Below are 70553 nucleotides of genomic sequence, written 5' to 3' on the forward strand. Positions count from 1 at the left end.
GTGTCTTTTTGTGGCACAGCAATGGAACAGAGTCATTTTACTGAGGACAATTTTCAAAACACGAATCCTACTGGCAATTGCCATTTTTAAAGGGAAAATAAGTAAGGTTTTCACTGTCCCAAAGCTCAAAATGACCATAATATATCTGCAGGGATTTGATAGGGTTGTTAACCAATGATTACTCAATGATTACTTTGCCAGGTGCTGAGATTTATGGGTTTGGTGGTGGATGGGTGGATACATTTACCTTCAACTTCAACAAGCCGGCTTCAATTTCCAACACATGCCAAGAAGTTTTCTCATATGAGTGACCTTTTTAATTTTTAGCAACGTTTTTTTTTTATTTATTTAACCATAACCAAAATCTAACCCTAACCTTAAAGCTGGAATCTGGGACTTTTTTCCAGTAATAAATAGTTATTTTATCCATCTGGACCGTGGAGTCAGATTACACAATACCAATTGGTAGTATTACCATGATTGGAGACGCTCTACATAGACCGCTATTGACATTTTTGACTGGGTAGTTCAAACATTTACTGTGCTGGGCTGGGCAGCCGAGTACCGCTAGTTAGCTAGTTAGCTAGTTAGCATACTAGCTTACCCAAAGAGCTTACATTGAAAATAATTTTATGGCCAACCTGACTGATAAGCTAGCGGCACACACTGCAGGCTGCTGTTGTCAAGTCGCAATATTTACACCATCATAAGTGATTTTATTGTGTAATTTTATTACAAAAGTTACAATCATTGAAAGCCAAATTACCTGGTCCGGGGAAGCCATTTTTGCTAGGAACTGTTTACTGGTGAGCTGACAGCACACGAACGACACTGGCTGCTGCACATGCTTTGATAATTGATAATGTAATACTTCTGTGGTTGTTTTGTTGTAGTCCGAACAAAATTTCAAATAGTTTTCACCGCCAGAGGAGGAGTCAAAGCAGGGAAATTGTGGAAATCCCAGATTTCAGCTTTACTGTTTTAGTTGCCTAACCTTAACCCAACTTTTAGTTGCCTAAACCTAACTGTAACCTTAACCAAAGTTGTTTTACTTGCTTAAACCTAAGCCTTAGCTAATCTTTTCATGTGACGAACAGGAACGTAATGTTCACTTAATTTGTGTTCACAACATGTAATCTACATTTCAGAGTTCATGCTCATTTTTACAAAACTTTATGACGCATTGTTGATTTCCAACTGCTAATGGAGGATGGTGCTACGAGTGAGCGACCAGCATTTTAACCCATTTCAGCTACAAAGGCTAAAAATCCTTGTTCCCAAGCAAACAACAAATGACAAAGCTGTATTATTATTACAGTATTTTGCATTGTGATATGTTACCTCTTTACTAGATGTTTCTGTTGGATCTCTGCTGTAATTAGCTAGCTTACTTGTCTCCATTGTTAACATTGGGGATGAGAGGGGCAGTGTGGTGGGGTTTGGGGGCCAACCCAGAGACTTGTGTAAGAGGTCATTGTCCCATAGAGGTCATAGATTACTTAAAGAGCCCACATTTTAAAAAACAGTTTTTTCCTTGCCCTTCCATATGTAAACATTTCAGTTTCCATATTTAAAAATCATGTGATTCTACAAGCCATTTTGATTTGGAGCCCTTAGAGACATCAGTCAGGGCTGACAATCTGCCTTTGACCGCCTCAAGGTGAATAGCCACTCCCGCTCACTGAGTCCCATTTTCTATCTTTTCTCATCAGAGCCAAAAGCCCAACCCCCGGACGAGGCGGCCAATCAGAGCAGTGGTTCATTAGCATAAAACCAACGCCCACAATGGAGACACTGAGAGGCTAGAACACACACTACAAAAGCTGGATTTAGGTGGGTTTGTTTGCTATACATTTCACAAACGTTTTTTAAAGACTACAGGGAATTGTTAAATTGCTAAATAAAAAACAAAAAAAGAGTAAAATATTGGACCTTTAATACTCCTGTAACTGAGAAACAATTTATGAAAAATCATGTTGTGAAGCTGTTTTTCAGACATTTTATGCTGCTTTGTATATGCACCACCCATATGCACCCTTTGTATTAGCCATGTGCTTTTCATCCTCTCCTCTGGACTTCAGTTTTGCAACCAATAAACTGCTGCTTGCTAGCTATCCCAGCCCATTGGTTCGTTAGCTCTTTATTCTTACAATGAGTACCAGTGGTGTTTCAGCTTTACTTGTGCTTGGTAAAGCAAAAGATGTCATAGTGATTCGGCCAGACAGAGAGCATGGAAGCCGTGTCAGCAGTTGATGGTAAAAGTGCAGGGACTTTTGGGCTGACTGCAAACTACTGCATGGCTCAGTATGTGAAGGCAGTGGGTCAGTAGAGGAAGCCGGGGAGAGAAGTTGAAGAGGAAGGGTCTCTGGAGATCACTGTGGACTCAGAGTAATAACAGGGTTGCACTCAGTAGAGATGGCAGTGGTGGAGATATGTGCGTGCTCTGGGAATGACGATGACGATGATGATGATGATGATGACGATCAGGCCTAGAACTAGTCAAGCAGAGTGTCTTAGTGCCATAGGGTTGGACAGTGAGAGGGCAGGCCTCACAGTGTGTGCTACAAGAAAGATGCCCAGACCGCAGTAGGGATGATTTTAGAAGTTTCATGGATGATGTTGTCATTTGCTCTTCTGAGGTTGGACAACTCCTTTGTCATGTTTTTCTTGACCACTACTGTAGAAGCCCCACCCAGAGCCCCTTTAACTTGAGACAGCTCCACTGTTGGATCCTCCTTCTCTTCATGGGATTGTCTCAAATCTGCCCAGATCAGTTCCTGAACAGAGACTCCATTTACACCTGGTATTAAAATGTAATCTGTATCTGGATATGTTCTGTGGATAAGGAAAACTGCATGTAAGGGGTCAGCGGGGTGAAAAACGCAATCCGTACAGTATGTTCGCTTTAGTGTGGAAGTTTCCGCCCACAGGGTAGAAAAGTCATCACCACGGGTTGAAATGTCGTCACCGCTGATAGAAACGTCATCACTGCATGAGGAAACGTCATCACCTCGGGTAGAAACTTCATCACCGCAGGTAGAAACTTCATCACCGCAGGTAGAAACGTCATCGCTGCAGGTAGAAACGTTTTCGCTGTGGGTCAAAATGTCATCTTCGCGGATCGAAACGTCATCAATGTTTGCTCTCTGCCGGCCTACCAGGATAGTGTACCAAAAATGATTAATTCTTGACGTTTCCGTTTCCGTTTCCTCCTTCTAGAGAGTCGTAGAAAACGACCCCATCCACAGCAAAGTTGGAAAAAGTAAATACAGACAGTAACATTACCTCTGGTGACCCAACAGTTGCCATGTTTGTTTTTGTTGGCAATAGACAGACTCGCCACCTCCCTGCCTACCAACCTCGTCTCCTTTGCATAGTACGAGCAAGAAATGAGATACGAAAACAATGCAGATAGAATATAGAAAATGAAAACGCATATAAATACCAGGTGTAAATGTAAGGATGTGATCGCATTGTTCATTATCAGTATAGCATATCCAGATGCAAATCACATTCCTCGTGACCTTCATGTGTATTGTAAACTATGGTGACACCTGGCATTTCAATGCAATTATTGAGACATGAGATCAGATTATTGTGCATCCACACTCAACCTGAAAATGGCTTTTTTGCTCCTCCTGTGGCTTCTTAAAATCTGCATTACTTGTTCCTGCTCTCCCTTTACATTGATATAGTACAATGTGAAAGACTTGAATTATAAATCATAGGTGCGGGTTTTACAGAATATAGAAAATACAGAAATGAAGCTGATTAATGATTATCTATGAAAGTGTGATAGAAACGTAATAACAAAACCACAACCAGCTTGAACAAGAAAACTTCGATTGACATTGTTGTAGTTGGGTGGTTTGGGGTAGTGCTCCACTTCAGCCTCTGCTCATGAAATTTTAATTACCTCCCGGTGGTATGATGATACAATGTGATCAAAAAATGAGTATTAGTTTTATATACAAATAAAAAAAAAACGCTCTTGTTGCTGCAGCGCAAATGCAGACTGCAAATTGGAATTGTACTCGAACCAAATTTTCCGATCACGTAAAATTGATGTGTAATTCAGGTATGAGGAAATGGTTTCAGCTACGTGGTAAAATGCGTCTACCCCTCTGTAACCGAATTACATATTTGCAGCAGTAAAAATTGCATGCCAGTCCCCTTAAAAAGGGAGAGTGAACAGTGATCCAAATCAGTCAGCTGCACTGTGGGCCATGTGTGCTTGCGTCCTCCTCCTCTCTCATTCAGCTGTTTTAAAACGACACCCCCCCCCTCCTTCCCTCCCTCCTAAATCCTGCTCCCGCTCCGAGTGCAGTCATTTCTAGTGCAGAGAAATGTCCCTGGTGACACTGAAGGATGACGCAGGCTCTCTCTTCCTTTCTCTGTTTCACTACCCCCCCACCAACACCACCTTTTCCCTCTTTTGACTTGCTCTCCCCTTCTCTTGCTCTGGCGCTCCCCCCTTTCTCCATTTCCTCTCCCTCTCCCTCTCTCTCTCTCTCCTCTTGCTGTCTCCCCCCTCCTCTTTCCCCTCCTTCTCGCTCTCTCACTCTCTCTCTCTCTCTCTGCTCCGGCACTGCAGTGCTGATTGTGATTGCACACACACACACACACACACACACACTCGCGCTCACACACACACACACACACACACACACACGCGCACACACACAGGAGTGTAGCTGAGAGGCAAGGACTGCAGCAGCATGCACCAACCGCGGCTGAGCTGTTCGGGGACATGAGGAAGGGGAACTGGGGAGAGAAGAGAGTGTAGTATCTCACACCAGCCTGCGTGTGCATCTCTGCAGCGGTGGGAACGATGCATTTCAAGAGCGGATAGCTTATGTTCTCCGGCCTCCTCTGCACTGCCTCTGCATCCCATTCACCCTGCTCCTCCCACTCCAACTCTTCCTCCTCCTCCTGTCTACGGCATCATTAGGCAGGACTACAGATTGACCGGGACTGCCGAGCGCTGGATGGTCAGGTTTGCCCCGGCTGAAAGAGTCTGCCGTGGCTATATGCTACATCTACACCTTCGTTGACGGCTGGATTGTAATCGAGCTTCGGAGGGGGGGAAAGATACCCCAGAACCCCGCAAGGAATCTTGGATGTGTGTGTCATTCTTTACCAGTGTTGTCATTGGCGCATTTCCTCTATTTCGTTGCTTGTTTTTGCCTTCTCTGAGACTGGCTAGCAGGCACTGCAGCATCAGGACCGCAAGACCCGTGAAGAGGTAGGGCATGAGGACCCAGGGGCGACCCAGTGGAAGGGCTTGAGTGCTTCCATTGCTACCACTGCTGCTGAGGTGCTTATCTTGATTTTTTTTTTTTTTTCCTCCAGAAAAGGGTGTCTGGTGGGGGTTGGGGGTGGGTGGTGACAGCACAGGTACCCAGGCCCCTGCAGAGCCAGAGCGGGTGGCTCTCGCATAGAGGAGGCAGGCAGGACGTCCTGTGGGAGAGGGGGGAAGAGGGGCTGGCTCAGGCTTTGGGCTCCTGATGGTGGCTATTTTTGTCTCCCCTAGCTGAGTGATTGGGGACAGCGGGTGGAAGAGAAGATGCTTATGGCCCGAGACACGGCGCGGGATGAGGCTCAAAAGCTACACAGGAAGTGGCTGAAGCACCAGGCCTTTATGGCAGAGCTGGCCCGCAATAAAGAATGGCTGGCCAAGATAGAGCAGGTGAGTGGAGGTGACCAGGGCATGAGGGATGGCAGGGAGGGGAGGGGAGGGCTGGATGGGGAGGTCAGATAGGCAGAGCAGGTTAGTCGGGGGTGGGGGGTGGGGTGGGGGGGGGGGTGGGGTGGGGTGGGGGGTCATATGCCAACGAGAGCACATGACTGGGGAAGCGTGGGTGCGGTGGCAGTAAAACGGAATAGGTGATCGTGGGATAGGTGTCATCGCTCAGCTTTCATTCCATCGCTTGGCTTGGGGACATCCTGGGTTGTATTCTCAAGGTTATGATTGTTAAAGTGGCCGTGTTGTTTTCAGGATGGCAGGTGATGCGATCTCTGTGGTTCTCCAGGCTGGATGGACCATTGGAATTTCATTGCTCAGTTACGTGGGTTACAGAGAATTAAGTAGAGGGCAAGAAAAGCTTTGCAGCATTGAACAGGCCAAACATACAGAGCTTACACACTCCAGTAATAATCGTGTAATTATAAATGGCATCTGCTTTTGTTAGGAACATAAAACTGATGTAAGGTGAATCCACTTCATGCAAATATCCTCAGATCCATTTCATCCCTGCGTTCCCATGATGCTTTGCAAACCTGACAAGGCAACAACCCATCCATAGAGAATGTTCTCCATGCCCTCTGCCTCGCTGAAGCTCAGGTGGGCTCTTCAGATGTAAATTAGTTAACGAGGCTCCATTTCAGTCAATGGCACATTGCGTGTATCTGTTACAGTCCAAAACATTTTGCTGCTCCGGTCCAGAAAAATGAGATGCTCAGCTCAGTCACAGTTCAAGCTTCAGATAAGGAGACGATAGAATACAGTATGTATGAGTGCTGCTTGCAAACAGGGTTCAGAAGAGGAGCAAAGATAGAGAAGACACTGATTATGACTAAACAATAATTATTGCTCAAACATAATGTAGAAATATCAATTTTACATATCAGTTGTGTTCAGTACGATTTAATGTATCTTGATAGGGGATCATATTACTGTAGCACTTTAACTGAATTTTAATTCCTAAGTACTAAGTTTAAGTATTATAGTAGAGGTATCGTATATAATTATATAGTATTATATTATAGTATAATAACAGATGTTATTCAGCTGGGTGCCATCGTGAAATTAAAAAAAAAGTGTTCTTGCTGAACCAGGAAGTGCTCATTTGACTTAAGGCCCTATGTACCAATTTAAATATGAACATTACCAAAATGTAAAGCAGAAAGCATTTTTGTAGGTACAATCTTAGAATTTATTTCATTATAATGATTAATAGTTTTAATCGTTATTTTCTCATAGTACAAGTCAATGAGCAGATTGCTCATTTCCTTCCATGTATTGTAATGGCCAAAAGCTACACTAAGGCAAAATGTGTCAATGCATTATGATTTTTTATTTGATTATTTGATACTTGAATTGTCACTATGTATGTATGACAAACTTATACTATATTAATAAACCATAGTATGGAATGAGTGGCTCCTATCAATCCACTGCATCAGCCAATATAGCAAAGGATGTAACTAAAGCATATTTCAAGTAAAGTTTTAAAGCTTTTAGACTCACATTTTATGAGGCTTTACCTGAATAATTTAGCTGTAGTCTTGGTGAACTTGTTTTTTATTACATGACTTCACTAAGGCGACATATTTATCAGACCTTATCCTTGACCTTGCTGAAATGTCTTTAAAATCTCAATAATAATCTCCTGAGATTTTATTGACATTTTCTTGTGTATTCAATTATTAATCATTTTTGTAGAATACATAAAGAAATTAATTAGACTGTATCGATCTTTATGCATTATTTTTGTAGGATATATTATTAAAAATTAATTAGACCTTTTACCAATATAACTAATTATAACCGTGGACCTTGAAGACAAGTCCTACTACTGTACATTACCTAATGAGGAAATCCTCATTAGCCATCTTGGTTGTCCATGTGTGAAATGTGTTTTCGAGGTTCATCATGCAAGTCTAGACCTTAGTGAGCCAGCAGCCACCTGGATTTAGTTCAGTGACCACGCAAAAGAGCTGAAGTGTGGCTGCAGGTAGGGCTGATGGCAGACCAACCAAGGGGTGCAGATAGGTTTGTGCTTTTTTTATTATTACAAATACTGAATTGTTGCAGCCATATTCATCCGTGTTCTCCACAGTATCACAACCTATGGCTAATTAGTGTACAATATTATGTTTGAATGTTCAAATGTTGCCAGCTGAATGTACAGTAAACTCTAGCAGAGGCTCATTTTCTTCTTCATGGTAGGAAGCACCTTGAGATATGTTATTTTGCTTGGGAGCCACCAAACATTTTGTACAGGGACAAAAGTCATTTGTACAAGGGAAAGTCAATAATCAAATACAGCTGCAAATTGCAATTCAAGGGGGGGGGGGGGGGGGGCACAAGTGGAAATGTGAAAGATTTAATGCTGTCAAGGGTCAAAGGCTATATGGAAATGCTAAAAATACAGATTTGGTGTCCATAGTGAGTTCATTATGGCAGTTTAGAGATTGCATCCATGCATAGCTGTGATCAGTTAGACACTCCAAGTGGCACTATTTGGCTTCCCTAGCTTGATGGATTTGCTAGCTGGATTTGCTTCCATAGGACTTCTATTTTGATCATTGTGTATGATCAAAATAGAAGTCCTGACATGAACACTTAGTTTCTAAGTGATTGTACAAATTCCCTTTGAGTTACAGGCAATTGGGTGACAGGTATCAACCAAAACTCATGTATTATCTAATACTTGGCTCATAAATTGTACTGAATTTGATGAAATTTTGTCTTTTATGAAATTTGGTAGAATTTCATGAAATTTGGTCTGCTAGATTTAGATTGACATTTGTGGTTCTCCCTTTTGGTTGATTTAAAAATGTCTTTGTATACATGGTTATTCCCTTTCATCTCAAATACCAAGTTTGTGGTTGAACAAGTTGTGGCAGTTTAATCAACTTGTCTGGTTTGTTTGTATCTCAGGTTATGAATGTTATGTGCCTTGTTTGATGTTAATAGATCAAACATTGACAAAAAATCAACTCTACTATTCAATGAATTATAATTGGCAGAATATTGATGATGGTAGGAAAATTTGTAGATATTGCTGGACAGCTGGTAGCTGTCAAGTAGGATGATGACAATCTTTATGTGTTAAAATAAAACCATCCCAGGAAGGCCTATTGTCAATAATCAATCATATTCATGTCATTCAACTAGTGAGAAGCAAGATGTCTTACTTGAGGATGCTTGGTGTGCAGGAGAGTGAGTCTACTCGCCCCACATGATATTATAATGGCTGTCCTCAGTTTACTGCTATTCTAATATATATTCATGACTGGGGGCAGGGCTTCAGGTTGATCAATTCAATTCAATTCAGTTCAACTTTATTGTCCCCAAGGGGAAGTCCTCCTTGCAGCCAGATACATAAAAACATATAAACATAAATACATAAAAACACATAAGACATAGACCTGTGCTGTGCTTGGTTTTACTGTCAAGTCAGTCATCACCCAAAGCATGATGATAGTAAATATGCATCAGTGGGATGAAGGTAATCAAACAAAAAAAACCACAAGGACTTGGAGTCACCAGTCATGCACTTCCAAACTAAACCTGTTCCTAATCTTAATGGCAGTAAAGTCTTGGGTTTGACAGCCTGCTAAAACTAGTTGTAGGCTTATGAACAAAAGCAATTATACTTAAAAATCTTTCACTATCCAACATTTATCGATGAAATATAATTAAATTATTTCTTAGTTTTACATCAGATTTGGCAGCTAGATGCAAAATGGAGGCTTGAATCTTTCTGAGACAAATAATGTGTCATTACCTGTCTAGTTTGTTCACAAATCATTGGATAAGGAAGTAACCTCGCTCTTGCAATTGTCTTTTTCTTCATCTGTGACCTACCCGACTCTCCTGGGACCCACCAGTAGGGTGTGACCCACAGTTTTAAACCAGCGGCCTATTAGAAATGAGCACAGTCAATTCCTCACATTTTCACATTCCCAGAATTATAGAAATGCAGCCATGTTCTGCTTATCATGTACATCTACTGTGCCGCTAAGGCTGACATGGAGAGGCCCTCCACCCAGAATGACATCTCAGCTCGAAATGAACACGGACTGAAACAGGATACCGTGTTGCTTCTGAATCATCAGCGTATTTGTATAACCTTTCATGCCAAATACCAGATACATAAACAGAAAGGATTGACACTGAGTGCAGAAGATGGCTGCTACATCGAGCTTCGTCTCTCCGGTGCTGACCGCCGTGGTTTCGTAAAAGTTCTCTGCACCAGAGACCCTCGCGTCTCCGTCGCCCCGCTCACATCGCTCCGTCTGCCCCCGCCGCTCTCTCTCTCTCTCTGCTGTTACCTGAGAGACGGCCGGGGGAGAGAAAAGATGACGCTGCGTCCTGCCGCGATCGGAGAACTCGGCGTCCTTTTTGGAAGGGTTCCCGCCTCGGCCCCTCGCCTCCGCCTCTGCCCTCAGTACTTACTCAGCACATGAGGCTCCCAGGCCGGCGTGTGTCTGTGGAGGATCTGTGGGTGCTTCTCTGTTACAGTAAGAGGACTCACCGCTGACCTTGTGCCAAGCACCACCAATGGCTCAGGGGTCAAATGCCTTGTAAACACACAAACAAACCGTGGGCCCGTCTCGCTGGAGCACATAGATCAGCGACGGGCTAATGGACCCACGCCCCTTATGTAGGCTAAATACAGCACCCATAGCAATCGGTCACCTCTGTCCTACTAGGTGCTAGTGCCCAATTCGACTTAAACAGTGGTTTGGGATCACCATGTATGTATAGTATTCAGTATTGTGTGATAAGAAAGATGAGTTATTTTTCATTGAGCTTTTCTGCATACAGTGAATGTACAACATATTAGTTACATCTTCCTGATATTGAGTTTCAGCCCCTTTTGCACAATCCACATCTCAGTTGTCTCGAAGCTTAAAAATCCTTCTCTAACTCGCTTCTATTTGTCTACATCTCCTCCTTTGTGATTGGTATAGATTTAATAAGGGAAATCAATAAGGGATAATGGATTCAACCAGGATTCACCTCATCATTGTGATTCATGACAAGATAACCGTCCCTAACATTTTTTTTTACATTCATTGTACTTGTCAGATTAACACAGAGGTTGCTGAAGCTTGGTTTTAGTTGCTATAGCTTCAAATCAATAGTGCTACAGCTTCCTGGTTTCACCTATTCTTACAAGGACCCAGTGTTTTTCTCTGGAATTAGTGTGACATTTTGTAATGTCACACAGAAATTTGAACTGTGGGCTACTTCTAGGATCATAAGGCTTCAGAGCAGGTGCAGTATGAGAAGAACATTTACTGTAACCACATGCCAGGATGGAGTTTTGGGGACTTAAAGGCTACAAAAAAAATTTTCTGCCATTTTCATTTTTCACTGTCTTTAAGATACGCCAAGGTCTTTTGAAGGTCTTAAGAATTTAAATATGAATTTTGGGCGTTTTGGCTGTTTTAACTTGTTACATTCTATCAATCCAAAATGTAGTTGCTACTCATACATCAAAGTGCTGATACATACTTCTTAAAGGCTCATGCTAGTATTCTGAACATTTCATTTCTCCAAACATGATCCAACTATAGGAATGCTACACTATATACCCAATCTTCTCAATCAGAGTAGGTATGATGTGAGACTCCCAGATGTTGTTGATCTATTGTTATCAAAAATGCATGTTGTCCCAATGTGAGATAGCGAATATCCTGTTAATAAGAGGCGTGTTACATCATGTATGAGTAGCCTTGTGGGTGAGTAGTACATGTTCATACTCGTGCATTTACCAGCCCTTTGTAGCTCTTTGTAGTGTTTGATGGCCCAGATTGCCATTAAAATAGCCAAATCCTTAATTAGATCACATCTAATTGAGTTTTCTAATCTGTGCATTAAGTTGTTTTGTGTCCATGTGACTGTCATTTGTGTGATTTTATTGTCCTGGGTGGCCTAAATAATGTCCCAGTTGACCAGTTTCCCAAATTGTTGTGCATCAGTTATTGCAATTACTTAGAAATATAGAGTCCCAAACCTGGTGAATGAAGTGAAATAGTGGACAGGAAAAACTGCATCTGAATTTATATTGTTTGATTTCGCTATACATTTTTTGCACATCACACAATGCATTTTCATGCATTCGGTTTAGCTTTGTTCTAGTGACTCGCTCCACCAATGGAGGACAAGATTAATTGTTGTGATGGTATAAAAGTTTAAAAGTATGAAATGGACAGCAGTGATTTTTAAGTACTCAGTAGTTGACAGTTGATTGTTTATGCATGTACAGGATATGATCAAAATACAGGTAACACCAATTTATGGTCCTGCAACAATACAAAAAAAGGTTTTAGCTCTGTAGTGGTGAGAGGTGTTGGATACATTTTAACTATTAATTAAACTATTAATATAGTGACATCCTGGTGATTCTATCATGGAGAAACATGCAAATAGCTCAGCAAATCCATTCTCACCAGACGACCATCTGTAGTTGCAAATGGACACTGGATAGGGCAACGATAACCTGCAGGCCTCCACTGCTGTTCCTGGTCTACATCAGTGACCAAGCTGCTGCATTGTCATCAATGCTTTCTGTTGTTTTTGCTGACGATACCAACTTGAGCTTATCACATCACAAAAATCTCTTCACTTATAGCTGAGGCAAATGCTGGTTTAGAAAAAAAATGTCCAAATGGTTCCAACTAAGGAAACTGTCCCTAAATGTAAAAATCTCACTTTATAATTTTCACAGCACAAACACACTGCATTGTAGTATAATGTTCCTCACATACTGTAACATTGCTTGGCCCGCAACATTTACTACCATTCTCCACTTTCAGATGCTGGACGGAACATTCAGTACCACTCCTTTGTCCACTAAATATTCTGTCTTTATCATAAACATACAGTATATTAAACATGTATTTTTGCTATCAACCAGAATCCCCTCTGTTTCCCTGCAAAATATACTTTCAGCTTAATTCACACCAGACTCTCCAACTACCTGCACCTCCCCACATTTTGCACCACTTGCTGTCAGTTCTTCTATTAGATGTAGAAGATCCTGATTGAGAAATAGTTGCATCTACACTGACAATTAATTGACATCTGTCAACAGTTTCAAATGTAGACTTACGATCTGTCTGATGAATCAAACTGCTGTTAGTTTTCCCTCAGTATAATGACACACAGATTGCCTCTATTTCTCTCTTTGAAAACACACACACACACACACACACACACACCCTCCGACTTACTACCATACTCTCACTTTCCCATAGATTTCACTATCCACATTAGGTCTACTTCAGTCTACATGTACCGTATTTACTATTTTCCTTACTTGTCTTATTGTTTTTGTTGTACCATTTTTGCAGTCATTTCCATTCGGTTGCATTTTGCTTGTCACCTTGATCTTTTTTTATAGATGTTTATCTCACCTGTACATCTGCTGCTGCTGTAGTTGTTTTGGTTTGTTTTTGCTTTATTCTTCTATTCTTTTATTTGCTGTATGTCCAGATGAATAAATTGTCTTAATCTAAATTGTGCTGCTGTTTGGTGCATTTGCTGAGAGGAAATAAATCATTCCTAAGACAAATTCCCAACATTACGATAATGCGTTTTGTTAAAAATTCAGTTGAGATCCAAAATTAGTTTCCACAAAGATTAAGCTGCGTCCCCAAATAGTGGGTTCATCAACTGTTGTCCACTAGTACTGAAAGCCACTAGGTGTATGTCTTTCTGCTAGTTTTTCCATTATTTTGATTATTTACCATGTACTATGTACCAAGTGCATTACATCCATTTGTAAATGACCTTATTTAGCCTATACATTTTGGAAATAGAGTGGAACCTCATTCAAAAGACAATGATATTATGAAAGTACACTTAAATACTAGACCAATGCTTATGCAAAAGTGCATACTCATGTTTCCTGAAACATTTTGTCTAGTCTATTTCACAGTTGCTAGTTAATTGTTTGAATCGAGGGAAAATTCAAAAATTGCAAATCATGGCACAAGTGTTCAAAGTTGATGGCTTCCCAGTTTAACTATATTAGATGTTCGCTAGTGTTGCATTGTGGGATGGGCCGAAGGGACAAAATGGCATCAAGCTAGGAAGCTGTCATCTTGGTCCAGTGATAGTATATTTGCAGCATTATGCCTGTTTGGTTAGCTAGTGCATTTGGATGTCTGAAGTGCAGATAATGTATGTTTTACTGCATGTGAGCCTCTTCAAGGATGCTAAAAGATATTTTGTGGATTCACCATTAGCATAAGCGTTATGTAGAATAGATGATGGCACAAGTTGCATGCTGTTACTTTTATGCATGGCTGAGAATGCATTCGTGTTTGTGCCAACAGTATAAAACAAGCCGTTTAATGCCACCCACCATTTCACTATGCTGTATCAGCAAAACGGGCGAGCCTGCAGAATTTGACGACACGATACTACTATAATAGCGTGTTTCTTCTGTGGTAGCCATTGAAATATCGCACTATGTCAGCCATGGCTACCTGGAATATTCCCTTCACTGATGCCCTTTGGATCCAACTGCGCCCATGCTCTAGCACAGCCCATGCACACCCGCAGCCTGATTTCTCTTCCATAAACCTTTGATTCTTTTTCCTTTTCCTACCCTTATTTCTTTACTCTGCCGTTCTCCTTTCCTCTCTCCACCCCCTCTCTGATTTCCTTTCCCTCTCCCTCTCCCTGTGTGTCAGTAAAGCCAAGAGAGAGGAGAGAGAGAGAGAGACCTGCTTTCTGCTGGCTCTGCATTATGAGCGGGAGAGAGAGGCTGAAGGAAGATAGGAGTGAGAGAGGGATGTGAGAGAGTGAGCGCTAGCAGCAGTTAAGCAGAGAGCCTGTGCCAAGAGGAGGAATGCAGCACTGCATTATGAAAGCCACAGGATAGGTCCAGCTCTCTGTGAAAGATAAAGCAGAGAGGCAGGATTTGGAAGATAAAATCTGTCATATATGCAAGGTTACTGCTCCAATGCAAGCTCTAGTAAATGAAAACACCATTCATTATCATATGCAGTGCAAGAATGTGATGCCTGTTTCTTAAAATTTGACGAAATCAGTGACATTATCAGAGACTGTTACACATACGTCCTGAAGGTCTGCGCTATTGCTAACATTAAATGGGCCTCCGTGAGCCAGATGAGGAAATGTCGAAAACGAAAGCTCGTCATACTAGGAAAACACCTCCGACTCCCCTAAGTCTAAGTATGGGAGGAGACTGGGAAGATTCTATTTCAGGGAATTGGAAAGGAGCCACAGAGAGCTTCATCGACACAAAGGAAAATGCCACAAGCTTTGATCTCTCCGCATCTCCTCATCCAGCTCACGTCATGAACAAAGCCCAAGATTTAGAGGGGGGAAGAAGAGCACAGGCGATGGACAGAACAGGGGTTTATTAGACTTTCCATGCATGATTTTTAGGTCAGCCCGAGGCCAAGCTTTGCTCCATACACCTGCCTCTTTGCAAGCAGGGGGCTCCAGCCTTGGCATGGAGCTGCGTCGTCCCTCCCTACTAGCTAACTGTTATTCTGAGGACAAAACCGTGAATTCGTCCACTCAGTTTCTAGCACTCTGTCACGTTATCGTCACAGTCCTGTTCCGAAATGTTGGCATGCATACACTGAGAAAAGATCCAGGTGAAAAAGGGGGTGCTTGACATTTCTTCTCTATTTTGTCTTTGGTGAGGTTCATGGTCTAGGATAAAGTGATGTGTTTAGGGATGCGTCTAGTGACTTCAAAGGGCTGCATTTGGGGGCACTAGCACCTATAGCTTTTTCTTTAAAGACCAAAGCTTTGTTTGATAAAGGAGTGTGATAAAAGCCAAACTATTTAAAAAATCATTATGATAGACATCAAAGTCCATATGCTTGAAATCTAAAATGGTGGACAGCTCTGTAGAACGAACTAACCCGCACAATTCACAGATTTGTGGTATTAATATTACCAAATGAGGCAACAATCATCTCAGCCCATAAGAAACATCCCTTGAAGGAAAAGCTGACATTAAAGGAGTGTACGTGTAGGAAGCATAAAGTCACTCAGCCAAGAAATATGATTGTCCAAGACTTAATGTAATTTTTGAATAGGGTAAGTTTGTTAACACAAGTGAACATACAGTGATAAAGACTTACATTGATAGATCGCACCTGAACGCTCCCTTATGCAGTGTTTTGACACTGACATTGAAATGCATCTTGAATTATCCCCAAATGGGAAACCGGACGACTCGCTCGTTCATTTTCCTCATCCCAACTCTGTTTCTCCAGGAGGGTCAGGAGCTGATCCAGGAGAAGCCGGAGTTGCGCTCAGTTGTGCAGCAGAAACTAGAGGAGATCAGGGAGTGCTGGTCCGACCTGGAGAGCACGACCAAGGCCAAGGCCCGCCAGCTCTTCGAAAACAACAAGCCTGAGCCGGCCATGAAGAGCTACTCGGACCTGGACAACCAGCTCTCCCACCTGGAGCAGCAGCCCCCCCAGCTGGAACAGGCGCACCATCTGCCCACCTTCAATGAGCAGCTCCAGAAATTCCAGGTAAATCTCAAGGCTCTCGAGAGTCTCCTGTAGAGACTTGGAGCTATCTTTGGCAGATGTCTCTCAGGAAGTTGTTTGCAGTACTGTATATTGCATTAAGTCAGTGTTACTAAAGCCCAAATGATTCCTTCATATGTGAATTTTTCCTTTTTTCTTAGCAGATTGGAGTTTTAGTTATACAGATATTTCTCGGGGACAGAGCTGCTCTGAAGGCAGAAATAATCGTATTATAGGCTGGTATGGCTTGTTTGAACTTGGATGGCCAGCTAGGCTAACGAGTTAGTATGGCTAGACGGCTAGTATGACTTTTTCAGCTACTGTCAAGAGCACTAGGTTTTATAATATACAAGCTTCCTCCTCTCTTACCCCTTGCCTTTTTCACATGGCTTCAGTCTAATGTTACGTAGCTTGAAAAACTGTGCTTCTTTGGCTCCGCCCACTGACTCAGCCAATGAGATCATTTCTGCCTCCAGAGCAGCTCTGCCTCAGAGAAATGTTTGTGTAACTAAAACTCCAGTCTGCCTTGGTAGAGGCCATGTGTTTGACATATACTTCAAGTCATTGTAGTTTATGTAATCTTCCTCAGCCCTAAAGTGTGTCCACAGAACCCATTGTTTTGGCATGTTTTTACACACGAGGTTCATTGGCATTAAAGAATGCACCATATGCTTTGTTCTTAAAGCGAGGCAACCCATTACGTAACATTGAAATGCTCAGATAAGAAAATAGCTGATGTGTTTGGCCATCTCTCATCTGGCTCTAACGTGACCTTCCCCTTCCCTCCGGCACAGACCATGGAGTCTCAGATAGGGGACTTTTATAAGGATGTTGGAGAGCTGGGAAGCTTGCAGGGGGTCTGCCTACCCCAGCGAGGGCTGATGGCAGGCGACAGGGAAGGCGGCGAGCAGTCAGGCGTGGTAGAGACCCGCATCGTCCGCCTCATTGAGCCCCTGAAGGAGAGGCGCCGCATCCTGCTGGCTTCCAAAGAGATGCACCAAGTCGCCCAAGACCTGGAGGATGAGATAGTGAGTGACTCTCCTTTCTCTGAGCTTCCCATCCTTTCCCTCACCCTTTCTCTATCTCATTCATCAGTGTACCTCCTTTTTAATTCCTTTCCAATCTCTTGCATAGCTGTGGATTCAGGAGCGGCTTCCCCTGGCCTCCTCTAAGGAATATGGCAATAACCTCCAGAGTGTACAGCAGCATGTGAAAAAGAACCAAGTGAGTGTCTGAGATTACGTGTTGTTGGTACCCTCCTACCACCACAATTATCAATATCAAGTATTTATTTGTGGTCAGCTGAAATGTGACCTCGGCCCACTCAACCCTAAACCCTGCCTCTGATTGGTCCTGCAGACACTCCAGAGGGAGCTGACGGGGCGGCGGGCGCGAGTGGAGGAGGTCCTGGACCGGGCGGGGATCATCGCTTCGCTGCGGACTCCTGAGGTGGACTTTGTGCGTGAAGGGGCGGGGCACGTGCGTCAGCTGTGGGAGGTGTTGCGGTTGGAGGTGGAGAGGAGGTCGGTGATGCTGGACGCCGTGCTGCAGGCGCAGCAGTACTACAGCGAGGCGGCTAAGGTGGAGTCTTGGCTGTCTGGTCAGAAGCTGCATCTTGTCAATGAGGAGAAAGGCACGGTACGGACAGCCTTGGCATTCATACAGACATTTGTTGGCATATATGCACCATGTGGACACATGAGGCTAATATCCTAATATAATGCCGATGTTTTACAGGATGAGGCGAGCACCCTGCAGCTGCTGAAGAGCCACCTGGCCCTGGAGCAAACAGTGGAGACATATGCAGAGACAGTAGGCATGCTATCCCAGCAATGCCAGCGTCTACTGGAACTGGGACACCCAGAAAGGTGTGGCCTGACCCACCCTCACACATGCACCCACAAAGCAGCAAATCCTGTCCTTTAATATACACATTGTAGACCAAGGAAGGAAGGAAGGCAGTAATATATAGAAAAACATATAAAGCCTGTGGTTTGGCAGTCAGCTGGAAGGCCCACAATGACACAGTTGAGGGGGGCAATGCAGAAATGTGACTGTCCTTGGGCCATGTCTCTACAGTACATTCGGTGGCCCTATTGCATCTCTTGTGCACAAATGCAACAGACTCACAAAACACAGCCTCTGGCACAGATATACAGTTTGTGACCTTAGATAGAAGAGTATCGTAGAAGAGTCCTCGAAAGTTCTCGATAGCTAAAAGACGTTCACGTTACGTTTTGTTTTCACTGTGTTTCTCTCTATTTGAAACAGTGAGCAGATCACCAAGCAACAGTCCCACATAGACCGGCTGTATGTGTCTCTGAAGGACATGGTGGAGCACAGGAAGACCAAGCTGGAGCAGCAGTACTGGCTCTATCAGCTCAACAAGGAGGTGGAAGAGTTAGAGAAGTGGATCACTGAGCGCGAGGCGGTGGCCAGCTCCACTGACCTCGGCCATGACCTGGAGGATGTCACGGTCAGTCCTTGGAGGAACACAGTTGTAGCTGCTTACACTAATTGCAGGGGATCTTAAACTTCTTTGGTCTGCTCTGTTTGGTGTCCACTTTGGGTCATATTTAGTCTTGCTCAGAGACCCAGAATACTAAGAATACTAGTACTCTTATCACGTTGGGACATGCTGTTCTTATTATTATCTAGCTATTACCAAGACCAGAATGGAAAAAATCTTGATTGAGTCATTCTCATGCTAGAATAGGCAAGACCCCCCGAATACCCCCCTAAAAACACCAATAGGTCAATTTTACTTATAACGTTTAATTGCATTGCTTTTACACAAAATTTTGAATAATCATAAAAATAATTTATGATTCAGCAGGACATGTCTAAAAGAATCAATGTATGTCATATATAACAAAACTGTCAACTTAAGAAATCATTGTCTGCACAGCAATTTTAGCTATAAGCCAAGCAACTTTTGGTTTCTGATTAGAGTTTTGCTACATGAAGATAAGTTGAAGCATACATATGCACATACTGTGCCAAATATGATATATGAGTTAGGTATAAATGCTTATAATGTTTGGTCTCAAAAATAGAATACTCTTTTAATAAAAGTCATTGAAGTAAACATTTGAAAAAACAAAAATTGTAAAAATGATCTGTTGGTGGTTTATAAGCCAAAAATTGAAATATGTCTTATTGTCATTCTTCCTGTCTATAGATGGCCTATAGTCTTGGGTGGTTTCTGTGTGTTCCAGGTGCTTCAGGAGAAGTTCACCAAGTTTTCCTCAGAAACCAACAACATCGGCCAGCAGCGGATGGAGCAGGTGAATAAAATGGTGAACGAGATGATCGACTGCGGCCACACAGACGCAGCCACCATCGCTGAGTGGAAGGACGGACTGAACGAGTCCTGGGCCGACCTCCTGGAGCTGATGGAGACCCGCAGGCAGATGCTGGCCGCGTCGCACCAGCTGCACAAGTTCTTCACTGACTGCAAAGAGGTACAGTCACAAATAATATCAGTCTCTAATTCGATTGCACTATGTTCTTCGCTGCTGTTTCAGAGGTAGACAGTCTAGCCATTACATGCGGCTGCTATTTTTAAAGTCCTCGTGATGATGATGACGCTGTCCTGTGTTGTAGGTCTTGGCTCAGATCGCAGGGAAGATGAGGCAGCTGCCAGAGGTGAGGGCGTGCCAAGCCAGCATCGCCAATCCAGCCACCCTGCAGAGACTCATGCACTCCTTTGAGCATGCCCTTCAACTGCTAGTCGCACAGGTGAGCACTACCCATCAGTCACACAGTGTACTCGCTATTGAGGGACACGAGCATGAGTGGATATGTCTGTTATCATACTAATTTCCGATCACGAAATGTGTCATCAGCTACGTTTACATGCACGGAGTAACCATTGCTATGCCATTGGCCATATTCTGGGTAAGGTCTATTTATTCAGTTTCCATGAATAAACCGGTTAACAGAATCCTCCGGTCCACCTGAGGTGCCCCCCCCCCCATGGCATGTAACCCAATATCGGAGTAAGCCAGGCATATTAACAGGGTTTCTCATAATCGTGTTACTTGAGTAATCAGGTTAAAGACTGAATGTGCATGTAAGACTGCTGGGAGTGCATGTAAACGTAGCCACTGTACTGCTTCTAGAAGTCTGCACCAGAGAAAACTTCACCAAACTGGATATGTTGTGGTCAGATCCTCATTCCAGCCCCTTCGCAATTAATTTGCTAATGGCTGGAAAGAGAACCTGAAAAGAAGATATCCAGAGTCTGGTGGTGTTTTTGAGGCCACAGGCCTCTAGAGGTCACTGCAAAAGAAGAATTTGTTAAGACATATAAAAATGATTGCTTTATGAATATAATCTTCCATACAAACAGTCTGCCACACTGACTATACCGACACTGATTAAAGTGTGATGAAGCCACTAACATCATCCTGGCTCGGTGCAGGTGAGGCAGCTGCAGGAGAACGCTGCCCAGCTGAGGACCATCTACGCTGGGGAGAAGGCCGAGGCCATCATGATCAAGGAGCAGGAAGTGATGGAGGCATGGAAGGAGCTGCTGAGCTCCTGTGAGGCCAGTCGCGTCCAGGTCACCTCAGTGACCGACAAGGTGCAGTTTTTCTCAGTGGTGCGTGAAAACCTGATGTGGATGGAAGGCATCATGGGCCAGATAGGATGGGATGAACCAAGGTAAGACTCCAAAAGCATTGCCATCTCCTTTGTTAGTTGAGTTATTCGTTGTGTTTTGTCGTCTGTGTTGAGTTGTACAGGAAACCTACTGTATATGTGATCTAGTTTAGGAAATCGCCTTTTGTGGTTCAATGTTCACTTGACCTAAAAATCCCTGTGGTCTTGTATATTGTACAATCCCTGTAGACAGAAGTTCATTACTGCGTAGTTTCGAAATAGGCTGCTATGCCACCTTGACCTAATTTCACATGACATCTGTTATTCAATTTTTCATATGATGTAATTGCAGGCTATATATTTTACACTGTAATCACTGACATTTTTTTTTGTCATTTTTCCAAACCAATCCCACCATGCACCTAGCACTTCCACACTTGCCTTAAAATCTTTGAGCAGCTCTTGATATATGGACACATATATGGACATACAGTCACTGTAGGACTGGTAAAAATGTCAAATCAGGAGGCCGTCATCTTTAATTATAGGGTCCACTGATATCATTTTACTCAGAATATAATCTAATCTGTAATCAATACAGTATATACATGTATGCATACATATATACTTGTACGTACTTGTGAAGTGTACAGGTAAGATTTTAAAACTCTGTAGGTATAAGCATTCCCTTGTGGTCTTTGTTGGTTATTCTCTGTTTCCTGGCTGACCTATCCTGCCTCAGGGATGTGGTGGCTCTGGAGGTGATGTTGAAACAACACCAGGAGTTGAAAGCCAAGATGGACGGCCGCAGCAAGACCATACAGCAGTGTGCAGATCTAGGCAAGATCCTGCTGGCTGCAGGCAATCCTGCAGCCGAGGAGGTCAGGCTAACAAACAGTACAGCACATCATAATTGCAATCACAGTTGCCTCAAAAGAATTTATAAAACCCACACAATTACCATGTCAGGATGGCAATATTATTGTGATCATGAATGCAATCTATCTGTCACCACAGATAAAAGAGAAGTTGGACAGCCTTCTAGCTAAGCAGAAGGATCTTGCTGAAAAATGGGACAAACACCAGGAAAGGTTACAGCGCAGTGAGTAACTTACTAGACAGCTACATGGGAGCAGAAGCAACTCTTAACACAACAAAATGTTAAATGTCAAATGGGTTCAAAATCAAAATGGTTATATGAAGTTAATGTATCATGCATGAATCATGTATGAATCTAATAGCTCTTCTTGTTTGAGCGAGAGAACACTACACACTCACTGTGAACATGACTTAAACTATTGCGCATCCAAGCTATTATCTTGTGCATAAAACAACACAATAATGTACACAAAAGCATTTTAACAACAGATTTCTACTCGTCTGTGCATTAAAATGTGCTGTGATGGTGATTGGGCCGTGTGTCTGCTGTCCCTCCAGAGCAGGAAATGTTCCAGTTCGCCCAAGAGACGGTGAAGGCGGAGGCCTGGCTGAAGGCCAAGGAGCCACTGATCACCTCCAGGGAGCCAGAGGGAGGACAGGCCCAGGCCCAGACAGACGAGGTCGAGCAGCTCATCCTCCGCCATGAGGCCTTCCGCAAGGCTGCTGTAACCTGGAAAGAACGCTTCAGCTCCCTGCGCCAGCTTTCCGCTGTAAGCCTGCCTGTAGATAAATGTTTCATCAATACAGTAGAGTCACAATTTAGTGCTGCTGCAGGAAAAAAATGTGACCTTGGGGTGTCCTGTTGGCTTAGCAGGCAGGGGCGCATGCCGTGTGCTTGCAGCATTGTGGGCTCAAATCCGGCTCATGACCTTTACTGCATGTCGTGCACCCTTGCTCACTGTATCCCATTTGCCTCGTCATGCTCCATTGTACACCAGCTAATAAAGCGGACGTAAAACTATTTTGAAAGGAGCAAAACATTCCTGAAAATGTGTTTTATTTCTGCTGTCATGGATCTGTCATACATTTCTATTCAGCTTATTATTGGTTTTATGCTACGCTATCATTTATTTAAACTCTACCTTTTAGGCTGAGAAGAAGAAAGAGGAGGAGAAAAAGACAACCCCGCTCTCCAGCCGAAGGATGTTCCCATTGTCTTGTCTGACTCCCAGTGTTCCCTCAGCTAGTGCTACCTCATCTTTCTTGAGGCAGACGGTACAGGCGCATATTGAACACAAGCCCACACAGACCAGTCTGGAGCTGGGTGCCACCCCTGCAGCCCAGAGATTGTCCTCTACCCTAGCCAGCTACGCTCCAGTTATAAACGGATCAGGCTACCATGGACTGGATCAGCACTGCAGTGGGAAGTTGGAGAGTTCCACCTACCTTGGGATGAACCACCAAGCGGCTGGAGGTGGAGATGGCTGCGGCTACCCGGCGCTGAACCCCCAGAGCGGTGGAGGAGACACTTCTAGTTACCTTGGGATGAACCATCAAACTGGTGGGGGTGCAGAGAGCTCTGGTTACCTTGGACTGAGTCCTGGGTGTGTGGGCGGTTCTGGCCACTATACGCAAAACCATCAAGGCGGGTTAGGAAGTTCAGGTAACTTAGCTCAACAGCAAAGCAGTGGGGGTATGGGAAGCCCAAGCTATCTGCCACAACAGCAGAATATGGGCAGTTCTGGATATTTGGCACAACCGCAAAATATTGGGAGTTCTGGATACTTGACACAGCAGCCTAATTTAGGGAGTTCAGGATATTTGGCACAACAGCCTAATATGGGGAGTTCTGGGTATTTGGCACAACAGCCTAATATGGGGAGTTCTGGGTATTTGGCACAACAGCCTAATATGGGGAGTTCTGGATATTTGGCACAACAGCCTAATATGGGGAGTTCTGGATATTTGGCACAGCAGCCTAATATGGGGAGTTCTGGGTATTTGGCACAACAGCCTAACATGGGAAGTTCCGGATACCTAGCGCAAAATTATCCGAGCAGTGGGGGATTGGGTAGTTCAGGCTTTCTGGCACAAAATCATTACGGCAGTGGGAGTCTGGGTAGCTCTGGTTTCCTGGCTCAGAGTGGTGGAATCATGGACCCTAAAATGGCGTACGCATGGCAGCACCTGAAAGCCGACTTCATGCAGCCCAGGATCAACCACATCCACAAGGCCGTAAACCCCCTCCTGGAAGCCAGCAGAGCGCAAAGGGAACAGTACGGGGACATCCCGATGGCGGACATGGTGGGGCCAGAGTCGGGGCTGGAGCTCCTCCATGGCCGGCTCCAGAGGGACCCCCGCGGCAGTCGCTCTGACCCTCAGATGGACCACCTGAGGCGAGAGAGGGAGTACAAGTTGGGCAGACAGACCTCCAGCGAACAGGAGATCCAGGCCCGGCTGAACGAGCTGCCGTTGATTGTCCGTCAGGAGCGCTACCGGAGGCGCCTGGAGAGGCAGTCGTCCAGCGAGCAGGAGGGCAGCGGCAAGCCGAGGCTGCAGAGGCAAGACTCGAGCGACCTGGAGGGCTCCATCAAGGAGGGCTCCGACAAGCGCTCGGGGTAAGTGAATGAGTCATGTTTGTGACAGCGAAATTCAAATGTTCATTACGAAATTGGTCTGTACAGTTTGCCTAGTCAGCACTGTCCAAAGCGATCCTAATGCATTGATTTTTAAGGTCACATATTGATTGTGTTAGCTGTTTGGGTGACTCATGTCTGTTGCCACTGCAGGGAGAAGAGATCTACCATGGCAGAGATTGTAGAGCAGGTCCAGGAGAGAGAGGCAGCACAAGTGAGTTAGCTCACTTAGCGTACATCGTGTTGTCTAAACTCACCTTTCACTGTGTCTCTGAGTGACATTCTCTTCTGTATCTGCCTTCTCAGGCACGAGGAGAGCCCTATCGGCCTCCCAGCAGTCTCTCAGCACCGGTGACTCGCTTTGACGGACGCCCTCGCGCGCGAGACCGCCCCAAACCGAGGAGGAGGCCCCGTCCGAAAGAGCCCGAAGAGACACGGCGCTCTCGCTCGGCCCCAGCAACCGGTGCCCCAACGACACCCCAGCCGCCTTCACACACTGCCCATAATGAAGGCTTCCTCTACCGCAAAAAGGCAACCACCTCTGACCTTGAAGCCCAGCAGAGGAGCCCCAATAGGTACGACCACCACTGACAAATCACACAACAGACATAGTTGTATAGTAATATGGACATAGGGGCCATATTATGGAATACAGTTGGAACTGTCTATCCTGTCTTATCTCAGAAAGGAAAGGAAAGAAAGGAAAAATCCTATTTTGCCATTACAAAATCAAATCCTAAATCCTTGGTTTCCTATTTTATCTTTATAACTCTGCCCTCTTATTTTTGTTTTAAGATATCCTAACTGTGGTGATCCAAACTCTGTGCTCTACTTATGTCTGTATTCAGAATTTACCAAAAATGGTACTTGTTTCAGACCATAGACTGACACGCCAAGTCCCTGCGGTAAGCTTGATATGATGGGACTTCAGACATGCTGTTTCTATTAGACCAATACCCTTTCATTAAGCAACAGCTGTTGCCCATGAAACTATCTTGAAAAAATGCTACAAAGTTCTATTCATCCATGATTTTGACTGTAGTTCTCTCACCTTGTTGAATCAACTCAACATTCAGGCAAATCCAACTTGTGATACAGACAGATGTCACTATTTTTATGAAGAGCCCCATTTACCACAAGCCAGGATGTCTAAGTGACATCCAAATGGATTTTCAGTACATTTTCAGATATGCAGGAATATGGCAATAATGAATTAGCCTAAACGGTTACAGAATATCTCAATAATGGAAAAAGGCGCTCACCAAGATATAAATCCCATTGAATTCACATATCAGTAACAGTGATTTTATCCTTTAACAAATATATAATAGAACATATAGTTTATTTTATCTGGCTGAGGATATGTGTTTTGCTCAACCCTCCCAAGCCATCTGCAAAAATATAATGTCACCACCACCAATTCTAACATTAATTCCCACTTCTTTTATCGTTTTTGTTTTCCAGCAAGTCCTGGGTGAACGTATACTGCGTGTTGACAGAGGGAAAGCTGACCTTCTACAAGGATGCTAGGAACCACACCGCAACTTACAATGAAGAGACTCCCCTCGACCTAGGTGTCTGCTCCTTTGATGCTTCTATGGGATACAAGAAGAAGAAGAATGTCTTTGTTCTCAAGTAAGAATAATGTTTTTTTCTGGCTGAGTCATAACATAATATAAATAGCAACACAGAAAATCAAAATACAAGTGCAGAATTAGATCATTCATTGGTAATGGGACATTAGGGCAGAAGGAACTGACAATGTCTCACTCTTTTTCTCTGCAACAGTATAAACGATGGAAATAACTTTGTATTCCATGCAAAAGACGAGGTAAGAAGACCTGTACTTAAATAATGCTTGAGTGTGTTGTTTTTCCATTCTCACATTAGAGCACACAATAGTGGAGCTCTGCTTATGTAATGGCAGACATTGGGAGATAAACCATGTTTCTTACTTTATAGTTTGACTACTATGTGCCACATAGGAGTTCTATGAGAGACCAGAACTCTTAGATCAAGTGAGAAATGTCTGTGCTTTAAGGAAAAGTCCTACCTTACCTGTTTTTCTTTACGGATGGTATTTAAATCCAGCTCTTTAGGATTCAAATAGAAAAATCATCACTCGTCTGATACTTTATATGAAAACACGGGGATGCCCTTTTTAGTGGGCTTTTCCTTCTGTATTTTTCTATTGGTTTACATAGTAAAATTAGACGACAGGAAATGCTGTGAAAATGCACTGTCTGTATTTTCACGCATCATGACAGCTGGGAGGGGGATGATTTATTTTTTCTTTGAAACCTCAGGGACTTAACTCAATGCAAACCATAAGTGGGGCATATATTCCTTACTGTGCTTGCATATTAAAATGGAGAGGCTACCCTACACCCTGAAATAGCATTAAGATCTACTGAAGGGACCTGGTTCCAGCTTTGTTAGCAGGAAAGACATTTTCAAGCTGCACTAGGCAACTTTGCACTTTGGCGGCCCCAAGTGGCAGCAGGAGGTAACTTTGACTTTTTTTTAATTTGAAGGACTTCATTACCCAGAAATGTCAAGTGATATCAGTAAACTGCGCACTCCTCTGACTTAAATTTCTTCTTGGCGTGGCTGGTGAAAAAAAGTCCAGTTTTCTCTGGACGGAGCGCTCACTCACTGATGTTTAGTAGGCAGTTTTGTATTTTGCTCTTAAGTTTTGATTTGTCACTTTATCTGCACTGGGAACAGAGTGTCTATACCCGACACTTGAAATTAATTTGGGCAAATACAATAAAGCTACAGTGTCTCAACTAGGGGGGAGTGGACGCTCTCCTCTGTTGCAGCCCCAAATTGTGATTTAGACTCATAATGCCTAGTGCAGCTTTAAAGTCAATTTTAAATGTTGCACAAACCCCAAATAGCAACATGAAGAAGTCTGAGGAAGGTATTACATGAAAGGTGACCCCTGTCTCTTCATGGTCTCTGTAGGAGGACCTGAAGGCTTGGACCTCTAACATCACCACCTGTATATCTGAGCATGAGGAGATGGCCAAGTGGGACAAGCCGGGCACCTCGTCCACGGACCCCGACCGCTCGGAGAGGAAGGAGAAGTCGGAGGGGGACGCAGATGCCAGGTCAGAGAGATCCGAGCTTGCCGAGGGGGAGGAGAGGTCTGAGAAGGAGAGATCAGAGAAGGGGGACGGCTCGGAGAAGTTAGACACGTCGGAGATTGCCGACAAGGTGGAGGGCGGGGCGGGGGGCTCCAGCACGTCTGGAAAGAGCAAATGAGGAGCCCTCTCCCCGTTTTAACTTTGCCCAGTGACAACAGGAGCAGGAGGTGGTGGGCGGGAGAGACGGATGGAGAGCATGTGCAGCTAGGTTTGCAGATCCTCGGTCTTTCTCTCCCGCGCAGCCGGAACATACCGGGGCCGCGGTCCTCGGACTGACTATTGTAACTGTGACAGACTGATCTCTCAGCCCCTCCCCTTCACCCAGGCAATACATCAGTGCTTGCATTGTGCCCCCTGCTGGTAGATAGGAGGTTGGCCAGAGACAGACAGACAGACTCCACCAAGTGGTCCCAGGAATTAGTCACTGTCACGTCCCATCATTGATCATTAATCTCTTGGATTCACAGCATCTTTCTGTATGTATCTTTGACTGATAATGTAATGCTCTGTCTATCTAGACAACCCAAGAAGTGGTGAATGAAAATGTTTCACAATATTTAAAAAAAAAAACCTGAAAAAAAAGATGTTTTTTTGAAGCAATATACTTTTTTATTTCTTCTCTTTGTTAGAGAAAGAAAAAGGGAAAAGGAAACAAGAAATAGTTGCAAATGTGAACTCTATGATTCGTCACATCCACTTTAGCTTAACCCAGGCAGTTCTGCACCTTAAACACTCGACACATCTGTATACTAATCATAATGACATTTAATCCCATCACATGGCTATCTTTGAATCATGTTGATGTAATGGAATGCTGGTATTACCCACCTGAACTCAAAGGTGTTAAATCAATACACGTTTCACCAATGACTTTTTAATTTTGTATTATTATTATTATTGTTATTATTATTATTTGTCCACTGATCAATGTCAGGAAAAAAGCTTCCCATCAACCTCTGAAAACTCCATTGACCCCAGGTGTGTTCAAAGTGGCAATGCTCAACACTAAGCCTATGCGACACAATGCCTTTGTATACATTACACGTCTTAAAATCAGAACATTGCATGAAATAGTCTATTAGTGCACCTGTTACACTTATGCCTTTATTTTTATGTTGTTGAACTAAGTTGAGCAGTACTGGAATTGCAATAATTCAATGTGAGTGGGGAAAAAATGTCATTTGCTATCATGGTCCACAAAATGCAGAGGTAAGTTTTACAAAAAAAAAAACAGGCTTGTCTTCTATCCACAGTGAGCATGAGAAGAAGGGGGTGTCTGTGGGATAAACCAGAGAAGTGAATACTCCTCGATCTGTGAAGTGAATTAAGAAGCCGTGTGACCTCTCTGCTGTTTGTATTGTATTACTGCAATATATTTTCGACAGATTGTAATGGTTTCAGCGGTGCAATGTTTCACCATTGAATTCGTGGTGCCCCAAATTTGTCCGACCCTGAGACAGTTCACCCGAGCGTGAACCGCTCCGTCCCCTATGTCTTTCATTTGAAGTTCAGACCGATTGGAATCTCTCAGTCAGAGGCGAGTTAAATGTAAAACTGTCATGATTCAAGTCATAAATTGTATATACCTATCTTTGTATGTATACCAATAAATTCTGTGCTCAAATAAAACAATACTCTGAACTGAAATGGGTAAAATTAAAACATTTGTATTAATCCACATAAGTGAAATAAAAAGAATCATCACTCAAATATAATATAAATGTTTATTCCATTTAAATGAAAAATATGCAAATTAGGAGTCACTATTAAATATCATAGTGTATATAAGTACACCAATATCTAGTTGTATTAAACACCTTTTACCGAGGAAGGGAGTGCAGCAGGACATACTGTAGGTATGCTTGTTGTATTTTTATATGCGTACCATTTATTCATATAGGGTTGCTATCAAATTCAGGAGTCGCCTCCGCACCCCCAATAAGAACCTGTTAAAATAGCTGATTGAGTAGTCAGTGTGTCAGTGAGAGGTGTGCTAAATTTATTTACTACTGACTAGTGAAAATCAACTAGCCTAGGCAGTTAAGTACATGCTGCTCTGGATAATCTAAGCATTGGTGATGCAGTTTGGCAAGGCAACACACTTCTAAACTACGCTGTGGCCACAGAGGTGAATAGGCATAAATCCTCTTATTGTTTGTTTCTGTCATGTATGGCAATTAACTGTACATATATAAGTACAATGAAAGCTTCCTTAAGGTTGGTACGATGTGGCCAAGTGTTATACATAACATTTGGCCACATTGTACATACTTTAAAGAAAGTAGACACAACCAATATTCAATGAAAACATAGGCAGCAGTTGACCCTTTTTTTTTTAATTGTCCTTTTGGTTGTAACACTGTTTTTCCATTTCCCATCCTGTCAAATGGCACCTCAACTATGTAAAAAAACAGACTTCTTAACAGTCTTCCTTATTATCGACAGACCAAAAACACTATCTATATTTCAGAGTCCATTTGGCTGGAGATGCAGCAGCGTTTGAATTCACTGACTTTCTGGAGTGTACTGTCAGTATATCTGCCTGCATTACTGCAGCCTTCAAATTCCAACGCGAATCGATAAGCTATGTTATGATGTAAATGTTATGTTGATTTGTCAGTTCACAAATTGTTTTCAGTGGTTAACATAAGTGCCATGTCATGCAATGTTGCTGAAAGAGTGGTTTAATAGAGAAAACAATTGGTTATTTGAACATAGATAACTTTATTTTACTTGACACTCCACAGACAGTGAGCCTGTCGTTGCAATACATTTTTATCACTGAAATAGGAGCTATAGTATTTTCATGTGGCTGTAATGGTTCTGATACTTCATTGCTTATGGCAGATATTTAGCCCGCATCACCATGTGCATTTGAAGTGTTTTCTTCCCATCACTTTTATGAAACACACAGGGGATTTTTCCACTATGTTTTAAGTACCATTCTACATGAAATAGGCAGCATAAATCCTGACTGAAGAAAAGATATTGTGCAAACTTTGTTTCCTTCATTGATGGTCTTACAGTGTGTATGTCTTTGTTACCTTACATTACAACTTGCTGCTATGACATTAAATAAACCTCCAAACTTGCTGATGCAACCTTGACGTGGACTTGATGTAGACCTGCATTATCCCCCATACTGGTGTGACTCACGGTCATACGCTTTATGAAAATGATCTGTTCCTCATATTGTATTCAGTTTGAAAACTGTATTGAATGTCGACTGAAAAGTCGAACTTGAAAGTCGAACGACTATACATTCAACTGTTACCATTCACCACAGCTCTCTTACTATATGAATTGGAAGGTGAAGACCTTACTTTGAAAAGACACACTGTCATCACCGCCAACATTCTCATCAGGTAGCAGCCAGCAGCATTGATTAGCAGTGACTCCCACATGATCAGCTCCATATACTCTATGCTAAAGCCTTGGTGCTTCCTACCTTATGGAACAAATTTTGTGGGTCATACGTCAGGTGTAATAGTAACATATGTAGGTATATGGCATTGTTATGTAAACACACTCGACTGAAGTAGTAATCAAAATGTTGAAAAATGTCTTTTTTTTTTAGTAACATGAAGAGAAAGTGTCTGTGTCCTCCACATTAAAGTGTTAAGCGCCCCCCGAGGAAATAGAGACGAATTATACTGAAGCTCTATAGCACCTGCAGGACTGAACCATTGGTGGATATCAACTGAAGGGCTGGTCTTTTCCAAACTGTGTTTATGTTAAGGGGTTATCTAAACGCTTCAGATCAGTATGCTTGAGATATTTGCTTCTGTACATACAGTAATTGGTACAATACGAACATTTTTATGCTGTATTTATGGCTTTCTTATAGCAATCAATGAAATGCTGAAACTCATCAGAGCTACATGCAGTTTTCAATAAAAAAAATGTGAGTGGAAATGTGAATCATTGATGTGAAAAAAAAAAACAACAACAACATGCAACTTTTGTTGTGCACTAAAGTATCGCCCCATGCACAGTGTAAAACATTAGTGGTGATGCAGGGTCTACTCTATAAAAAAAAAACATACATGTATACGGTATTGCACAAAGTCTGCACAACTCGATGTATGTTTTAAGAATGTACATTTTAATTCTGATTTGTTTATTGAATTGACTCAGTAACATCTGCCAATATCTGTCTGTGGAAATATGAAATATGGTATTGTCTCATAAAATCTGTTCATCCCTTAATTTTGCCATTGTCTTTTTTTCCCCTCTGTTGTTGTAGGTTTAAAGCATGAGCCAATATTGCAAGATGGACATTCTTACATACACTGAATGGCTACAATTACAGTCATGACATGAACTTGATATGAAAATTCAAAGAAGACCAAGGCATAACATGCAATCCAGCTGCAAAAGTTGATACTGTATTTTATTGAAATAAAAGCTGCTTGGTGGATCATCTGTATGCTACATTTACCAGTTGGTCTTAACAATTCATTTTTCTGTATTTCAGAATTAAAGTAATAGCAATATGTAATGTTCTTTTCAGTATTAGGCTCCCACTGAACACATCTATTGCTTTAGACAGAAAGGGAGACATGGAGAGAGCCACAGAGTGAAGTGTATAAGTGAAGTTGTGACTGGTTATTATCAGGACCAGTAATTAATAAAACAATGATCAATAAATGTCCAATGTCTAAAGATAGAGGTGTGTAAACATATGGAATTTTAAAACGTAAAATGTGTAGAAATCCTTCTAAAGGTACAATCAATAATTTATTTCAGATATCAGATAAAATTATATTTGGGTTAAATTCCGACTTGTAAATAGAAAACCGCTTTTTTTTAAATGATCATAACCCACCTGGTTATGATAATACATAGCTGTGTTTTACAGCAGTGATTACAGACATTACAAATGTAAACCAACATTTTCCAGCATCTAAATCCTTGTTCAACTTTTGTTTAGCTGCCACATAGGCTACAGCCAGGAGCCAGATTTAAGATTAACTGAAAAATGAGAGTAAAAGAAAGTGAAATGAAAGTTATATTTATGAAAATATGATCAATTCCTAGTTATGGAAAGAGATTAGTGCCAGCAGAGAATTGTATTTGAATTGCATAAATTTGAATATATCATGCTCATATTGAACCACTGAATTAAAAGAAATGGATTTGTTGAATAAATTAATTTACAAATTGAATTTTTAACGCACAAATTGAATATAATGCTACAAGCCAGGTGGCACTGTGCCCTGCTCACCTTCGCATACCAGCATTTTGTGGCTTTGTGAAGCAGGATAATGCACCGTCAGCACCATGGTTGTTAGCAAAACACCTTTTAAAAATGCAGTAATGTGTTAAAGTGTGCAGCCTAATAACTTGGTCATGTCATTTCTACTAAATTATTTTACCCATTTTTAGAACACAACGATTGGCCAATGGGATCCAAAAATCCCATTAATTTCGCCATAGGCACAAAAACACAAAATGGATCTGGATAGAATCCAAAAGCACTTAGCATAAAATTTCAGATGTGTGTCTCCAGAAGTTGAATCTGAAGAAGAAAAATTTATTTGAATTGGGAAAACCGAAAATGAAAATATTACTAAAATATTAAAAATGAGCATGACAAATTCAAATTTCTGCAATGCAAATGCCATATCTGCTGGCACTAATCTCTTTCCATACACCCCCCTCTATTTGTGTGGCTACTTGTGAAACTGTGTTTGCGCCTGTACACATTGCCAAGGAATCCACAGAAGTACGAATGGTGCTTTTATTGTGAAAAGACCGGAGCGGAAGTCGTGTTGTTTGCTCGAGCCTGTCCAGACTCGCATCGTTATCTAGCTTGCTTCCTGAAAATGGCCAGCTGGGGAAGGGTCGCTGCTGTCTTGAGGAGCTTTTTGAGGAGGCCTCGGGCTCTGGGAGGTGTGGGGCTGCACCGTGGTCTCGGCCCGGGTGTTTTGGGGTCTCTAGTCGGAACCGGGGTGATTTGTTTTTACCAGTATCACGCGAACAGCCGGACGTTGCCCTTCGCCGTCCATGCTGAGGAGAAGAAAGTAAGTAGCTAAACCTCAAATAACTTAAGCGTTGACTGTCCGCAGGTCAATAAAAGTATTGAAATGTCAGTAATTGAATTGTGTAAGACAAAGGCCTTGATATTAAACAAATACAGTAAATTGTAGCCTTTTAAGTGTTAGTTCCTAGTAAGGTCTTATAAATGTTGATTTTGCTCGGCGTAGCTACTAGCTACTTCTCTAATCAACACTTCTGTTCTGACAGGTCTCGTTTTTGTTTTGCTATTCATCTTTGTTTTTGTTGTGAAATTGGCTTTACATATTCTTACTGCCATTATAAAGGTATTAAAAGCCTGCAGATGCCCTATAGACAGTGGAAAGAGCAAAGTGTGAACTGCTGTTTTCTCTCTGATTTGAACCATAGATAGGTCATGATATACGTTACGTAAGTTGCATTTCACGATAAATATGATAGACAACTAAATACAAAGTAGCAGCTTCTCATTAGTAAGGTAATATTTGTAACAACGTTATTCCTCAGCTAAAGGGCGTGAACATGTAGCAAGAGTTTCTGTCAACGATTAACGCCCCTTATTTCTCATACATAAACACACTCTCTCTCTCTCTCTCTCTCTCTCTCTCTCTCCCACACAATACAGTGGTTGAACAAAGCCATTTCCTTTATCAAACCAATGAGCGTCAGTCCTTCAGCTGTCAAAGTGGTTCAAGTGTTCATGCTGGTCTTAATTTTATGTCCCTTTTGCTGTTTCAGGAACCTGCAGCACCCCAGCTGTCTGCCAGGAAGATTCGCTTCAACCAGTTTGCCTCCATGGTCTACGAAGATGAGCCTTACATGACCCCCAGGGACTTCCTGTTCTCTGTGATGCTGGAGAGTGTTGACCGTAAGCAACGGTGTCCGTCTACTTTCTTTTCCCAGAGACACGTGTGCTGGGTCTGGAAGTGTAGAGCCAGACACCACATCAGAACTTGTAGTAATAGTCAAGGCTATATGGAAAAGACCCACCTCTTTTTCTGGAAATGTATATAATCTGACAGCCAATCTGCCATTGACCGATAGAGTGTTGCAGCTGTGTGCCCACCTCCTTAACTAGCACACACTTCTCCCAAACCTCTATTTGGGATAATGCCTCATGACCCAGTTTACAGCCAAGCATAACATCACCATTCCACATACCCATTTCCATTTTAGGCCTTTAGCTGTTGGATGCAGAGTGACTTACAATAAGTACAGTAGAAGAAGCTTAACTTTCCTAAATTGCCATCATTACATACAACTAGTACCAAGAAGAGCAAGGGTCAAAACAGCGGCACCTAGTCAACACTTGCAAACACTTGCTGCTTGCAAATTTTCTTGTGTCCCGAGAATATTCAAGTATAATAGATACAGTACGTGCTACAACAACAAATAACAGCTAGGCAGAAAAGGTATATTATTACATTGTGTGACAATTGTGTCTCTTTTCTTTTTTCCTCATGTAGGAAAGCTGCAAAAGAAAGTTTTAACCAAAGAGGTGTGTGTTTACATCGTCATTCAATCTGCACATGTGGAGCTCTCTTAGCTCGTCAATTTGCACTGATTGTGCCGTGATCTTATTGTCATGGTCTTCTTTGCAGGAGGTTAATAAGATGTTGACCGCTGCCTCAAAAGCACGGGCTGGCAATGATATGTTCAGAAACTTTGGAGACAGTGGTAAGTCATGAGTCTGTCAAGAGAATAGTGCTGATGGTAAAGACGGCGGCCTCAGTCATGATGGATTAGGCTGATTCATTTTTAAGTTCAATCGATATGTTTATTTTGTCCCTAAAATACATTTGAGTTACCTAGTATTGTTTTGTTCCTTGCAGGTTTGATATCCTACACAGAGTATCTGTTCCTGCTGACTATCCTGACCAGTAAGTTGTAGATTCCCAACCCTTGCATGTGCTACTATGTTGTATCTATATCCTTTTTCTCTGAAATTGTGCTATATTCATGTATATTATAGAGTTGACTTGCCAGTGCTTTTTCTATGGTCTGTCAAAACATTGCATATCTCAAAGATGTAGTGGCATCTGTTTGTTTTGGCTGAACCGGCAAACGCATGAGTTTTTTCTGTTCTTTCTTTTCTCAACATTGTTTTCCAGTCAGTGTTGAGAAATGTTACTGCATCTCACTAATCAAGTATCTTTATTATTGTGAAATTCTGTATGCACAGACAGAACCCAGATAACTGAACATGCATTGCTATTTCAGAGCCACGCACAGGATTTCATATAGCTTTCAAAATGCTTGATATTGATGGCAATGAGCATGTCGACAAGAAGGAGTTTCTTAAGGTAAGACCTTTGAGGATTTATTTAGGATTTTATTAATATGATTAAATTAAATACTTTTTAATATTTAACCACTGTAGTCGTGGGAGCGGATATTCTTCTATATTGCACAGAAAGAATTGTGATGGTTTGTTCAAGTGTCTATGCGCACACTTAAATTTCAAAATATTGCCACCTTTAATGCTGCCTCAAGTACTGATGCTACCACAGTTGTAAGTATGGACCCATGGTACCGGCACCATATGAAAGGTGAGGGAGAGTTGGACTGCTAGCTGCTCAAGTCTGTGTTTCATTTGCCATGTGTTTGCATCTCTGCAGCCTGAGCCAGTCCCTCAGTTTAGCCCATTTATTTAAACCCATTTGAGAGTTTTGTATCAGTTCCAACCAGAACGGCTTCTGCGAGAACGAGAGGAGACTTCTGTGTACCTCTGTCTAGGCTAATTTGTCCGAAGTAGACTGCATGTTGGCATATTGTGCACCTCTTGAGGAATTTTCATGTTCTAGCTTGGTTCACAAGCTTAAGAACATCTAATAAAAAGAGTGGAACTGCATGAATTGCTATTTGCTCCAGTTTTAGTCTGTTTTGTGTCAGTTTATGGCTCAAACAGCATGTCTCTGGATTTATCAGTGACATGATTCTCTATTTCTTTTGACATTTCTTGTGATTTTTCAGATGTCAGCGTTACTGTATTATGTGAACTACAACATTTAAAGAAATCCAACATTGAAAATATTTTGGGATTTGTCTTGTTAAATGGAAACTAAATAATTGTTTAATAATTTTTTCTTTTTGCTACTGAAGCTCAAGAAAATCATTGGAAAAAGAAAAGACAGAGTTCCTAAGGACAACACAGAGGTGCGTAATCACATTACCAATCACATTCATGAGCTGGTAACATTGTTAATATCCTACTAAGCATATTATGAAATAGTAGTCCTTTTGAAATGTCACTTCTCAATGTCACTACTGTAAAGCCTGGCCATCACAGGGTTTTTATGGTGAAAGATATATGATAATGTTTCCTGTTCCCTGCATGTTGGGACTTGGAAATGGCAGAGGCAGAAAGTGTTGAAACTCAATGTCATATTACAGAGGCCAGCCGAGGAGGGGGATGGCGTGAACACCACACTGCAGGCCTTCTTTTTTGGGAAGAATGGAGAAAACAAGTTGCAGTATAAGGACTTCCACAAGTAAGGAACAGTCCTTGATTCTAGATCTTGGGTTTGAAGGAAATGCCAAATACTAGTGTATAGTTTCTGTATGGTCACATTTAACCAGGGTGTGATTTGTAAAAAAAACAGAGGGGGGGGGATATTTTTGGAATGCATTTTTGCCGGGTGATATTTTACACAAGGAGGCGTGAAAATGAAAAATACAAGTGCAAACCCCTATCATACACATATTATTGTTCCCCAACGAATTCTATCCATATATGTCCATATATATCATATATGACCATATCCGTATGTCATATATGAGCCACAGAGAGAGAGAGAGAGATTCTGAGTAGGAGAATGCCGTGTATGCATGCTTGCATACCTCCACGCAAGCATGCATACACTCATGCATGCTTGTGTCAGCTCCCGGTGAGTGTGATATAGCTATGTGGCAAAGAGAAGGATAATATAAAAGAGGGAATTTGTGCGACATTTTATTTTGAGCCTTAAATGTAATACATGCGTGCGTTAACATCCCTTTTCTACAAGCCTGATTTCTATTCTAGTGGAGTAAATAGGTTTACATATTGTCACCATATCGTACAGTAATGTGGGAATAGGAATAACGCACATCAGATAATAAATCAGACCTACTGGTGTGATCAATCGGGCCATTATGGCTCAAAATATACAGCGGTGCCGGTGCGTAATGGCTGTGCGTAATACAGTGGCTGCTTTGGCTTGAATCTACAGTTTTATGCGTCTGGCCCGCAGGTGATGCCAGCTGTGTGCCAGTCAGTACGTGTTTGTGGACAGCAGCGATGTTGACGAAAGGAAGAAAGATTTCTCACATACCGTTCTTTTAGCAGAACAATTAGCATTGATGACGGACCTCCTTTTCTTTTTGCACTTGGTCGCCCTTCTTTTATCCACAGCTCTGCAAATTTATGAGCTGGAAAGAACACACCTTCTATAATCCATGCAGGGTTTTTTTGGAAGTTGTTTGCGCCATGTACTGTCATACTGGAGAAATACATGTATTTAATTTACTGACAGAATAAAACATGCCAGAGAGTGGGGGAAAGCGTGTCCCCACCTGCGACTGCATTTCATTGCGCAATCTAACTGTCGGGCATAGGAAATGCATTTATTTAAGTCAGTCTGACCAGAAGCGGGGATAAAACGTATCCCCACCGGCGATAAAAATGAATGACCAGAGGGGGGGATATCAAAAGCAGAGGGAGGAAAATCCCCCCCCATCCCCCCTGGCAATTCGCATCCTGCATTTAACGAATCCACTAGTACATTTTCAGTAAACCGTCTCTGTCCTCCAGGTTCATGGAGGACCTGCAGGCCGAGGTACAGGAGATGGAGTTCCTGCAGTTCTCCAAGGGTATGGACACCATGCGAAGGGAAGACTTTGCCGAGTGGCTGCTGCACTACACCAACGAGGAAGACAATGAGGCCTACTGGGAAAACATGAGGAAGAGGATCCCTGCTGGCCAGGTACAAGGAACGGAGGGTGGTAACGGGCTTCAAGACCGTAAAACCAATTGATGTTGTACTACACTTGATCTAAGAAGTGTATTACCATGTCAGTGTTGTGTATTTGGTTGTTGGCTCTCTAAGTTGATGTGTTTACCATTTGTGGTATTGTCAGCTGGAATCCATATTTCAGCCTGTCACATGTCCTCCACCCCATATCTCTCTCCTCTCCTTCCTCTCTGCTGTTCACTATCAGCTGAAACAAAAATGCTGTGAAAGCATCATATGAGTGACACATTTTCTCTCGTAGAGCATCACATTTGACGAGTTCAAAGCCTTCTGCCTCTTCAGCAACAATCTGGAGGATTTTGCCTTTTCAGTGAAAATGATCAGTGAATCCAACCGTCCCATCGGAATGGGTGAGGCTTCTCTTAACCATTTTCATGTTGGCTAGAATGGATGAAAACATTTGGATAGTCTTCTCCTTAACACAATATGCATGCCCAGACTCTCAAGTGTTTTTCTCCCCTTCTGCAGCCAAGTTTAAGCGAGCTGTGAGGATCGCCACGGGCCATGATCTGTCCGAGAATGTGCTGGACACTGTATTTAAAATCTTTGATCTGGATGGAGACAGCTGCCTGAGCCACAAGGAGTTCATCGGCGTGATGGAAGACAGAGTACTGCGAGGTCTGAAGGTGAGTCGATCCATCTTGGAAGACCTTTATATTGTGTTTTTGTTGTAGTAGATGAAATGTCTGCTACTCTGCAAAACATGTCCATCTTAACAAGACATTTAATCTAGTATTGAGTCCTAAATCTTTTTTTTTTTTTCTTAAAACTAAAAAAATCACTTGCTTCCAATGCAGTTTGACTAGATCTACATATCTTGAAATATCTTCTTCTATATCCATATGTCTTGACATAAGGCAGATCACTGCTGTTTTGCCATGGAAATGTGAATTTACCTTACTTGTTTTAGGAATAAGATTTGAGGACTCAATGTTAGATTAAATGACTTGTTAAGACATATTTGCAGTGTATGCAGCTATCTGTACAGTAAATACACTCTTTAATTCTTATCACTTTGGATGTTAAATGACACGATGACTATAAGGTTGAATTTTTAAGGGAATTTCAGCCATATCAGGTTTTAAAAACTACATTTTTATACATAGCACATCCATTTCAGCGCGCCAACATATTTGGACAGACAGTCAAAAATCCTAAGCACAGCTACTTTTCTGAGCGGTAGATACTTTTAGATTCCTCTCTGATTAGACTTCCCACTTGACAGTGAGTTGCAGTGCTGTCGGACATGATAAATGCGACGCTGTCCTCCCTCAGGTGCAGCCTCAGCACGGCATCTCCGGCTACTGGAAATGTGTGAAGCGGGAGACCCTGAAGGGAGCTCAAGAGGCCCTGCGAGACACCGGCTGCCCCTTCTGAGGCGGCGTGGGGTTTTGGGACGCCGGCGGCCCCGGTGTCTGATAGACGATCAGTTGTGCCACTGCTCAGCTTGGTATTCAATAATCAAATGAGTGGTCTGAACAAGATGTAAAATGTAACCAAATTCAAGCAGAGGATTTACATTCTATGTATGAATGTTTACAGATCAACATGTCTGTGGAGAACATGTGTGGGATTAGGATGTTGTGCTGCAATATAAACCTAAGAACTGTGGGTATGGGTTTTGTGTTTACAATATAGCTATATTTTTTAGATCTGAACATTGCTTGGTGTGGTGTGCTGGCCTTTGTGTTTGATCAAGTCATGCATTTTATATTAAGAATGGCTCATCACTTTCTGGTTCATTTTGCACTATACACACATTTTTTTTGTTACTCACATGCAGCGTGTTTACAAAACTGGTTAACTGTGGTATGGGGCAGAGCTTTGTGGAGAAATGCAATATCTGTGCATATGTAGCATGGCTGAAAATTGTCTAGGGTTCATACAATACTTGGTGTGGGGTTTTTTTTTTAAAGCAAATTATCAAATAAAGTTTTATAAAAATGAACATGAACATCTTTTGTGTGTAACATGCTTTTGGAGTTGAAATATTGAATATTCAAGTCAGTAGCAAAATAATAAGACAGCCATAACTACAATAACTATTCTGTAATTTATTATAGAGTTGACCTATTAAGATCACATGAGTATGTGGGTTAACCATTGAAGATTGTGGTGCTAATTATCTTACCATATATAGAATTCAAAAAGTAAATATTAGACAAAAACAAGCTTACTTCTGTGATAGATGAAGAAATTAGTGACCAATGCCAAGGTTATCAGTGAATACAGCATACACCGCTACAATACAATAAAATTACATAGAGCATGAAGCCATCTTTGGTCTTCTTATCACTTACTATAAACAAATACATATAAATTTGTATTGTATCAAAAATAGAAATTACATAGCCATTGAAAGTAAATTCACATTTTTGACATACAATATATGTAATAAAGGAGCATACCTAGGAGACATAATGTGTTGATTACATTTTTCAAACCCTGGCTTTAAGGACCTAATGGTTTTGCCATATTTTGGACATTCATTTGTTTTTCAGTTCGAATAATTGCATGATTCTGTCACACCATGTACTATCAATATCGGTGTCATTCATTTGTAGAGCACAGTATGCAACTTATATAATAGAAACACAAATGAAAAAAACAAAAAAAAAAACAGATTGTCATTCTTAAAAACACACCTGTGCTTTCAATCCTGGGCTTTTAAAACAAGGCCTCGTGAAAAGCCTCTTGTTGCATTGGACAAGGGAGAGAGATTTCTGACTGCGGGACTCAAGAATGGGTCTTAATGTACCAGCCAACACTTCAGAAAGTGAGCCAAGCCCTAACAAACAGACATGGGTCCCTCTCCTCAAAAGTGAGTCTCGTTGTGTCTTTTTGAAAACGGTGTTTCTGTAGCTGTCCTTTTAGGTTCATGGTTATTCTGGGCTCTCACTGCAGCTCAGAGGCGCACATAATGAACCGCAGCCAAACTGGACCTCTGGGTGAGAAATTAGGGAAGTGCTTTCAAAGTGTTGTTTGATCCACTGTGGAGAAAGAAGACAGAAATATAAGGATTTGGGCACAATTTTTTTTTACATTACAAAAACAGTATGGGCTACTGAAAGGCTAGAAAGTGCTGTTTTTTTCCACAACTGAACGATGATCAAACACGTTTCTAAGGTAAACTTGGTTATTTATGTCATCTTTGTTGATAATTTAATAGTTTTAGACGCTCATACCCAAGAGCATCCCCTATAACTTCGCTCCTTATGCTATGTGCTCTTTGTCTGGAGCCAAAATATCAAAACAACCATACAAGCACTTGTTTGTTGCGAGGATGACAAATCACTACTGGCTATTTGCAGTTTTGGAGCATAGAGGATGTGGTCTAAATCAAAGAGGCAACTACAACAGTGCTGCATTCGGTACATTGTTAGGATACAGTTTTAAATTAATGACTCCATGTCAAGGAAATCAGACTTTACGCCATGATGTGAGGCTGATAAAAAAAGAAATAAGGGCGTGAGTTATGCCAGCCAAGTCTAATGGCAGCAACAGTTGGTTTTTAACATTTCCTTTGTCCCGTTTCATCTCCTTGGGAGTCCGTTACGGCTAGGTAGACCACTCAAAGACATTTTAGACTACATAGGGTCTTTTGTAAAGAGCTTAAAGTCGAGATGAAATGGCATTTCAAGAGTATCTAACTTCCGTATCGTGACGTATTTCCGAGTGAAACAGGAAAGACAGGCGGGACATAACGTTGGGAGGAATTTGATTTGAACGTTGAAAAGTGGGTGTGTCATAACACCTGAAGACACACCGAAGTACCATGCTGTTGCTAGCTAGCTAACTAATGAATCTTAGCCTCTTAGCTCTGTGCGCTAAAAGTTGAAGATTGATTGATGGGTGGATGTCATGATATTATTGGTTGAAATTAGTTACGGGCATGCTTACGTAAGCACACGGCATATTTTGTTTTACAGGAAGAAAACATGATTGAATTTTGATATAAGAATACAATGAAATTGATTTTTTTTTTTTTTTTTGGCATATATTGTTAAATAGGTGCACAGTATGACCGGGGATGTGATCTAAAAGGGTTAAAAAGGCATTTTTCATTTCATTTTTATTTTATTTCACTGTTTTGTATACCGTAGTGTTAATAGTTTTGTCCATGGTTTATAACTTTTTTTTTTTACTATGATGTGGATCAGGAGCCCTCCGTTCTTTTGTACTGGCCGAGCCACATGCCTTATTGCACCCAAGCCAAAACAGACTTTTGCCCTTTTTTTTTTTTGCACCACATTGTTGCTGGTCTGTTCACCTTACATTTTTGAAACTCAAAGCAGCTCTTTTCCCCCCATTTTCTTGCCAATACCTGAGCTCCAAATCATTGTCAATAGAGCAACTATAGAAGTGTCACTTGATGCCACGACAGACCGAATCCTTGTTTTATTAGAGTTTTATGAGAGGGTTGATCATGTGCACAAATCCTGACTAAACTGTCCAAAAACAGGAATTAAGTGTTTTGGGTGGATTTTCACATTACAGGGGAGCAACGGCCAATTTTTCTAAATTAAATAGTGTGAAGGCTATGTACTGCTCCACTGCAATCCAAGTATTGTTTGTGTTAATGTGAACAGTAAACGCCTGTTAGAAAGAAAAAGTCCTACATGTGAGTTCTATTTACAATGTTCTCAATGTTCTTTGTATGACCCCCCCCCCCCACACACACACACACACACACACACACACACACACCCAGCACCTACCAACCAGATGATGAGCTAATGTTGGCAGATATGTTTGTTTATGTCACTCAAGGATAAAAGGACAATAAAATATTTTTTAATACTGCCAATTCTCTTGTAATTCTGAACTTCAGCCATTATGACATTGAGCCTACCTTGGCTTTGTACCCTAATAGTGTGCTGCCACCAAGAGGTGCATTTGCATGTTTTTAATGCATGCACTAGCCTGTGTTGTTAAAATGTATTATACAGTATGTTGTATTGTCATAACTCATTTCCAAAACTTGTGATCTTGAAATCTTATTGTCAGGTTCTTTTTCAACCTTTTTTCCATTTCAGTGCATTTCTATGAAAAATCTGCAATGACTTTACTATGTTTGAAATTACACAGTGTGAAGTTTGGCAGTATGGAGTACAGAATGGAGTTATCAGACTAGATTTAAATGACCATGCTCCTGCTATTGAGTTTCATGATAGAACTGAAAATACTTAACCAGATTGTTCTCCCAAGTATATTTTCTATTGCACAGTATGAAAAAATTTGTAAGGAGAAAAATTGCTTTAAGCTTTCATGCTATTTTTAAGTTCTATAGCAGGAGCATGAAGATTCAAAGATTCTACTATATTCTGCCTCAAGGTAATTTCAAGCCAAGTAAAGTGACAGCTGAATCTGTATAAGATGTTGGGGGGGAAAAGTGCACCTGAGCCTGATGATGCTTGTGGTTTGCAAACCTAATTTTAAACCCACTGCACACTGGGAATTTTTGACAACATACTAAAAGTTAGTACTTTGTTGAATCTAGTTTTGATCAGTCCAGAACAAGGGGAAGAGCTGTAGTTTTTCTTAATCTGAGATATCTGATAATTGCCTCAAATTAAAGCTGACACACACTTTAACCTCGTACTCAGTCTCATTTCACAGACTGCCTACTCTTTCAGGACATGCATCCCACATCCTTTGTATCCACCTGTAAATGAAAGGTGTGAGTCTGTGATGTACAGAAAATGCACGTTTCCTCACCATCTTACCATTCACCACAACAGGACTGAGAGGTCAGGGGTCGTTCTCCTTCTTTACCGTCACGTCTCCGTCTCCGGACAGGATGGTGGAGATCTCTCCCTGCATGAAGGCCCACGGCACGGTGGACCCGGCCAGGGGACAGCGCTCTCCGCTGGGGCAGTACACTTCCCCTCCTGGGCCTTGGCTGCGGATGGAGCCTCGGGTGCAGGGGAAGCAGAACTTGTGGTGCGGGACAGAGGGACACTGGACGAAGTGAGTGTCCTCCAGACGCTCTCTGCAGAGGGTGCAGCAGAGCAGGGTGCCCTGGGCGCCGCTCGCGGACTCCCCGGCGCCGGCGCCGCTTGGCCCTACCGCGCTCGAACCCTGCCCCATGGCCGCCTGGGAGACGGAGGAGGAGGCCGTGGAGGGGCTGCCGCTGGTGGGACGCCCGGCTGCGGAGGAGTGGGCCACGGACATGCTGGGGCTGTCCCTGGCCATCTGGCTGGAGCTCAGGCTGTCGGCGACTCCCATGAGGGCAGAGATAGGCGAGGGCTGGCTGTGCAAACGAGGGGGGCCCTCCTGGGGAGCGGCCATGCCGGGCAGGGGCTCCATACCTGGGTAAGGACCTCGGGGCCACGGCTCCCTAGCTGGGTGATCGGGCCTCCCGTCGCTCTCTCCGTTCTCTGACCCCGGGGAGGCTTTGCGTCGCCGTGCCGTGCTCTTTGGAGGCACGGGGCGGCCGGCGGCTGCCATGGGCATCCCTGCGTCTGGGTACGGCTGCGGTAGCACCTCTGGGATGGGAGGCTCCTTAAACAAACGCACGCCGTCGTTCAGCAGCTCCGTGAGCCCGCGCCAGTCCCCTGTGCCTTGCCGCTTCTCGTATTCCACGTAGCGCAGCCCAGAGTTCACGGCTTTGCCCGCGTCTTTGGCCGAGTCGCGGAACATCTGCCTGACCAGGTCTGGGATCCCTGAGAAGACCATTCCAGAGCCGCTGGGATACTCCACAAACACCTTCAGCTCAAATTCAGGGGTTGTGCTGGCATCGAAAGCTAGAACGCGACCCATCAGGTTGTGGTCTTTCCTGAAGCGCACGTTAAACGGGACGCAGCCGCTCAGGGTCACGAGCACGTCCCGGACCGCTTTGGGGCGGTTGGGCCAGCCTTCGGCCCGGCTGCGGGCGCTCTCTGCCAGCTCAGCCATCACCTCACTGTTCCTCCACACTCCAGCATCTAGACCCACCAAAGTAGAGGTGCTGGCTCCCACACCCAGGGACACGGCCTGTCTTCTGCCAGCATCGCCCATTATGGGGCCAGCTGAGACAGCAATAGGTGGGGCCCCAGTCCTGGAGCCTGACAATGGGGCTAAAAGGCCATGAGGGGGCCCTACTAACCCCTGGGCCAACAAGGCATGGGGTATAGTCCCATGTAGAGCAGGAACTGCCCCAGCCATGGCCCGGCGAGTGTTTGGACTCTGTCGGCTGCCCTCTGATATGGCCACATCTTCAGCTCTGTGCAGACCGTTGGGGAGGCGAGAGGAGACCCCATACTCCCCCCTCCCCCTGTCTAAACGTTCCCCATGCTGCCGCCCTACTTCCATGGGCCCACCCGAGCTGGGCTTGCCTTGCTGTGGACCAGGAGACCTGCCGTCTAAAACCCCGTGGGTGCTCTTCAGTTGTCTGGCAGTTTCAATTAGGAGCTCTATTCTGTCCGCGCCGTCGTAGTTGACGCAGCCCCGGCACACGGCCTCGCTGAACTCCCACAGCATCGCCCAGGGCATCTTGGGCAGATCGCAGAGGTAGCACCATTGCCGTCTAGAGGAAGCCTGCGAGGCGGAGGACATGTTGTTTACAGGCCCTCGACCAAACTTTCTTCGGAGGCCTACGCGTTAAGGTCTTCGTTTTTCAACAATTCTTCAATATTCAGACACCATTCGCCACATGCCCGGGATTTTACGAGCAGGATTAAACAAAAAGTAAGACGAAAACGCGACGGTTGACTACAGCGTTTAAAAGTTAGCGACGTCTTCTTTCTCGGTTTGTTCGTGTCGGTCTGTGTGGAAGGAAGTAAAATGTTATAAGACACCGGAAACACCTACGCGCCAGGGATTCAAGGCATTATGGGAGTTGTAGTGTTGCAGAGGAGAATCATTTTCCCGCCAGTTCATTTTTATTTTGCACGGAAAAAATCATACTGTCACCTTTTAAAAATATGCAATTAGAAAGAGTCCAGCATCCGTTAAAAACAATAAATTCATCAATTCATCTTTACCCATAACCAACTTGCATAATAATAATAGGGATATATTTTTTATTTCCAAAGATAATAATAATAATAATTATTATTATTATTATTATTATTATTATTTAATAACATAGGGCTGTAGCTTTGAAAATAAAATTTAAAAAAGTGCTGAAGGTGCAAAAACATATGGATGGGATAGGATACAGTCGCAAATAGGGAAATGTAATATTTCTTTAACCTGTATTAAATTGCCAAAGCTCAAAGCTATCTCCTGGCAAAGGGTAATCAGATCTATTGCCATCTATTGCAGCTAACACAGATCAAATATGGCATATTAGGCGACATCATACCCCAGCCACCTGCATGCACATATATATGTGCATGCAGATACTCTAGCCAATACAGAGGAGATCTGGACATAAAACACATTTATAGAAGCTATAAAACTGCCCTCTCTGTGCTGTAGAAATTTCCCTTCCTTTGGTGGCTCTATGGGTAGTGAAAAGCTTTCACAGGGAACTCAGGCTAAAGCCAGATTGGGAGTGGCAACAGGATAAAATCTCAAAAAATGACCTCAGTCAAACCCACAGAATGGAAAGCTAGGTCTGTGTCTACCCTTGCCATAAAATAATTTTTTTAAAGCCTTTCCCTGGTCAGAATTATTAGCATAAATCTGATATTAGAGTGAATATTTAAGCAACTAAAAAGGTCAAAGTGGGGCACATTAGCATCAGATTTATAGATGAAATGCTGCTTTCATTGAACCTAGTGCTTCCAAGTACAAACCACAGCACTATGTGGCGTCTCTGAGTACATACTGTGACTAAGCACTACGCTTTACACTGTGTGCACGGCCTTTAGCTTGATCCAAGAATAGGCCTTTTCTACATCCTGGCATGGGTGCATCTAAACTGAGAACTTTTAGTAAATTGAGTAATTCCAAGCCAAGTTTGTATTCACAATATCTTTTAGTAAGGTAAAGTGAAACCATGAGATAATGACTGATCTCTCTTCTTCCAGATGACAATCATCTCGGCTTTTTGTCTTTGTAGTGTGCAACTTCTGCAGTCCAGGTATCGAACAGCTGGATGGCAACTCAACAACTTACCAAGCACAATTAAGTGAGAAATTTGATGTGATATGGTAGTGTAGTCCAGAAAACTATAGCTGTTTCTGTGTAATAACTCGCCAATCAATGTTTTTTTTTTGTTTTTGTTTTTTTACCCAGAGACAGCCTCAGATGTTTCCCTGTCAAGAGTGAAGAAACGATATAGAACACAAACTACGTCAGAAGACCAGCACCACTGTGGTTATATAAAACACCAAAATTGTAGGTAGGTTACCATTCACTTTATTTAAAAAACAAAAAAGGGCAGAGTTTACATGGAAATGAAGTTATTTCATAGTGGGGGGTTCTTCTTGAAATCTAGTGTCATGAACAGAAAAAATTGATTAAAAAAAATAAAACTGAAAGCAAACGTAAATCATACAAAATCTATAAGTTAAAGTAAAATGGTCTCTACAGCACATCAATCCTACTTTTTGTCAATACTGACTGAATATTTTAACGGGAAGTGACAACATAACTGCAATATACACTATGCAAGAACACAAAACTTTACAAATAGGTGGAGGGTAGAGCATTGTTTAGTTGGCGTGGTGTGCGGTTGAGAAACACAGCTTCAGTGTGTAAGGGTAAGGCCCACCTAGGAAAGAGAGCAAAGAGACATCAATCAATAGAAATAAAACATGATACCAGCAAGGACTCTGTTTTTGGTTATGTGGAAAACAGAAGAATCTGGGTTCATGAACTGTATTCAGCACAGGAAAACAATTAGTGAGTTGTGGGGGGGAATTAGTGAATTTCTCCATTGTTTTCAGAGCGGTCATTAGTTCAGGATTTGGCTTCTGAAAGATGTTATTGCTTTTAAACATGAGATACATCCTACACAGCAGTGACTCAGCAATTCACTGTAAAAGTGGTACTTAAAACAAAATGATTTGGGATTGTTTGCATGCATTTCAGGATGACTGGAATTAGTATTTTGGTACGGCAGTGAATCAGAGTTAGGTCAGAGCCCGTGAGCTATTCCTATAATGACTAATTAAGATGTCAAGATGTGCCAGCTTAACAGGGGTTTTAAAGCAAAAAGGTAGAAGTCAGTCTTATTGACTCTTCATGATGCCATTGGATTGCAGGATTTATTTAAATTAGGAAAACAAATCATGATCATTGGCATGAACATTTGACTGTAAAACGTTTCCAAGTGTAATAACTAGAATCCAGGAAGAATAAAATGGTATTTGGGAAAACCTGGTTTTATCGTGTGCTGGACTAAAACATGTTTATTGGCCTGTAGCGTGATGAGGACTTACTAGGGTTTTTCATCTGGAAATGGTTCATCATGGCCAGGGCTTCCATGGCGTCGTTGATGGACTCCCACTCCAGCAGGCCGGACGAGCTCCGCTCACCTATCGCACCACACAAGGCAAGAGATTAGATTACTACAGTAGATTATACTTCAGATTGTATGCTAACACACTTGGACTGAACCGATTAACTATTTACCATGCCGAGCCAAAATGACGACATCCAGCAAACCTGAATCTATTTAATGCAATACCTTTCAAGTGAATTGAGAAACATTACCTTTCTTCCAACCGTGATTTGGTCTACATTATGCAGCACAGTAAAGACTATACATATGGACTACATTGTTTACTGGTAAGTAAAGGCACAAAGCTATACACACTCAATGCTTTCCCTCTCTCCCTCACTCAAACAGCTCTATGCACATCGACACAATCAATGTGATTCACTTTTTAAAGATATTTGGTTAGGAAATAATAGATTCCATTTAAAAAGAAGTATTGGGTTGCTTTTTGATTGGCTTTCATCTGGATCCGCCTGAAGCCGAATGTGCTATTTTCTTGCCAACTGGCAACAAGCAGAAGATGAAATGGGGGAAAGAAAAAGGCCTTGGCTACAGTAGGGAGCACCTATTGGCTATGCCTTCTGTGCAGAAGTGGTCAGGGATTCAACACATTTTTCTCATTTATGAACTGCTCACAAAAAAATAAATAAATAAAAAATATCAGGGGAGAAACTGATTACCTGTACATTATTTGTGCCACAGATGACCATGATCCATGCTTACACACATTTGCCAGCCCTAACAACTTAAGTTACTTCTTTTGACTTTTTTTTTTTTTATTTCTTTTTTTTTTAAATATGTAAAAGCCATTATTATCATTGATAATATCTCTAACCCTAATATGTCTTCAAAAATGATATGGAAGTACAATTACACAAAACCAGTCTAGGTGTCACTCATATTACTCACTCTTTCCAGTGAAAAGTTTCACATTGGAGGGGCTCTTAATTCCCAATTCATCGCAGACCTGAAGGGAGAGAACAGTGTCACTGAAACATTTCAAAGCAATGCAGAGAACACACACTTTACAAAAACAAAAACCACACCCTAGCACCAGTGCCCTTCATTCATCCTACCACCAGTCCCCTTCATCGTTCCTACCTGGTTGAAGACCTCTGCGGAGATGTCGGGCTGGCCGTTGAAGAAGTGCAGGACGTTGCTGGGGTGCTGGATGCGGTTCTTGGCCGCCTGCTCTGGGGAGGTGAACCGGTTGTTGCGGGAGCCGTGGAAATCCTTGAAGCTGCTGGTGCCATCCTCTAACTCGTAGCACTGGCCCGGCATGATGGCCTGCTGCTTGGACACACTGCAAGGAAAGACAGACAGGGGTCTCAGGTCTATACATCTGGCTTGCACACAGTTCATTTTACAGGTAAAGCTGGTTATTTTGTATGTTTGCAGAGCAGCTCTTACCAAACGTTGAGTTTCTGTCCAAAAAGGAAGTTGTTGTTGAGGTGGGTGATGGCCCTGTCCACGGAGTAACAGTCACCCATCTCCACCATGGCCGCCCCGGGCTTACTCTTCATGAACTTGACCTGAAGGAAGAAACATGGGGTCAGAACACCATCCAGCTGACTAGAAACAAACAGCATGAAATCTTTGTTGATGGTGCCAATGTGTTACTTTTCCCAGTGACACGCAGTGTAACGAATTACTATTTAAATTTCAGTAATAACATTACAGATACCAATCAAAAGTCATTACTTCTGTTAGCACCCCCCTATAAATATCAGATTGAAGTTGAATGATGCAAAAACTATATCCAACCATCATTATATTAGTCATCGTCCTCTCACACTAAGCAAGCTTTGATGAGAAATAGCAGAAAGATTTGCTTTCTTTCACCATCACTCCCACTATTTTGATTTTATTGAGTGAAAGGGGTTTGCTTGGGAGTTAAATAACTCTTAACTCACCCGCTCTACATTGCCATAGAGGCAGAAGACGTTGAAGACCCTGTCAGCATTGATCTTGGAGGGCTCAAGGCCATACACCATAACGACGGGGGAGTCGGCGTGGGGGCCGTATTCAGGGGGAGGAGGTCCATATCCAGGGCCGTAGCGCTGGCTACCGCGACCACGCCCACCTATGGGTGGCCCCATGCGGTGAGGAGGAGGGGGCCCGTAGCTCTCATCGTTATAGCTGTGATAACCTCCTTGAGGGCCACCTTATTTACAGGGGAAAAACAGATATTGTGGAGTAGGTATATAGTGCTGGAGCCTGACTCATTCCTCTAAATGTCAGACCAAATTCTTTCCTAGATATTTACCATAATCTGGTGGGTGGTCTCCCAAGAGAGCAGGCTGCCTCTGGCGTTTGTTGGGATTGGCATTGGGATCTAAAACCATGAGATAAAAGTTGCCAATCAAACAGCTTCCTCACTTAAGGCACCAAATAGGCACCTCACATGGCCTACTAAGAGCTATGTGACAAGGTTGTGAATGACATGCAAGAGAAGGGTCTGACGTTACGTGTTAAAAAAAGTCTGCAGGCTCTATTTTTGTTATCTAAGACATGTAACATAATGGAGATTTTTTTTTACAATGATTTTGTAAGATTTTAAACATAAAAATTTCTAAATGTAACCTCCCATATCTGTCATCCTAATACAAACACACACCTTGTGAATTGTTCCAATTGCCTTCACCGTCAGCATCTGTGCAGGTACACATATACATACGTCAAGTCCAAATTAACATTGAAAAAGTATAAATTTGGCCACACTTACGTATAAACACATTCCTTTAAAACCTAGATAAACCTTAGAAGATTGCAAAGAATAAAATAAGCATCAACACTATGCATAGCACCTGGAAACAGTCTAAGCATGTTTTATTGACAACTACGAGATCTAGACAAAGTTAATACAAGCCAGGATAAGATAAAGGGGATAACATCAGAGGTGAAAAGACAAAAAGTCTTTGGACTACAGTTGACAGTCTGGAGGGAAAAATCAACCCAAATTGTAAATAGGCTTTAGTTTGTTGAAAAAATATATTTATATAAAAATACTGGTGTAAGCCCTCATGCACACAGACTATCTGTGATCATGGGACTAAAGGAATGTATGGGAGATCTGCATCACACCTACAGCCCAATGTGTTTATCCTGATATTACTAGGCCTATTCACCATTTGGTGTTTATAAAGAAAGGATTATCATTTAATAGCATAGAATGCCTTTAATGGGAAACTTAATGCTACTGTATTAATGTATTTCTTAATTGAGGGAGCTCTTAACATCGGACTGAGCAATGAGTGTGCAGAATGCAGCAAGCAATAGTTGAATATAGGAAAAAAGACAAATCCACATATTCTAGCAGGATTTGTGAATATTAGCTCACTCCAAGAGCTAACCCTATGCCTTTGGGGGTTCATATCCCCAAACTTTGGAATTAATCCTTCTATGGGGACTTGTAAAAGTGCAAAGACCACTTTTGAAGTAATATAGTGTGATTTCCAAAACCCATACTCTATGGAAGCTGCTACAATATGGATATGCACAATACTGATATTCTGGTTCAACAAAAATTAACAGAAACAAAATCCTTAGTCAATCTTGGGTTGATTTTTACTTTTAAATAAGAAGATGCTAAACAAAAAAAAGATCATGTGGTTATCTCATAAATCTCATTGTAATGTGTCACCAACAAAGTGTGACAACCTGAGAAATATATATTTTTTTAAAAAGTAAAAAAAAAAAAGAAAAACAAATAGCAGTGAAACAAAATCCAGGTCTGTAAAATCTCCCTTTTATCACTAACAAAGTGAAAAATCCATATTGATATCTTAGTTGCTTCAAGTTGGAAAAACCCAACCCTTTTTAGAACTAGGTGTGAGCTAAATATCACACTTTAGAGTCCAAATTTCTCAAATATTGATTGACCCCACTCATTCCCTTGGGTACCTGGGTACTGGCAACCCAATATGTGGTATAATAAGCTTCAAGAAGTCCATTACCTGCTATTGATCAAATTCTATTTTAGCATTTATTAACAATAAATTGCCAAGAGAATCAGGAGCCAATCTGTTGCACTCCATCGCAACACCACTGAGGTCATTTGTTTTTAAATAGCTGAGAAATTCCAGACCTGGTTTAAATATGGGCTTATATCATAGAATAGTATTCACATGATGGCTTGACACTTATAGACAACAACAGCCAAGTCTTTTACTTTTACAGTAACTCAACCATCAAGACAGTCTGTACAAGTACTTACAGCACCACACATGGAGCACAGGACACAGTGGGCAGGTAGGGGGCGCTCTTCAGCAGGGACGCTACCTGCCAACCCTGTGACTCCAGCCTCAACTCATTCTTCCCTCCTCCTTCTTTCCTTCCTTCCTTCCTTCCTTCCATCCCCACCACCAGACAAAGTACATCCACACGTCCGTGCTTGGTTTTGACTTGCTGCCGGTTTGTTTTTAGAGTTGCTATTAGAGGCTGATTTCCAGCTTACCGTGCTCTGAGCGCAAAGCAGGATATTTGCACCGTTTGAGACTGGGCTGTCTGTCCACAGACACACTGAGCCAAACCTGCATCACACGGGAGGCGTTAAAGGCATCACTATGGGCCAGTGCATGATAAAGGGAAAATGAAACATCGCAGAAACAACACAAGAATAGCACAGAGAGAAGGGGGGAAATGGGGGGGAAGGTAGAGGGGGGAAAAAAACAGAGCACCAGAGTCCATAAATGTAGAGAGAGCTTTGGGAAAGGATTTGTAATCTGTTTGCCTCTGTGCTTGTATGCTTGATGGGTGTTTGATGCTTGTGTCTTCGTTGGCCCCCCCGTGCTTGTTTCTTCTCATGTACAAATGGCCGCACACATGATGCTTGTTTTTTTTTTTTGTTTAATAGATGTCAGCCACTGGCAAAGTGAAAAGGCGTCTAGTGCTTGGCAATAAGTCGTCTGGAATATCTGCGTAGTGATGTGTTGTCATGGCGATTCAGCTCTGTGTGTTGCCGTGGATATTCAGCTCGGTGTGTTGTCATGTTGTGTTCGGCACAGGAAGGGAGAGTGATAGCAAAGGAAGCCCATACACCCAGGTCAAGAGATGAGCGGTATTAGCGTCTGAGAAAGAGAGTGGCCTCTGTTTTTGTTTACTGCCCCGGTATGTGGTGTCATCTGTTCCCTGGTCAGGCTGAGTGTGTGTCCTCTGTTGCTCCCTGTGGTTGTGTTATAGTAGTCAGATCCCAAGGGCTGGGAGGCGTGGTCGCAATGACCACACACACCTGACTCCCGCCCTCATCATCAATGTGTTGTGTCAAAAAAAAAAGGTGAATCCTCAGGCCTCTGGAGATGAGATGTGCTTTACTTGTAAAGAGGATGGTAGATGCTTATCAATGTATCGAGATCAGTCTGTGGTGGATATGCGGGGTGTCTGTTCGCATTGGCCTTGATGTGATCAAACGTGGCGGCTACTGTCCACCACCGAGAGTAAAATGGATTCCCATGTCAGGTGGAGGAGATAGGGGTGATGGTGGACTTGGGATAAGGAGGAACTGAGAGTTGAGGTTGTGTGATTCCGGTGTCTGTTGCCCCACTGTGTCCGATGTATGCCACAGAGCGGAGTTACGTTAGTTGTGGCTGTGGGTGCTGTTCTAGCTGCAGAAGCCGCTGTGGCTTTGGCAGCATGTGTCTGCTTAGGAGTTGAGGTGAGCCTGTATGAGTATGCACAGTGAGGGCACAAGGAGTACCTCTTGCTCGCAAGGCAGCCAAAACTTAGGAATACCAAGAAATATCTTAGAGGATGACATGTTATACACCTGTATAAAGCTTATAGTGTACATGTTGTGGCCCTGGTTGTGTACCAGAGAAACAATTACATGTTTTTACAGTGTCTGGAAAAAATCATAGTCGCCACCACACGGCTACAGTAAAGCAATTCAGTCTACTGCAACAATTAGGTCTTAAACCCCCAGCAAAACTGTAAAATTCACCATGCTAACCGATAAGACACAGAACCTAAGGAAAAAAACCCCACCTTCATACCAAAAGTAAAAAAAACAAGAGCTCAGGCAATATACTCACTAACAACTTGCTAATGCCAAAGTTGACCAGTGTGTCTCATAACAATACAAATTCATTGTCACTAATAAATTTAGGTTTGAATGCTAAACAATGTAGAGAAAACTCCCGCACTGTCAAGCGTGCTTGTATTCTACGTTTTACATTAACACATTTTGTGTGCTTGTGTGTGCCTAGTCTCCACCGCGCCAGAAGCTTACCTAGCGGTTTCACAAGTCAACTACCCAGCGGAATCCCTACTGGAAGCTATGACAAAATCTCCAATATGTTGTGCAGAGGCATTTGAAAGAAAATACTGAAAGGTGTGATGCTGCTCTGGAGTGTTGACCGGACTAGAATAGGCAGGAATGTGAGGTTGTGCGACTGTGGCATGCTCTACAGGGAGTGTGAACCTATGTGCGGAATGGTGAGACTGCATATGCTACCGTGACGGGTGCGTTCACAGGTTGCCGACTGAACATGCATGCGCTTGTAATTGAGGTTGGCTGCCCTTGAGGTTGCTCCTCGTGCCCTTACTTTGTGCCTGCTGTGTGGCAAGAAAATGCATGAAGACTGTGAGAGCGTCACAGGAGTACTGCCTCTGAACACCGGGATGAGCAGTGTGCTGAATGGTGGAAGAAACCATTCAGCTGTGATCAAAGGCAATACCCCAGGAGGCAGGGGACCCTAACCATCCCATACAGTGGCATGAGCGGAGAAGAGGAAGAAAAAAAGGGGGGAGGAAGGGGTGGGGACCGCATGTTACCTTGGCCGCTCAGGTTGGGGTTTGTGTAGTCCCACGTGTCTTGGTCGTTCTTGAACACATTGAGGCGTGCTGGCTATGGAGAAGAACACATAACCAAAATGAAAACCGTGCTCTCCTCACTAATGTGTCTTCATCAAATACAAAAAAAAGGTTTGCGAGACATTGCCATGCACTCACCTTGGCATATTCGATCTTCAGAGTGCAGCAGCCAGAGTAGATGTCTGCCCCATTCAGAGAGGCTTTGGCTCTCTGGGCACTTTGGACCGAGTCGAATGTGGCGGCGGCGAGTCAAGGAGAAGTTCGATTAAATGGCAAGAACTAACGAGTCAATGCTCTTCTTCAAGATTTCTGAAGGCCCAAACACACTTTCACAGCAACACATTTGTGTACAATAACAGATACAACATGCCCAAATGGACAAGAAAATAAGTCAAACAGGTAATGCTTGCTCTGGGAAAAGGATATTCGACCATGGCCTGAACACCGTTCTTCCTGAAGATGACGATCCTCTGTACAGGCCCACAGTTGTTGCAGATGGTGTAGAGCACATCCTGTTGAGGCATATTGATAAGGCATTTCCGGAATGAGTACCTCTAATCAAACAGTATTTTTCAGCAGTTTGTAAAAAAGAAATCACCTAATCCTTATTTTTTTTCTCATGAAGCCAACTGTGCTTCTGCAAATGAATACACGTAAAAACAAGTGTCCCTACTTTAATGCAATTACCATGTCTCTGCAAAATGTTTTTTTTCTTTTAAAAAATGGCTCATATGTAAGCTTGGGGGGAAAAAATGAATGTACTCTAATGTATGATCCAGTCTGAATTTGTCATCCTACAGCAATTAACCCAGTTCAGGGCACTGTTGCATAATTTATGACTCTATGCTCCCATTGTACAGAAGTCTTGTGTCTGTGGTAATGTTACCGTGGTGATAGGATAGATGGGGTTCATGATGGTGAGCAGCAGCACGTTGTTGACGCTGCGGGTGTCGTCTGGGTCTCCAGGCCGGGAGATCTTCTGGCTAGTGGAGTAATTGATGAAGGCAGGGTGGCCCGCAATGTAAACCTGGTTCTCCGCTGCGTAGGTAACAGCATTACAGGAGCCGTTCATGTCCTCATACTCCACCAGGGCCTGGCGCTTCTTGGGCATCATGACCACATAGCTGTATACACATTAAAAGAAACATCACTTTCACTGCAATTTTACAGGATCCGTATGCCAAGCAAGCGGGACTGGCTTATGAACTGTGCTTGGTTGATACACAATATGCATCACATAACTGCTTAAAAGCCATCAGTAACAAAATCATATTGTCCCTTAAGCATGCCTCAATTCAGATGCCACTTGCTTGGGAGCGTGCCACCAGTTATCAAATTTATGCCATAACAGAATGAGCAAACCACTTATGACAGATAACAAGAATCTGCAACCCATTTCCAGTGGATCATAATGCATTTTCATAAAGAAAAGAAAAGCAGCTCTTTGGAAAATATGAGATCTGGAGCACGGGAATCACATGTGTTTATTAACACGGAAAATGGCATGGTCCAGTGTGGTATTATTACCTAATGGCCCCAAACTCCTGCAGGGCCTCCACCAGGTCAGCCTCCATGATGCCGTCAACCAGGCCCCTGATGTGCACCACCGGGGAGGGGAGCGTTTTATGAGGGTCATCGTAGCCCTCCTGTACACGGAGCAGACAAAATGCTCACATGGTCACATCATTTACATCACTGATTTAAACTCGACAAAGGCATCAGACACGCAGAGATGAGCAGTAGCTATATAGTTAGTTAGCGTTACAGTTAGCTAGCCAGGACAACAAATCAAGCTAGTTTGCCAGCTGAAACTAACATTTGTTAACGCGACCATACACAGCTATAATTTGTTTAAGAGCCACGTTAGCCAACATTATTAACAACGTCCATATAGGTAGGTGACATTAACTAGGTAAACACCTTGCCAGCGTTAACGTTGCTCAAAACTAACGCAAGAATGAATCGGTTTAGCTTATGTTAAGTTACCTCTTTGGTCAGCGTTAGAGCAGCAGACTCTTTGGTATGCGCTAGCTAGCTACCAATTTAGCCCCGCAATGTCAACCTAATTTCCTATCTAGGGAAAATAAAGTCTACCTGAATTCTTCATCATAAACTTCTAACTACTAAGGCAGCCAATAAAACTCTCACCGTTGTCATCCCTCCGTCCTCGGTTTTCTGTCTTTTCGTTGCTCTGCCACCTTCTCCGTAGTAGCGGCCCGCAGCAGCAGCCATGTTGTCCCGTCCCCGGTGCCCGACTAATGCTGCATTCAGGTTGTAAGGGAAAAACCAGCGACAACGTTTTGACAGGATTCTATAAACCAACGACTTTGGTGTGCCCACCAAGACGCCTTGACTGAAGTTTCTGGAGACTTTTATTGCTCCTGTCCTGATCAGCTCTATCACACAGAACACACAGGCACTTACAGAATGATACATTTGAGCTGCTGTTTCACAGCAAACCAAACACTGAAAAAGTGGCTGTCTCTTGCCATGGCATTTTAATGTGATCGCAAAATTAGACTACATTTTATTTTGAAAAGAATCTTATTCTCTACGCTCGATACAGGTATTTTCTGTTCCTAATTAGGCCTAGTATTTACGACCCAAGAGCCGACGTGAAGGTTTTTTTTTTCTTTATCTAGTATGAAGTTGTTGTCTTCCTTTTTTTCCATGGAACTTGAATGCAGCTTTTTTTTGGTGGGGGACACTGTCCAACGACTCTGTATCTGTCACTCATAAAAAACAAACCAAATCCAAAATCACCACTTTCACTTAACTATTTTTTAAGTGAAAGTGGTGAATCATCCTCTCAGTCTTGACAACTGTAGCCTACTGAATCTTAACATATTAAAGAATTACCAGGTTTCACCATTTCTATCCATTGCAGTGCCATCAATAATGCAAACACCTCCATTGTGTAAACACTCAGATCATTACAAGTGTAGCTTTATACTGTGGAGCTACAAAAGTAGATCCTGTACTCCCACAGTTCTGCATATTTTGATCCATAGGTGTTTATTTGCAATTAATGAGGATATTCTGTCTCAACATGATAAGACAAAGTATGTATTTAAATCAATTTCCACTTTGACTCTCCTTTTTAGTTCCAGCAGGTGAACCATTGGAGATGCAAGCAACCGTGGTGCCACAACAGGGATCCATGCAGGTTATGTACCCCGTTGCACTTTTAGATTAACCCAATAATTTGCAACCCATGGGATACCCATCTGCAAATGGTATCTCTCCTACCTCCACCTAAAGTGCAGCTATCGGAGATGTTTTAACAGCCTCAACAGAGATTTAGCTGCTAATCCATGAGCAACACTCCCATAATCAAATACAGTAGGAACCAGCTGCATACATATTCCTCCAGCAGACAAGGCATTGCAGTACATTTAGTAATGTCTTGCATTTCTAAACTATTGTGTTATCATAACTCTGAAATCAAAGTTGACCTAGAACCTCCAATGAAAAAAAATCACATTCAGTGCAAAGGAACAACAAACAGCATATTTAGCGTCACTTCAGTAGCTGTCAGTGCAGTTTAGGTTTGATTGATCACCTTTAAGGCATGCTTTGGACTAGTGCCTAGCTATATCTCTGAGCTTTTAAGCACTTATGAGCCCAAGCAGGGTCATTTTAGTCGTTCCATAGTCTAGATCAAAGACTAAGGGTGAAGAAGCTTTCTAGGCTATGCAGCAAAACCTGCCATACTAGATCAGACAAGCCATCTCAGTGTCCTCATTTAAAACACTTTTAGATATGCACTTTGTATACTTGCTTTTAAATTAACAATGGTCTTTTATATTTTTTATTCTTGTTTTAATTATTCTATGCATTTGTCCTTTTGTATTTTCTTCTTCATTGTCCCTGTTCTATAAGTCTCTGTTTTAATAAGTGCTCTACAAATAAAGGTTATTATTTGTTATAGCTATGCATACTCAAGCAGTGTGGTATATAGTATGGTGGCAGCTGTAAAGTGTAGTGAGGGCATTGGGCCAGTGTACCATGAGAAAGTTGTACTGAATAGATAGAGATGCATGAAAATGATTGTGCAGTGGAGAAACTACATTCCTGTACATTCAAGTGTCATAGTGCGTAATGCCTGAAGTCAAAAGGTTGTGAAGACTTGTGGAACTTGTGAAAACTTTTTCCATCAGATCATAATCCTTCCTGTTCTGTTCTTTGCCTTGATATCATTCAGTTCTTGATGGGGGTGTAAGGATGCTTTGGTTTAATGATCTATAAAAATGGACCAAGTCTGGTTATGAGATGTTGAGTTTCCTCAATTTCCGCAGGAAGAATATCTTTCCTGTGGAAGCCCGTCCTCATCACAGCAGTTTTGAGAGTATCCATGCATTTGGTATTGTTGGAAAAACAAATGCACGATGGATAGTGACAAAAACCATACATCTGAAAAACAGCTTCACCATATTCATGACTAAAATCCAGCGTATGTTTTTCAATTAAAAATGGTAATTGCCACAAGGACTTTTATTTTGAAAAATGTGTTCGGTAAATTACACAGGGTTCCGCTTCTATTTCATAACTGATATAAGTATTACATGAACACATGAAAGCTGGCATCAGGATTGAATCAGTGTTGCCATGTAGGCCTAGCTGTGATGAAGCTGTTGTTCAGGTGTTACAAATGTGCTATGAACTCATGGGTTCATGGAGACAGCAAAAATATTAGGAGATTGGTGATGCTTCTGTGTGAGAAGTATATATAGTCTTGCAGAGATGGCTATACAGGAACACTGAACAGAGAAGTTGTGACTTGTAGTTCAAAAATACTTTATCTGTCTAAAATGCAGGTCAAATTATGTTATCGATGTAAGTTGTGATACCTGAAAATTTGCTGTAATATGGGAGCGTCCCAGGAATAATCAAATATCTGGTCACCCATTACATGAATATCTAGTGAAAGATCATACAAGTGAATGCTTTTATGAAGCTCATGTTCAGGTGTTCTGAATGTGTTTTAAACTCAAGTTTGACCAATATTTGAAAGTCACAACCATCCATCAACTACCTAAGATATTTTCCATGATGCTGACTGCACCTGCATGCCATGGATCAAAGTATTTCCCCGTAGTCCAGCTGCAGCAGTGGTGTCACTGTTTTGATTCCATCGGGTGTGTAGAGCTAAAATCGGTCTTTTATTGAATATGGCACACAGGTATTTAGAGCATGAATAGGCTTCAAGGCAGAGGGCCCTTTACCAGAACAAAGGTCACTTGTTTCCTCATAAAAATGTCTATATGCTTCTCTCAAAACTCACTCACAAGCATCTAGAAGCTGTCTTTGAAAAAAACATTCTTCCCAGTTGAGCACTAATCAAGAGCTAAGACCATACGTCTGGATGATGGATCAAGTGGAGACTCACTCAGTTAAAATTTCATTGTAATTATGACAACTTAAAATAAATTACAATATAATTTTTGTCCATATCAGCTCATATACATTAAATTACAAAGACATTAAATTACACAATTAATAAATAAATGGATAAGACTTAGGGGGTGAATGAATCATCGCTTTTCACACAGTCACTCTAAATGGCAGATATTAGATACATTTTTTTTTTCATGCCACAGCTGATTAGAAATTCATTGCCTGTGTAATTCTTTGTCATTAGTATGCTTCAGTCTTGGGCCCAGTCTTGGGTACTGTGCGTTTCAGGATCATTACTACTATGAAGACTTAGAGTGAGTTCAAATCCAGTAGGAGCGGTACATTATACTAAACTATGCCTCTTGTCACATAACTCAACAGAGATATACAATTTTCCAGTGAGAGATATTATACAACAGCAGCTTATCTCCCAAACTGTAGATTGTAACTAAACTGTGCTCAGTTTATGTAGTTCATCTGTGTAAAAGCTGCTGTCATTGATTTCTTTATCCAGTAGGTAGGACAGGCAGCCTTGTCTGTCAAGACCAGTTCTCTGACCGAGGGTCACAAGCCCCTGTAAGCATGAGGGGAAACAAGACCAAACTTGAAATTCAGGTTATGGACCATCAGGCGTCAAGCCTGTATCAAGCAGAAGCCAGTGACTTACAGAATACATGCTGACCATTTGCCATCCTTCATCCATTCCCTGTAAGTGAAAATGATCGGTACTGTCACAATCAATTCTACTGACTGGAACTGTCCTCAAGCGGATGTGACATACAGATTTGCGCTTGTGTGTCTGTGTGTGTTTACATGAGTCAGGTGTTTTTCATGAACCATGGCAGCAGTTGTCAAGTGAAGATATGTCTTCTCAATGGTAATAAAGAGTACTGTCCAGGTGAATGTTGCCCTGGTTATGCGTGTTTGTGTGTGTTCCACCAAAGCCCCCGCCCAGCTCTCTCAGAAGCCCTGTATATGGCAATAGGCCTCCAGGCTGGAGAAGAGGATGTAGAGGAACCAGAGGCCGAACAGGGTGAGGGTAGTGAGTACTCTGGCGATCCGCGGGCCTCCCAGTTCGCCGCCTACGGACGGCCTCCGGCGCAGCATCAGCACCCCCATGCTGAGGAAGGCGAAGATGGTGAAGAGTGTGACGGAGAAGGCCAGCGAGCCGGGGTCCACGCGGAAGACCTGACCTTTGACCTCCCAGTATATGGCCGCCACGGACCAGGCCACTCCGATGCCCAGGAACACGTTGACGGCGTTGCTTCCCGTCACATTGCCCACAGATGCATCGGCGTACTGGTCCTGAGTGGCAGCTACTTTACTGGCAAAGGTATCTGCGTAAAAAAAAATTGGGGGCGAAGAAGTTAGAAGATATGGCCGCACTGTAAAAATGTCCATCCTACCAAGTCATGTAGTTTAGTATTGAGTCTTAAAATCTGACTATTAAATAAGAATGGTATATAAATGAATGAAATACAAAACTTTCTATCTCTCTCTCTCGCTCACACACACACGCTCACACACACACACACACACACTCACCAGGAATGGAGGTCCCCAGAGCCACAAACACCACAGCAGTGACCGTGTCCCTCAGGCCTACAGTGCAGCCGAAGTGGGACGCTAGGTCTCCAATAATGGCCGTTAGGAAGCCAATGACGCCGATTGACACTATAAAGCACGCCCAGCCATTCCAATACTCGGTCGGCGGCACGAAGGCAAACAAAATCTTCCAGAAAATGGACACTATGTGCATGAAATAGTCACAGCAGTTGGGCATTCGCTGCTCTTCCCCGTCCTCGTCTTCATCACCTGTTAATAGAAGACAAAGTGCGGATACATTAAACAAGGCAACAGTAAACATGTCGCCTTCTATAAATGATGCAGTCACCCTTTGGGCCAATCAGGAGCAAGCTATATAATGTAAAAAAGGTCAACGTTTCAAGTCTATAATGTATTCAAATAGATTTTGTAGGGGCGTTTGGATTGTCTGCTAGTCTTTTCTTTGTTGTGCCCTATATTAGTTGATTGTGCAAATGATGCAGTCATCCCTTGAGCCAATCAGTGAATAGATGACAAATATCACGGACAATAATGGTTCCTGGAGGCAAATTTGTAGAGCAAGGCTAGATGGATATGGCCTCCAAATGCCATGCCATTAGAACTTGCGGTTTGGGAGATATGGGGGGTTACTAAAGTTTTCAGTTTGACCTGGAACTGTAGCGCCCCCCACCTTGGGCCCATCAGTGTAATTTTGAAAATGTCAAAACACAGCAGTGAGATGCATCATTTGCACAAGTTCTATCAAAATCTCAGCAGAGATATCGCATGTGACGTACGGACGAGTGAATGAACAGACAAAGACTGAGCCATTGTCCCAAGAGACAAAATCCACAGACAAAAAGAGAGCAAAGGAGAAAGCAGAAATTCAAATTCTACTGCTAGTTAGTAGCTAGCTCCTGCTACTAGTTCAAACTATTTCTTCATTTCTTTGAAGGCTTTGTGAAGAAAACTTAAAATAAATATAACTAGTACACAAAAATGTTATGCAAATGAAAGTCCATTAATAGTGACCTGCGCTGACTGTGACCGCCTCAATGAACTGCTCTCTCCACGAGTGAGTGCCAATCACCACCGCCAGGTTAGTGTCCTTCAGCAGTTTGTCCACAGTGCTCTGTTAGAACAAACACAGTGGGTTAGTAGAGACAGAGGAAAACAGCTCATATGAATCTATAGACTAGGGCTTTGGTCAAATTACTGTCACTTCAACCCATTCAGGAATTTCTTCAAAAACAAAGATTTGAAAACCTCTTTCTTGAAAATTCTCATTATAAGCTACTTATAATGAATTTCCCCAAGGGGATTAAGTGATATCTTATCTTATCTTTATCGTATATCTTGTTATATAGGCTAGTTGAGAATGAGAGAAAGTTTTCATGTTTTTGTGATACTTTGATCTTTTCTCTTGCCCCCCTCCACAGAGAGGTCAGAGGTCAGGGTCAGTTACAGAACAGCAGCCCTGGAGCTAGTAAGCGTCTTGCTCAAGGACACTTCAGCAGCTTAAACCAGATTCTTCTCAATGATGGACAATCTCCCTAATGGCTACACCATGCTGCTGCCTGACTTGAATTGATTTTAGAACTAACTAACCGTCACATACACAGCACATATTGATGCACACACATTCTCTCAGTGCATCTCCAATCGAAATGCATGACATGCTTGAGAAAAAGTTCAGGATGTAGAAAAGGTATCTGCTAATAAATTTATTTAATCAGAAACTTGAAAACGTTTGGAAATAGAAGAGATTTAAGGAGATTAAAGTCTTATCTAATCAATCCCAGAGCACACAGCATGCTGGCAGAAACTGTACCGGGTCTAGCACTCCATTGGGAGTCTGTCCAATATGATGGGTATGATGGATGGAGGAAGCCATGGTAGGAAGTTAATGAAGCAAAACACTCATGCTGCCACTTTACACACTTAAAAAATGTGCTAAGTTCAGCACTAAGTTACATACTACTGGTCACTCAAATTTCACTTTCAAAGACAAATAATGACATTCATTTTGCACAACAAAATTCACCTCTACATCCATTTGCAGTAACACTTTAATAACACCTTTAAAATATCTACTAATAAAAGAAATTTAGCATGCATCACTCATGTCAGTGTTAAAACACAGTATATTTGTCTGGCCCTTGTATTCAAGGACATATTTGAGTATGAAGAATGGTTGGCTTACTGCATGTGTAATGCCATCCAGCACCCACCCACACACCTTAAACTCACAGGACTCCTCTATGACGACCTCCAGCCTGCTGTGCTCTCCCAGTATGGGTTTGCCCATCTCAGAGATCCTCCTGGCCTCCTCCTCCTCAGGGGTGGGGTGGCCTGTCAGGGAGCGGAGACATTACATTATTAGAGCCAAATATGTCAATGTCAGTGTATCGTAGAAGAACGAAAGCACACACATGCCCCTGTCCTCAACAACAGGTGCTGGACAGAACCTAAAACATGCAAAAGAAAAGATATCCCGCACACTGCACTCTGCTTCCAAGGTATATACATTTCATAAAGGTGCGACGTGTTGCATTTTAGCATCAATAAATCATTACCACATACATTTTGAGACATTAGTATAATTACTGTAAACAAACGAGCCCATCGCCAAGATGATTGGCAGCCTCTACTGGCTTCTACACTGTGTTTTACATTGTGTGCCAACAGGTCGCATTTCATAGGAAATCTGCTGGATTGCTTTACGGCACAAAACAGGAAGAGGGCGCTGTTCTTTTGGCGCAAACGGCTAAAGCTTTCAGGGGTTTCTCGCAATGGTGGAAGGAGGTGAAAGTAAAGCCGAAAGAGAAAACAAACACATACGGAGCGACGCCAGGGAGGGAGAGGGAGGGAGAGGGAGGGCAAGTAACAACAGCCTCTGCAACAAGAAGGAATAGGGTTTATGGGAAATTTTGAGAAACAGTAGCACTAACAATGCCGGTGTGAGATAGAGGCTACCAATCATCTCAATCATGGTCTTATTTGTTTACAATAATTACACCAAGATATAACAATTAATTTGACGATGATATGTTTATATTTAAAAATGCTACACATAGCACCTTTAATACCCAAATTTGCAAACCATCTTACCCTGGTTTAGCAGCAGTGCTGTGAAGAAAGACAGAGAAAGATTCAATACAATGACATACAGGTAGCTATTTTCAGGGCCTATTACATTACAATGAATTGAGAGAATCTGTGATGACGTCTGGACAGAGCCCATACTGTAGGTTGGCCACTTGCTCAGAACGAGCACAAAGAAAGCATCTATACAGCAAAGATACAGTCAAAAAAACCTCTGTCTCCCTCAGTAACGGTTCAGCTGGCATGGCACGCCCTTGTTGCAAGCTTTCATTCCCCCTCTTGTCGAATGAAATGAATTACATTACAAAATGATGTAATCGATTCCTTTTTACCTCCTCTAACAAGCACATATCCAATTCCTGCACCTTCCTCTTGGCACATTGAGGATGCAAGGAACAGGCAATTGATACTAAATTCATAATTGGCTGCAGCGCCTGCGCCGCGGTGAAACAGAGACAACCGTGAACGGCAGCGTGTAATCTTCGGTTACTGCCTCTGACGCAGACGCCCAGTGTTCAGCCCCCCGGTGCCGCTGCCGCTGTTATTGTTTTGACACTTGATCCTCATCGGGATATTGTTGCGGTGTGTTTGGAGTGTTTAGTCAGTGTGAATGAGAATGCTAGTTTTCTCTGACTGTCATGTGATGCTGCATTTTATTACTGTAATCACGAATATGCAAGTCGCTTACACATTAACGCTAAAATACAAAACACTGACACACTTACCAGAGATTCCTCGCTTCAGCCATTTAGGCTCCTCCAGCATGATGAAGAAGTTTTCCTGCTTCTCGTACTCCTCCACATTAATAATGCGCACTTGTAAGGTCTGACTGTGGAGATATGCAAGCATGCACACAGACACACACAGACACACACACAAAACACAGACATTTCAATTTCTTTAGCAAAGAATCAAGGGTAAACAAAATGTGATCAAAGGTAAAGTGCATAAATACAAATGTACACGTAAATAGAAAACAATTTGCACTTGAAAAGTTCCACGGAGCTCCAGAAATAATCCTCCACCACCTCCACCCCTTAAATATTTACATACGCTCTACCATCTAAATCACATCACAAGCTAAAGTGACTTAAATAATTCATCACATTGGACATCTAAATAATTCAGGCCTAAACATAGTGTGCTCGCAGGTACACACACACACACACACACACACACACACACACACACACGGGAATGGCACATGGGGGCCAACAATACACACAAGCAAAGTAAATGCCTTACAATGCCACAAATTAGCCATTACTCAAATGTGAATATCAGGAAAGTACTCGGTGAGTCTTCTAGAATTAGTTAATTTGTTGAATACTTTGATAACTTGCTGTTACGGGTGACAACTTAGTAGAGTCACAAGTACAGGTAAACACTAAATAAGGGTCACAGTATGACAAAATATAAAGAAAAGAAAAACAATAAGTCACCCCCCCCTCCTCCACACACACACACACACACACATGCACACACACACACACACACACACACACAAACACACACACCCATTATCTATCATCCTCACGTGTCTTCAAATATCCATTACTGTACAGGACCTACTGTAAGACCGTGTTACATAACAGAGTTTAGCACTAAGTGTGCAATTAGCCCATGTGCAAACACAACTTATATAGCCTGAAAATTTAATGGGAAAAGGATCTGTCAGTTAACATGGGGTGACGGGAGGTTCCCAAGCCTGATCAGGGAAGGGATTATCATTAGGTGTCAAGTCGTCAGGTAATTCTGTCTAATAGGAGTTCCTCCATCTGGAGTGGATGACTGATAAACCATAATAATCTTGCAGTGGGCTCCTTTCCTACAAGCACTTTTGGTCCAGTGTAGTATGAATATAAAAGTAAAGATAAGGAATAGCTTATTTTCTCTATTATTTAATTCCCTCGAAGTTAGCCCAGTGAGAGAATGTATAAGGATGGCTGTTTTCATTACAGGTTTCACTGCTCTCTACTCAACGACAGCACAGACAGTTATCCATTTCTGTTCTAAATCTCATGTAACAACGGAAGTTTTCTCAGATGGGGTCAGTTGGAAGAAAATCTTATAATATGGGGGTCCGTGGTCTAACATGCATCTATATGAGGGTCCCTAATATGAAAAAGTTTGGGGGCCCTTGTCTTATGTTATGTTGATGGGTAGGTACAACTAAGAGTCTCAATGCCAGGTGCTGTTTCCTCCCTAGCAATGAATAGATTAATGGAAAGTTTAATTAATGAAAAATTAAAAATCCATCAGACTCTGTGGCTCCCAAAGTCTAATTTCCCAATCGTTTCCTCAGGTTGTTGACCATGCCTCACCTGGTCTGTTCATTGGTGAATTCCAGCTCCCCCCTGGTCTCCTCATAGTCCACCCCAGCCTTGGCAGTGCCATCCTCTGTATAGTACGGCACGGCCACCGTGCCCCTGGAGCCGGAGTTCCTCATCACCGTCAATGCCAGCGTGCCGGAGCTCTCGCTCACCCGTAGCACCCGTTGGCCAAACGAGAAGATGCCAGCATGGTCATCGTCCAAGATAGTCACAGTGGCAACCAGCGGCTCCACCAGTCTGCCCTTGGGTGGAGTTCCTGTTCCTTCATTTCCAGCCTCCTCCAACCTCAGGTTCTGAAGACGCACAAAGAAGTGCTCATCCTCCTCAAAGACGTCATCATCCAAGATGCCAACCTGTAGAGCAGAGAACAATGATGGGTCACTCTCCTCATGCCTGGTTTGATACTAGTCCATGACGTTTTTAATGCAGACACTTGAAACTGACTAAAAATGACTTTCAAAATCACAGACACCAGTAACCCCCTTTTCTTGCTTGTTTGGTAACAAGGTGGTGCTGGGGTGCCATTGACATCAAATGTTGACTGTTGTGATCATTTGTAAAACTGACTGGTTGTAAATATCACAAGGTGGTGCAGGGCTGCTGTTTCACTGTATAGAGACCCCTTGAGTTGCAAGTTTACTTGTTGATTGGTTGTGGCTGTACAGTTTAATAGGTTCAGCTGAAGCATGGACAGAATTTTCTACCACATGTTAACATAGTGAGCTAACTACCAGTTAAGGGTAAAAACACAAATGAATGTTTATTATTCTTCTGATTTTAAAACCGTTTTAGTTTTGTCTGAATTAAAATTCAACTTCAGTTCTATTTCCTGCATGATTCTCAGTTCAAATTATATGAAGGTAATTTTAATACATTGACAAATTTTGAATTGACTGCAGCCCTGGAATACTTTGCAGTTCCTCTTTATAATTTAAGCTTCCTCCTTTTCACACTCCCTCTTCCCCCTCTCTCACCTTGATCTCTTTCCGGGTCTCCCCAGGTTTAAACACCAGGGTTCCCTCACTGAATTCATAGTCCGCCCCAGCATTGGCGGAGCCGTTTTCTGTGCGGTAGTCCACATAAAAAGTGTTCTGGCCTGTGCCCCCCTCGAGGATCACCCCGAGGCTCAGAGTGCCACAGTTCTCTGTGCACTGGTACTGGGCACATTCAAAGAAAATGTGGGAGCATGTGGCCTTGTCGTCCCCCTGGCCACCAGCAGCTGAGCGACGTGCGTGCTCGGCAGCATGTTTCTTTAACACATTGCCGGCACCAATCATCATGCGTGTCGCCTGGATGCGGTAAAAGGCGCGGCTCTTCTTCTTCTGAACCAGGGCGGAGTAGTTGGCCATCTCAATCAGCTGGTCCAGGTCTTTGTCGGGGTGTTTCTCCTTCAGGTCTTTCAGGATGCGGACCATCTGCCCAAGAGGGGAAACAATGGACTCAAAAAACAATACTATGGGAAGCGGACTGTCCGCTCTCCTTCAAGGAAAACGTTGACATTGAAAATATAGTCATATAATTATGATATCACACCATTCGATCTTGCAATGTGAGGCTGCGACACCATTTCTCCATGATCCAAATCTCTTACCTCATCTTGATCGTTGCCCGTCTGCACGGAGACCGTCACACCGGAGGAGTTTCCAGGGCACGAATTGCTGTCTGAGAACTTTCCGTCCATGATCACGTCAATGCCCTTGGGCGCCGCGTCACCTTCCATTTCCACCACAATGCCGTGCCTCTTGTCAGCGCGATAACGCTTGTGCATGTACTTGTAGAAGAGCAGGCGACGGTCAGCGATCCAAGCAAGGATTACACACACCGGGAAGTAGAGCAGGGTCACGAGGGCCTCCCACACCTGGTAATAAACACCCAGGCAATATGAGCACAGACTTGATTTATTAAAAATGCAGCAGTTATATACAAAACTTTACAATACACAACAAACTAGTCTGCATGAACACACACACACACACCTCTACAACTCCAGGTGAGATGACAGCCAATATGAGGTAGAGCCAGATGTAGGCAAAGATGCTCCAGAAAGCCGTGACAAAAAACACCCGCAGGTGTTTGATCTTGCGAGTCTCTCCATCAGGGATCACCCACACACACACACCAATGATCACAAACATGTTGAAGGCGGCGCTGCCCACAATGGTTCCCGGACCAAGCTCCCCTGCATTAAAGTTGTGCCCACACACCTGGCAAATTCAAACGTCAAAGGGACAAAGAAGGAAAGACAAAAATCAAACGTCACAATCTTTTGATCTGCTCTTTCATCAGGATGTCTGTAGGCTTCTGCAAATGTCTGCAGAAAGCCAAATTAAATTTTTTTAAAGATGTTTTAATGCTACCTGGAATTGAATTTAAGACCAATCTGTCAAAAATCTGTAAAAATGGGCCTGTTTCTGTCTGAATGTAGA

General features: G+C 42.6%; 5 protein-coding genes across 10 annotated transcripts in view; 2 read left to right on the forward strand and 3 right to left on the reverse strand.

Annotated features, from left to right (window-relative positions):
- The first annotated feature begins 5566 nt into the window (after positions 1-5566).
- On the forward strand, positions 5567-27653 carry sptbn4a (spectrin, beta, non-erythrocytic 4a). The gene is made up of 20 exons (XM_071898379.2): positions 5567-5689; positions 16006-16269; positions 17061-17294; positions 17401-17490; positions 17626-17904; positions 18004-18134; positions 18538-18742; positions 19485-19730; positions 19873-20007; positions 20693-20934; positions 21614-21752; positions 21889-21973; positions 22309-22520; positions 22900-23354; positions 23859-24368; positions 24540-24600; positions 24693-24961; positions 25851-26021; positions 26175-26217; positions 27354-27653. Exons 1-20 carry the CDS (start codon positions 5567-5569, stop codon positions 27651-27653), a joined length of 4194 nt encoding a protein of 1397 aa, XP_071754480.1.
- A 5675-nt stretch (positions 27654-33328) lies between these two features.
- micu2 (mitochondrial calcium uptake 2) lies at positions 33329-40513 on the forward strand. The gene is made up of 12 exons (XM_071898362.1): positions 33329-33561; positions 34292-34421; positions 35020-35051; positions 35155-35230; positions 35386-35433; positions 35774-35856; positions 36656-36709; positions 36947-37044; positions 38346-38517; positions 38807-38915; positions 39034-39191; positions 39841-40513. The coding sequence occupies exons 1-12, from the start codon at positions 33364-33366 to the stop codon at positions 39940-39942; spliced, it is 1260 nt and encodes a 419-aa protein (XP_071754463.1). The 5' UTR covers positions 33329-33363; the 3' UTR covers positions 39943-40513.
- A 104-nt stretch (positions 40514-40617) lies between these two features.
- Positions 40618-46309, reverse strand: LOC139910894 (interferon regulatory factor 2-binding protein 1-like). 2 transcript variants are annotated; one of them, XM_071898354.2, is made up of 2 exons: positions 44292-46309; positions 40618-41555 (listed from the first exon to the last, which is right to left on the reverse strand). In XM_071898354.2, exon 1 carries the CDS (start codon positions 46099-46101, stop codon positions 44317-44319), a length of 1785 nt encoding a protein of 594 aa, XP_071754455.1. In that variant the 5' UTR covers positions 46102-46309; the 3' UTR covers positions 40618-41555; positions 44292-44316. The 2 variants fall into 2 exon arrangements, with proteins under 2 accessions (XP_071754455.1, XP_071754454.1); XM_071898353.2 differs by having other exon boundaries at positions 44284-46309.
- A 1528-nt stretch (positions 46310-47837) lies between these two features.
- Positions 47838-58014, reverse strand: hnrnpl (heterogeneous nuclear ribonucleoprotein L). The gene is made up of 14 exons (XM_078286680.1): positions 57896-58014; positions 57275-57393; positions 56634-56871; positions 56172-56259; positions 55886-55980; positions 55709-55781; positions 51555-51590; positions 51204-51272; positions 50851-51101; positions 50348-50469; positions 50039-50240; positions 49847-49904; positions 48879-48974; positions 47838-48208 (listed from the first exon to the last, which is right to left on the reverse strand). Exons 1-14 carry the CDS (start codon positions 57977-57979, stop codon positions 48150-48152), a joined length of 1590 nt encoding a protein of 529 aa, XP_078142806.1. The 5' UTR covers positions 57980-58014; the 3' UTR covers positions 47838-48149.
- A 4060-nt stretch (positions 58015-62074) lies between these two features.
- slc8a2a (solute carrier family 8 member 2a) overlaps positions 62075-70553 on the reverse strand; it is a 9856-nt gene continuing 1377 nt past the window's right edge. Inside the window, exons 3-13 of one of the 5 annotated variants that reach the window (XM_078286505.1) lie at positions 70104-70331; positions 69692-69985; positions 69102-69542; positions 68119-68480; positions 66520-66623; positions 65801-65818; positions 65335-65346; positions 64929-65041; positions 63722-63821; positions 62690-62959; positions 62075-62481 (exon numbers count right to left, since the gene is read on the reverse strand). In XM_078286505.1, coding sequence (XP_078142631.1) covers positions 62105-62481; positions 62690-62959; positions 63722-63821; positions 64929-65041; positions 65335-65346; positions 65801-65818; positions 66520-66623; positions 68119-68480; positions 69102-69542; positions 69692-69985; positions 70104-70331 — 2319 coding nt within the window. In that variant the 3' untranslated portion in view covers positions 62075-62104. Of the gene's footprint in view, positions 62482-62689; positions 62960-63721; positions 63822-64928; positions 65042-65334; positions 65347-65800; positions 65819-66507; positions 66624-68118; positions 68481-69101; positions 69567-69691; positions 69986-70103; positions 70332-70553 lie in introns of all 5 variants that reach the window. The other 4 variants (XM_071898308.1, XM_071898309.1, XM_071898310.1 and 1 more) reach the window with 4 other exon arrangements.

This window comes from Centroberyx gerrardi, chromosome 11, assembly GCF_048128805.1.
Source record: "Centroberyx gerrardi isolate f3 chromosome 11, fCenGer3.hap1.cur.20231027, whole genome shotgun sequence".
In the NCBI taxonomy this organism is placed as follows: domain Eukaryota; kingdom Metazoa; phylum Chordata; class Actinopteri; order Beryciformes; family Berycidae; genus Centroberyx; species Centroberyx gerrardi.

Excerpts from the sequence above, each read along its gene's own strand:
- sptbn4a (XM_071898379.2), top strand. The coding sequence starts at position 5,567 with ATGCTTATGGCCCGAGACACGGCGCGGGATGAGGCTCAAAAGCTACAC. Across the intron at positions 23,355-23,858 it reads TACCTTGGACTGAGTCCTGG|TGGGAGTCTGGGTAGCTCTG; the intron begins GTGTGTGGGCGG and ends TCATTACGGCAG. Across the intron at positions 24,601-24,692 it reads AGGAGAGAGAGGCAGCACAA|GCACGAGGAGAGCCCTATCG; the intron begins GTGAGTTAGCTC and ends CTGCCTTCTCAG.
- micu2 (XM_071898362.1), top strand. The coding sequence starts at position 33,364 with ATGGCCAGCTGGGGAAGGGTCGCTGCTGTCTTGAGGAGCTTTTTGAGG. Across the intron at positions 34,422-35,019 it reads GATGCTGGAGAGTGTTGACC|GAAAGCTGCAAAAGAAAGTT; the intron begins GTAAGCAACGGT and ends TTCCTCATGTAG. Across the intron at positions 37,045-38,345 it reads CAGTATAAGGACTTCCACAA|GTTCATGGAGGACCTGCAGG; the intron begins GTAAGGAACAGT and ends TCTGTCCTCCAG.
- LOC139910894 (XM_071898354.2), bottom strand. The coding sequence starts at position 46,101 with ATGTCCTCCGCCTCGCAGGCTTCCTCTAGACGGCAATGGTGCTACCTC.
- hnrnpl (XM_078286680.1), bottom strand. The coding sequence starts at position 57,979 with ATGGCTGCTGCTGCGGGCCGCTACTACGGAGAAGGTGGCAGAGCAACG. Across the intron at positions 48,975-49,846 it reads GAAACTTTTCACTGGAAAGA|GTGAGCGGAGCTCGTCCGGC; the intron begins GTGAGTAATATG and ends GTGGTGCGATAG. Across the intron at positions 48,209-48,878 it reads TTTCCAGATGAAAAACCCTA|GTGGGCCTTACCCTTACACA; the intron begins GTAAGTCCTCAT and ends TCTCTTTCCTAG.